This window comes from Engraulis encrasicolus, chromosome 2, assembly GCF_034702125.1.
Source record: "Engraulis encrasicolus isolate BLACKSEA-1 chromosome 2, IST_EnEncr_1.0, whole genome shotgun sequence".
Lineage (NCBI taxonomy): Eukaryota > Metazoa > Chordata > Actinopteri > Clupeiformes > Engraulidae > Engraulis > Engraulis encrasicolus.
The window spans coordinates 51,009,037-51,079,952 of NC_085858.1; the positions used below are offsets into that span (position 1 = coordinate 51,009,037).

General features: G+C 42.1%; 5 protein-coding genes and 1 long non-coding RNA gene across 8 annotated transcripts in view; all 6 read right to left on the reverse strand.

The window, feature by feature from the left end:
- The window catches only part of LOC134463366 (uncharacterized), a 1,831-nt gene extending 1,138 nt beyond the window's left edge, over nucleotides 1-693 (reverse strand). The window contains exons 1-2 of the long non-coding RNA XR_010037735.1: nucleotides 541-693; nucleotides 116-251 (exon numbers count right to left, since the gene is read on the reverse strand). This is a non-coding gene — a long non-coding RNA (uncharacterized LOC134463366). The remainder of the gene's footprint in view (nucleotides 1-115; nucleotides 252-540) is intronic.
- Nucleotides 694-3,598: 2,905 nt separating this feature from the next.
- On the reverse strand, nucleotides 3,599-7,022 carry LOC134463374 (uncharacterized). Its single transcript, XM_063216587.1, has 3 exons — nucleotides 6,899-7,022; nucleotides 5,890-6,445; nucleotides 3,599-4,806 (listed from the first exon to the last, which is right to left on the reverse strand). The coding sequence occupies exons 2-3, from the start codon at nucleotides 6,439-6,441 to the stop codon at nucleotides 4,510-4,512; spliced, it is 849 nt and encodes a 282-aa protein (XP_063072657.1). The 5' UTR covers nucleotides 6,442-6,445; nucleotides 6,899-7,022; the 3' UTR covers nucleotides 3,599-4,509.
- Nucleotides 7,023-21,151: 14,129 nt separating this feature from the next.
- On the reverse strand, nucleotides 21,152-28,116 carry psmc5 (proteasome 26S subunit, ATPase 5). The gene is made up of 12 exons (XM_063190436.1): nucleotides 28,027-28,116; nucleotides 27,265-27,336; nucleotides 27,103-27,172; nucleotides 26,806-26,903; nucleotides 25,845-25,901; nucleotides 24,800-25,030; nucleotides 24,239-24,365; nucleotides 23,797-23,987; nucleotides 23,061-23,159; nucleotides 22,686-22,796; nucleotides 22,350-22,436; nucleotides 21,152-21,345 (listed from the first exon to the last, which is right to left on the reverse strand). The coding sequence occupies exons 1-12, from the start codon at nucleotides 28,048-28,050 to the stop codon at nucleotides 21,292-21,294; spliced, it is 1,221 nt and encodes a 406-aa protein (XP_063046506.1). The 5' UTR covers nucleotides 28,051-28,116; the 3' UTR covers nucleotides 21,152-21,291.
- Nucleotides 28,117-29,129: 1,013 nt separating this feature from the next.
- On the reverse strand, nucleotides 29,130-44,942 carry smarcd2 (SWI/SNF related, matrix associated, actin dependent regulator of chromatin, subfamily d, member 2). Its single transcript, XM_063190449.1, has 13 exons — nucleotides 44,403-44,942; nucleotides 43,393-43,604; nucleotides 41,989-42,031; nucleotides 41,765-41,887; nucleotides 39,435-39,554; nucleotides 35,701-35,796; nucleotides 35,232-35,333; nucleotides 34,638-34,799; nucleotides 32,620-32,717; nucleotides 32,070-32,205; nucleotides 31,540-31,662; nucleotides 30,942-31,043; nucleotides 29,130-30,378 (listed from the first exon to the last, which is right to left on the reverse strand). The coding sequence occupies exons 1-13, from the start codon at nucleotides 44,559-44,561 to the stop codon at nucleotides 30,325-30,327; spliced, it is 1,530 nt and encodes a 509-aa protein (XP_063046519.1). The 5' UTR covers nucleotides 44,562-44,942; the 3' UTR covers nucleotides 29,130-30,324.
- Nucleotides 44,943-48,392: 3,450 nt separating this feature from the next.
- Nucleotides 48,393-49,737, reverse strand: LOC134465023 (transmembrane and ubiquitin-like domain-containing protein 2). Its single transcript, XM_063218417.1, has 2 exons — nucleotides 49,199-49,737; nucleotides 48,393-48,856 (listed from the first exon to the last, which is right to left on the reverse strand). Exons 1-2 carry the CDS (start codon nucleotides 49,735-49,737, stop codon nucleotides 48,448-48,450), a joined length of 948 nt encoding a protein of 315 aa, XP_063074487.1. The 3' UTR covers nucleotides 48,393-48,447.
- A 13,309-nt stretch (nucleotides 49,738-63,046) lies between these two features.
- The window catches only part of atxn7l3b (ataxin 7 like 3b), an 8,724-nt gene continuing 854 nt past the window's right edge, over nucleotides 63,047-70,916 (reverse strand). For 2 of the 3 annotated variants that reach the window (XM_063190460.1, XM_063190469.1), the window contains exons 2-8: nucleotides 70,556-70,676; nucleotides 70,135-70,267; nucleotides 69,465-69,636; nucleotides 68,006-68,109; nucleotides 67,277-67,299; nucleotides 66,888-66,933; nucleotides 63,047-64,460 (exon numbers count right to left, since the gene is read on the reverse strand). In XM_063190460.1, the coding sequence (XP_063046530.1) occupies nucleotides 64,381-64,460; nucleotides 66,888-66,933; nucleotides 67,277-67,299; nucleotides 68,006-68,109; nucleotides 69,465-69,636; nucleotides 70,135-70,267; nucleotides 70,556-70,606 (609 nt within the window). In that variant the 5' untranslated portion in view covers nucleotides 70,607-70,676 and the 3' untranslated portion in view covers nucleotides 63,047-64,380. Of the gene's footprint in view, nucleotides 64,461-66,868; nucleotides 66,934-67,276; nucleotides 67,300-68,005; nucleotides 68,110-69,464; nucleotides 69,637-70,134; nucleotides 70,268-70,555; nucleotides 70,677-70,916 lie in introns of all 3 variants that reach the window. The other variant, XM_063190477.1, reaches the window with a different exon arrangement.

Consider the following 70,916-nt stretch of genomic DNA (forward strand, 5'->3'; position numbering starts at 1 on the left):
TTATACTATCATTGTTAGCTCATTCCATATATGCATTGGCACTATCTGGCATCTAAATGTAACAGAGTGAAATAGATGAGTCTGGGGCCCTAGTAGATTAGAGTGTATGACTTACCCTGGGGCGGGGAGAAGGTCGACACGAGCTGACTGTGCTGTATGATGGTGGAGGAGGCTGATATCCTGGTCTGCTGCTTAGATAAGGCAGTCTGGATGTATAGGACCCCTGGATTCCTGTTGCCATGCAGATGATGCTGGAAAGAGACAGTATAATTATAACATATTCAAGCTATCATAACAAAGTGCTATAATAATTTTAAAAAATGATACATTATTATCAAAAGAAGGAAAAAAAAACTTTCTTTGCCTTTATGAATTATTTAACTTTACATGAAAAATCATCCTAATGAATAACATAGAGCAGCTCTATGCCCCAAATGCATTTCATAGGCAACAATAAATTAATAATTGTAAAACTACGCCATTGATTAGTCATATTCAAGTCTGTATTATTATGCAGTGGAGACTGAACTGAACACTTACAGTGGCGAGCAACACAGCAGAAGATAGGGTGCTGTTTCTTCTAAATTTCCCCACCAAGGGTGCAGAATTCTCACACAAAAATGGAGGGTAGCAGAAGTTCCACACCAAGTAAGTCCAGATGTGCCCTACTGCTATAGATGTTGTTACTGTAGCTGTTCTCCTGGGTTTTACTAACTGCATGATGGCTCTGCAATGCTTTTGAAGCAGGCAAAGAGGGCGTGTACTTTGTTTGATGTTTCTGGCCCATCACATGACAGACGTCAGTAAATATTATCACGTGTCTGTATATGAGAGAGAGAGAGAGAGAGAGAGAGAGAGAGAGAGTATAGAGTTTTGTTGACTTGCCCTTCCCAGCCTGCATGATTACGATTGCATTGTCGCGGTGCCAAGTTTACCAGAAGCCATGCTGGCCTTGCGTTAAGGTAGGTCAAGCGTGGTTTGGACTCTGTGATTGTCTTTACGACTGCTTACCGCAAATATGGGAGCGTCTTCACAGGGAAGTTGCCAAACACTATAGTAGACCTACGTGACCGCCTCTCAAAACTGAATGGTAATGGAAAGTTTTTGTATCATAAATTAATTGTTCCAACCCTCGTGGTTATTTTTTTTCCATAAAGTCATGATGGGTATTTTTCCCATCTCTAATTGCCAACCTGTATGTTACCTGTGCCCTGGGTTATTTCCCTACATCATGGATACATTTTCCACCTTTCACACACATTTTGCCGCTTTGTGAGTTACAGTATGTACTATAATAAATCACAACTTGAACACATGCCAGGGGAGCAAGTTCAATTGCAGGAGAAGTGATACATGTACGACTCCATTGAAGTTGGGACATAAGAAAATTGTCAATAATCAAAATAGGCGTACTGTAATTTTGAAAACATCTGATTCTTACATTATATGGAGAACAGGATGCTACAAAGAAAATCAGATGTCAAAACTTACAAAATATTTTATCATATCATATTATCATATTTCAAAAGAGTTGGGACGGGGGCAATACAAGGAAGCAAATGTTGAAGAAGACTAAAAAGAAAACATAGGACAACACTCAACAGTTAATTAGGCTACATTAACCAATACGATCATTTTAGATGTATATATATATATAACAGTGTTAATTCCTGTCTTGGACATGATTTCAACAGTTCAAATGGTAGGTCTATTCTTCATCATGTTTTGTAATGTTTTCATTCCTTTAGATCTTACAATGTGACAGGTCTTGATCACAAGCAGGACATTTTATCTTTGTGTCCTTATGGTGGAGCTCAACTGTTAGAACCTAGTAGCAAATGCAAATTGGCCTTATTAAGTGGCAATAATTGAAGGCCTCTCTTCAAAATATAATGCCTGAGTGTCTTCTCATGCAGTTTACATGCAGTTTACCATCTTTAGCGCTACAGATGAGTGAGAAGAGCTTAATGCAACACTGCAGCCCCAAGCCACCATAGAGGCTGACTTTTAGACTGTACGTTAAAATAAGTTTGATGGTGCATTTTCACTGCAATACATGATTTGCAAGACTCTATGTTCAAAAAGAATGACTTTTTTTACCTTCTTTAACCAAAGGACAGTTTCCCATGTCCTCTGGATCTACCGTATTTCAAGAGAGCTCGGGTGCATAGAATAATGTTAAACCTCTGCATCATATGTTCACATGAAGCATTCATAGTATGGTCAAGTTTTCACTAGCTTTAATTGTTGGAGTGCCAGGGGTAAGACTACAGACAACAAAAGTTTCATGATCTCATAGCTATAAACTGATTTTAATGACAGAAATATGTCTTACACACAACAAAATAATTCAAAGGGAATTCAAAACCCTATGTAATAACTGAGGTAATTTTGAGAAATTCTGTGGTTTTGTGATGGTTTATATACCTGGACATTCATGGCAGTTAGGATTCATTTTGCAATGGTCTTCCTTGTGTTATTATAGATTATTCTGATGTTTATTGCATTTCACTGGTACTGTCCCCACTTTTTGAGACATGTTGCAGTTATCAGATTTGAAATGAGTAAATATGTCACTGGTACAGTCCCAACTTTTTGTTTTGTTTTTGTTTGTTTGTCAATATTGTCTTCACTCTATTTTCCATCTAATGAAAATAACATGCACGTGCAAACACACACACACACACACACACACACACACACACACACACACACACACACACACACACACACACACACACACACACACACACACACACACACACACACACACACACACACACACACACACTCTCTCTCGCTCTCTCTCTCTCTCTCGCTCACACAGACACACTCGCTCACACACACACACACACTCGCTCACACACACACACGCGCACGCACACACACTTGTCTGGCATTTGCTCACCATAGGTTTTGCTCCATTTATATCGCCTGCAATGATAATTCATAATTACTGTATATATAAATATCTAATTTCATTTCCCAACAGTATCATGGCATATCAGATGTAGCACCACAGTATAAAAGTAGGCCTATACATCTTGAGTAACCTTAATGGGACACCAATTTGGAGGGCGTCAATGATATGTAATGGATAGGTCAATGGTAGGCCAGGCCTATACATTGAACTTGTCAATGGTATGCAATGTGCACTGAATTTGTCAAGGATAAATGCTAAATTTGTCAATGGATGCAATGTGTTGAACTTGTCAGATATATGCATTGTCAAGGCAGATTGTTTACCATTAGGCTACTTCATCTAAACTGCATTCATGCTTCACATGAGACATATACACAGGAAAATGTTTAATACACTTTTATTCACGACATCTTCTATCACATTACAGAACTCAAAAGCAACCAACATGAATGCCCATAGTCTTACTTTACATCCATTCATGAATTTCACACATTTTGTGTGTGTGTGTGTGTGTGTGTGTGTGTGTGTGTGTGTGTGTGTGTGTGTGTGTGTGTGTGTGTGTGTGTGTGTGTGTGTGTGTGTGTGTGTGTGTGTGTGTGTGTGTGTGTGTGTGTGTTCCAGAGGTACATACTGTAAACTGAGGTATATTATTTATTTTCAAAATAATACCATCTATTCAACACTAAAACATGCAATACTTTTCACAACATCTGAGAAGTGTATCATTTAAGAATAAATATTCAGAAATTCATAAAATATTCACTTTCTTCTACCACTGTCCATACAAAGTTAATTTTTCCCTGACAATCACAGAAACAGAACTTAACCATGGGCTTTGAAATGGGAAAGTGTGCATGCGTGCGGCATACTGTAGCAAAAGCAGCACTACTCCATCAAAAACAAGCCCACTGACTTAAGTTGAAACATCTGCAGTAGTATGGTTAAAGCAATTAGCAGTACATTCATGGACATTGGCGAATAGCATTAAATTAAATAAGACATCAATGGATATCTAACTCATTGTATCTAATCAAATGGAAACCATTATATCCTTCATATTTTTTCAGACACAAAACCAAATAGGCATTAATTAAAAAAACAACACAATCAATATGCAGTATACACAGTATATACCTAAAATGACAAAAGTATTTTTAAAAAAAGCAAAAATGCTTTCATATAGATACAAATCCATAAATGGATTTCAGTTGAAGGGTGTGTTGAGCTAGCGTCCAGGATGGGAGGCATCAAAACGGCATGTAATTTAAAAGATGATATTAATATGATGCCAATGCCAATGTTTCCCAATGACCACTTGGTTAATTTGGTCGAATAATGGTTGGATTTACTGTAGCTTACCTGTAATACACCATACGGGTGATCTCTTCACAGGGTTGGAGATAGTAGCCTAAATACACTGTATGGCAGGCACTACAGGACTTAAATCTGCCAATCTTTCTCTTTCTCTTTCCCTATATCATTGGAATGGGTTTGATCCAATTCCAGTTGATAAAGTTACAGTCTGTAGAAGTTTGAAATGTGTGGATGTGAATTTAACCAGTTGCTGACGTTTGGCTGCAATAAACTCAAAACCAGGTGGACTGTGTGACTAGATTGACCAATTCCCCTGGTGGCAGAGAAGCATATGTGGTGGGTGGGGTGGAGGCGGTTGACGCTGATGGAAGTTGGTATTGCGATTGTCTGCGTTGTCCTTGGCGATGGCTCTGGAGATGGTAATGATGTTGAGGTTGCTGGTGTTCTGGTTGTGTGGTCCGGTCTGCATGGTGGAGTTGTAGTTGAGAGTGAGTTGAGGTGTAGAGACAACTCTCTGAGTACGAGGGGGGTGCACACTCCTGGGGAGGCACATGTGCTGGGAAGGAATCCTGTACAAACAAAGAAGCAAATTATTATCAGCCACACACAGCAGACACCACTTGTTGAGTAAAATGGTAAGATTTGTCCATCCCCGTGTTTCAGTTTTTGTCAAATAACAGAGAAAGGATGAGAAAAGAGTCATTGGCTCAGCGCAGGTTAAAAAAAAAAAAGGACAGTGACAGAAAACTATTTTTTATTTAAAAATATTTTTATTTAAGGATGAATTAAAACATAAGCAGAGCTAGCACTGCACCATTTTTGTGCATTAGATTGTAACAGAAAAGGACTCTTGTCTTACGAACCCCCTCACAATGTGCCATGGAGCTAGCCTGAATATCATCGACTTTCAAATCTCTTCGAGACTTGGTCTGACCAAGAGCATAGCAATTAACATTTCCCAAACTGTATGGTTGACCCACCTCCCTTGATTTGCTACTGGTTGATTGGTTCCCGACAAAGTGGGAGAAGTTCCCAATTTTTGGGGAGATCAGAAATTATATTTACATTGCTTTTGGCCTGACTAGAAGCAGCGTCGAAGGTGTTGCGTCACTAGGAGGGCACGGCCTGGCTACCATGGAGCCCACTTTTGAGAACCACTTGCTTAGACAGTCTTTTCCACAACAGAAAAAAAACACAACATGCAAGCAGAGCCAGTTTTACCGATAGGCAGAGGCGGACTTTCCAATAGGCAAACCTAGGCAATACACATAGTTACGGTATACTATGTCTATATAATGACTATTGAGGGCCCCATGTTAGTATTTTTGCCTAGGGCCCCGAAATGGTTAGATCCGCCCCTGCCAATAGGCAGACTAGGCAATTGCTTATAGGGCCCCATCCTATTTGCCCTCTGTGGGGGTCCACTGTAGTCAGCCCTGCCAAAAAAATCAAGTGGGTCCCATGTGTATAATTTGCATTGGGTACCAAAAAGGCTAGAGCCGGTACTGCATGCAAGTAAGACACTGGCCATGAACTGATGACTGTGTGATTTCACTACATGTGCTGTATCATGCTCTGAGGATGAGGGTTCTGAATGACCCAATCATCTCAACAAACACACATATTATACTCTGTGAATATACTTCACCCACCTTTGTGTAGGGAGGGGGTGCCTCTAGATACAGAGAACCGTAGGATGGTGGAGCAAACGGATCTTCCTCCTCCACTGACTCCTGGACTGCTACATGAGACGCATCCTGGTCTGGTCTGCTCCAACGGTCCCCTTCCTCCACTGACTCCAACACGTTTTGAGATGCACCCTGCTCTGGCGCATCCAAAACATCTAAACGGCGGTATGACAGCAGCGAAACAGCGCCCCTCTCTGGGGGAGGATACAGCGGGTCATCAGGGGTCCTCGTCCTGAGGTGCACACCTCCAGCCCTTTGGTGCTCCTCTGGATCAGATGCATTGCCACGATTCTCTAAAGGACGGTAGGACAGCAGTTGTACGCCACCACATTGTGTGCCGCTGTGCCTTTCTGGTACCGACGGGGTCACGTCCTGTTGGGGCCGCGTCGACAGGAGCCGCACGCAGTCACTGTCACGGTCACCACACTCTCCTGATGCAAACTGGGTGCTCGACGATGCAGAAAAGCGATGACACAGCAAGAAGTTGGCAAGTCGTCTGTGAACTATCATCACCATCGCACTGTAGTAGACAATGTTATAATAACCCGAGAGAGAGAGAGAGAGAGAGAGAGAGAGAGAGACAGAGTAAATGGACTGCATTTATGTAGCACTTTATCACTCCCTCAGGCACTCAAATCGCTTTACAATTTATGCCCCACATTCACCCATCACACACCGGCGGCAGCGGCTGCCATCAGGAGCAATTTGGGGTTAAGTATCTTGCTCAAGGACTCCTCTACCATCTGAGCCACCAGCGGCCCACAGAGTGGGGAGCAGAACCACAAACATAACTATATGAACAACAACCATATGAAACCTTTATAACCATATGAACCACAACCATATGAAACCACATAACTATATGAAGCTACAGGTCCCCGAACCAATTTGTTATCACTGTTGTTGTTGTTAATAGCAAGAAGAAGAAGAAGAAGAAGAAGAAGAAGAAATGCAGAGTTTGTCTTCAACTTACCACGAGAACACAAAGTGGCACAGAAGTCCAACGATAAGAAAGGAGCACAGTAGACTTCTCGCAGAACAGTTGCAGTAGTTACTCCACACCTAGCTGTGCTTGTTCTGGGATTAAAAGGCGGCCTGACCGCTGTGTCTTGCTGCTGCACACTTAAGAAGACAAAGAGGTGGAGCAAACATGTCAAGAAGGGGGTCACATCAGATGACGTCTGCATTGCCGGGAAGTGAGATTTACTGGAAGGATATGTTATGGCTCTATTCCAGCACTGGGTGCACTCTGCTGTAGACTTTATAACTCACCATTAAAGTGTGATAATGTTAACAGCACAGTTACCTAACCCTGCAAATCGCATGTACACCACTATGGAAACTGACAGGGAAATAGAAGCTTTTTTTTTTTTTTTTTTTACCACCTACACAACCATCCTCTTCTCAAAAAGTCAAACATTATTTTAACATTTAAACATTATTTACACACAGTGTTTTTCCAACTTCCACACCCATTTAATGTACTAGATCCAAGTAACAATCCCAGACAATACAATGAATATTCTCAGTGAAAATTGATAAATGCTGTTTTCGTAGTAAATCATCACTGTATTTTAACAGTATCAACACAATGACTGATAGATTTTTTGGTTGAAACATTTTTTTGGTTAAAACAACATTGCATGTATGCCAATGCATTGTAATATGCTCACAAACATTCAATACATGTTACATCAAACTGTATCGCATTGGTTTCATTCAATGTACTTTCCAATGGAGGTATCACGCCTTTAGACTTGGTGCGTAGGTTACAATAGGTGGGTGTGTAAGTTCCAATTCGTAGGTAAACTGAGAGCAAGCAAGGGGGAATTCCCAAACTTTTCCCACACTTTAATGCTCATGCAATATTGTACTTTGATTGCATATTAGACAATAAATAAATAATCCTTTCACTGATGCTGCTCTGACTGAATGTTTGCACTTCACTTGGTTAACACTTTTATTTATTTCCTCATATACAATGAAAGTAGCCTACACTATTGCAACAGCATTTCATATGTGCAAGTTCCCCTCATTGTTTGAAGAGTTCCCCTCGTTGAAAAATTACATTGCATTATGTTGTTTTCACTTGACACAGAGGCAGCAAGAAATAGGCAAGGCAAGGCAAGTTTATTTATATAGCGCATTTCATACACAGGTGCAACTCAATGTGCTTCACAAAGTTAACAAATGTAAATGAAAGGAAACAGGGAAGAAAGAAGGAAATGAATTAAAGTCAAAAAACATTTAAAACATTAAGATATAACATAAGGTAAAAATAATAATACAATAAAATAAAACAAATTAAATAAACATAAAAATAAAAATAATAATAATACGTAATTTAAGCTAGGGGAAAGCATCTAAGAACAGCTTTGTCTTGAGTCTAGATTTAAAGCTATCAATAGTGGGTGCATTTTTTATGTCATCTGGAAGCTGGTTCCAAAGCTTTGAAGCATAGAAGCTAAAGGCTGCCTCTCCACACTTTGTTTTGACTTTTGGAATCACCAGCAAATTCTTCTCCGTTGACCTTAGTGACCTAGTTGGTGCATACAGCTGAAACATATCCAGTAGATATGTGGGTCCCATTCCATTTAGTGATTTAAACACAAGTAGCATAGCCTTAAAATCAATTCTGTAGCTTACTGGGAGCCAATGCAGCGATCTTAAAATTGGAGTAATGTGGTCGAACTTCCTTGTCTTTGTAAGAACCCTTGCAGCTGCGTTTTGTACAAGTTGAAGCTGTTTAATGGTCTTATTGGGGAGGCCAGTAAAAAGACTGTTACAGTAATCAACTTTACTAGAAATGAAGGCATGTATTAGCTTCTCCAGATCATGTTTAGACATCAGGCCCCTAAATTTAGAGACGTTTTTTATGTGATAAAATGCAGACTTAGTAATAGCTTTCATGTGACTGTTGAAGTTTAGGTCACTGTCAATGAGGACCCCAAGATTTTTAACTGTTTCCCTTGCTTTCAGTCCCTTCGTTTCAAGGATAGTAGCAATCTTTTGTCTCTCCTCTCTTTTCCCAAATATAATTACTTCAGTTTTATCTGTGTTCAGCTGGAGGAAATTGTGAGACATCCATTTGTTAATTTGGTCCATGCAATGATAGAGTGATTCAAGGGGGGTATAGTCATTTGGGGACATAGATAAGTACAGCTGGGTATCATCCGCATAGCTATGGTAATTTATGGAGTTATTCTCGATAATGTGTCCCAGTGGCAACATATACAGATTGAACAGTAGTGGTCCCAGAATGGAGCCCTGGGGGACCCCACAATTCAGAGACATCGGTGATGAGGTATGTCTTCCAATGGCGACAAAAAAAACGTCTTTGTTGTAAGTACGATTTTAACCAGTTGATCACTATGCCTGTAAAGCCAACCCAGTGTTCCAGTCTATGTAGTAGTATAGAATGATTAACTGTGTCGAAAGCGGCACTTAAATCGAGTAGCACCAAGACGGATGATTTGCCAGCATCAGAATTCAATCTTATGTCATTCATAACTTTAATAAGAGCTGTTTCAGTGATGTGGTAGGCACGGAAACCTGATTGAAACTTATCAAAATAGCTATTAGACATTAGAAAAGCAGTTAATTGGTTAAAAACAATTTTCTCTATTATTTTACCCATGAATGGTAGATTGGATATGGGCCTATAGTTGTTTAGTACCAGTGCATCCAGGTTGTTCTTTTTCAGTAAGGGTTTCACAACTGCTTCTTTCAGACAGCCTGGGAATATGCCTGTTTGTAGTGAGGTGTTGATGATCTGAAGTACATCTGATGATATTAGATGTAAGATGGATTTGAAGAAGGCTGTTGGTAAAATATCTAAGTCAGATGTAGAGGAGCTAAGACTTTGTACCGTTCTATTAAGAATGTCCACATCAACTAAATGAAAATTTCTCATGAGGTTAGGATTTAACTTCACTGTAGCAAGTTGGTCTGAATCTTGGGTCGGTTGCACATGTGTGAGTATGTTTGTACGTATTTTGTCAATCTTTCCTTTGAAAAAGGATGCGAACTCATTGCATTTGCTGACTGAGAGGAACTCAGAGGGCATTTGATTTGGGGGCCTTGCTAGCTTTTCCACAGTGCCAAACAGGACACGTGCATTATTAATATTTCTGTTAATTATGTCAGAGAAAAAAGATTGTCTAGCTTTAGAAATGTCTTGGTTGTATTTCGAGAGTGTGTGTTTATAGATTTGGTAGTGGACTTCAAGTTTGGATTTACGCCACTGTCTTTCAGCCCTCCTGCATTCTTGCTTTAGCAATATAACTGTGGGATTCATTCTCCAAGGTGCTTTTTCACGTCCCACTGTTTTGATTTTTTCGGGGGCAATAACATCCATAATACGGGTCATCCTTGAATTAAAATTAACCATGAGATCATCTGCACTCTCTGAAGTTTGACTTTGGATCTCTGAAAGTGCTTGCTGAAAGAGTGAGGCTGTCTCACAGTTGATTATACGTTTTTTGACTGTAACAGATTCCCTTTGAACATGAGGGTACATAGAAACATCAGAAAAAATGCAGTAATGGTCAGAAAAGCCATAGTCTTTGACACTAGCACAGGCATTAAGGCCTTTTGTTATTATTAGGTCTAAAGTGTGACCTTGGTTGTGTGTTGGTCCTGTTACATGCTGTGTGAGGCTAAAAATGTCAATAAGACTTAAAAATTCCTTAGCATAAAATCGCCTGCTATAAACAAGCTATCATAGTCCACACAAACATTCGACAACAGCTCACCAAATTCTTCTAAGAAGAGTGGTGCAGAAAGTCTTGGAGGTCTGTAAATAGTCAATAACAGTATGTCAGAAGAACATTTTAGAACTGCAGCTAAGTATTCAAAAGATGAAAATTCACCTAGTGCTGTCTTTTGACATTGAAACAGTGCCTTGAAAATAATTGCTATCCCCCCTCCCTGTTTATTCTGCCTTTCTGTACTAATGAAATTAAAGTGTCGCGGAGTTGCTTCTATAAGTGTGATAGAGCTAGTGGATTTTTCCAGCCATGTTTCAGTTAAAAATAAAAAATCAAGGTTGTGGGTACAGATAAACTCATTGACAACAAAAGGCTTGTTCCTTAGAGATCTACTATTCTGTAAAGCTAATTTAGCATTGAGCATTGGAGGCATTTCCACTGTGGTATTTTGAGTGAGTTTTTTTGGGACAAGTCTGAGATTTTCCATGCTTGCCCTCTTGGGGGAATGTATACGTGTCCTCAAGAGACCTCGCTTTGTTGTTAGAACTGGAATAAGATTGTCCACGGGTCCCCTTATCTGCTTATTTTCAAAACCACTGTTACTATGTGGGTAGGGACCCAGTTGATATCAGACTGTGCTTTCAACAAGGTCATCATCACTGATACTACTGTACTCCAGAGCACAGACAGGTGGTTGTGGGGCTTTGCCTTTTTTGGGTGCAGTCATGGATGGAAGTATCCTTTTAGATTTTGGGGTAGAATGATGATACCGTTGGATCTGCATGTCCTTGACAGCCAGGTGTTTAAGGGATTTAATCTCGAAAACGCATAGTCACGATAGCATGGTGCTGGTATTGGCCCGCTGATGAAGGATGGAATTTTCAGATCTTTTAGAGTTGAAAATAAGTCATTAAAATCCTTTTTGACAGTTATTTGCTCTTTGAACAGATCCGCTGCCCCACAGTGAACAACAAGGCGATCAATAGATCTGTGGTCAGACACCAATTGTGGGATACTGTCCTTGGTCTCACGTACGGATGCATGGGGCAGACAGGACACTTTAAAAGTTCCATTTCCGACATTTTTCACACTCAGATCACCAACAACAAGTGTTGTAGGAGAGGCAGGCAGCTGCCGTCTAACTTTGTTCTTGTTGTTCCAATGCGGTGTACGTTCAGTTTTCATTCTGGGAGCAACTGGTTCCAATTGTTCAAGGCACTCAAATCGATTTTGAAGTTTTAAGGGCTGCCCTGAAAAAGTTGGTCTGGCAGCAGCAGACCGCACTGGTGTTGAAGTTATTATTTTATCTCTGTTTTTGGGTCGAGCCCCTTTGCTTTCCCAGTAGTCAGTAGGCCTACTCACATTTTGCTTTGCGAAGCTTTTGCCAGGTGTTTCGTCCAGCGTCACATATGTCACACCAGCCAGTCGTTGGTCCGCTTTTGCACTTGCGGCACCTGTTTCAGGACTTCCTTCAGTCTTTGATAGGCGATCACACAGTAAGGATTCCAGGGCAGAAATCCGTTGTTCCAGCAGTATCCATTTTTTGGACTGTCGTTGTCGCATTTTGTTATTGTTTCAGCTCGGCAATTGTTTTGACTTCTAGGTTCTCTTGTGAAAAACACTAATGTATGAATAAAATCCTCTGTTGTTCTTCTCTAAACTTGTTAAAAACTGTGTATATGGCAAATAAAATCCAAGATATAGTGTGGAAAAAAAAAGTAAAGAAATTGAAGTTAGGCAGGAGCAAAGCAGAAAAGCGACCTACTCGCTTGAGTAGGAGGAGCAGATACAGAGAACAAAACGACATACAGTAGATACACTGTCATCTCAGTCAAGTGTCTTGGTTGGATCTACTTGCATTGTCTTGGAGTCAGTTACCCATCATTCTTTTTTGTCACCAAGTACTGGGGCCATGACGGAATGGACACATGTAAACCAAGCCATAACTGCAAAATTATTTTCAGTCAAACAAATATCTGCAGAGACACACGGCAAGCACCAGTATCTTGGATCATTTCAGCAATGTCACCGTCACTTCTAGGATCCAGAATTAACGCCAGTGTGAGACGTCAGTGACTCCATGTTATGTGGTCCTTACTACCGGTGGAACTGCACAAAGTCTTGCTTCATATCAAAGTCTTGTCACCTCAAAATTGAGGAAATCGAATGTGTGCAGTTGGTGCAGTAGCTCCAGTGATGGTGAGTGAGGGGATGTGGGAGGGGGCTGTGATTCTGTCGAGGGCTGTTGTTGGTGGTGGTGGTGATGGGGATGAAGTAAGTGGGTCTGGTGTTGCGTTTGGTGATGGGGCTCAGGCTGTAGCTGGTGCTGTGCTGGGTAGAGCTGTTCTGGCTGGTGGGGCAGAGCAGGGTAGTGCTCTGGTTGGTGCAGTGCTGCTGCTGGTGGTGGTGGTAGTCGGTGGTGTTTAAATGGCTGCTGTGGTGGGTGTTGGTCGGGCTGGAGATGGTGGTGCTGCAATAAGTTGTGGTGCTGTGGTTGCAGCTGGTCTCGTGACTGGACTTTGCGTTGTGGCTGCTGCGGACCTTGTGGTTGCAGCTGGTCTTGGGACTGGACTTGGCAGTGTGGCTGCTGCGGACCTTGTGGTTGCAGCTGGTCTCGTGACTGGACTTGGCAGTGTGGCTGCTGCGGACCTTGTGGTTGCAGCTGGTCTTGGGACTGGACTTGGCAGTGTGGCTGCTGCGGACCTTGTGGTTGCAGCTGGTCTTGGGACTGGACTTGGCACTGTGGCTGCTGCGGACCTTGTGGTTGTAGCTGGTCTTGGGACTGGACTTTGCGTTGTGGCTGCTGCGGACCTTGTGGTTGTAGCTGGTCTTGGGACTGGAGCTGGTGTTGAGGTTGGGATGGGTGGGGTTGAAATGGTTGGATCTGTAGCTGGTGCCCTGGGTGGAGCTGTTCCAATTGGTGGTGTAGAGGAGAGTGGTGTTCAGGTTCTTGTACTTGATTGTGGTGTGGGGACTGCAGCTGGTGTTGTGGTTGGAGTTGTGGTAGACAAATCTCTGCATAGGAAGGGGGTGGAGCGCCATCCTGGACAGGAGACTTGGCAGGAAGACACTCCTGTAAAATAGATAAATAAACCAATCATCATACACTGCCATGCAATGACAGGTTTCTTTTCCTACAGGAGCAATCAGAGATGGCAACCTGCCCCTACAGCTCCCAGACCCCCATGCCCCCAACACTACATGCATGTGATTATGTGTTTGGCGCCACCAGAAGACAACTGCAGACATTGCAGGGGGCACAGACAGACAGACAGACAGACAGACAGACAGACAGACAGACAGACAGACAGACAGACAGACAGACAGACAGACAGACAGACAGAGTCATTGCAATACCTGGCTCAAACCCCTCTGGGCGGTGGGGGTTGGAGGTTATAATTAGACAGGTAATAAGGAGGCAGGTGTGATGACATCTGCCCAGAAGTTGGTTGAAATTACAGAGTAATTATGTACATTCAAATGCTATGGCTGGAAGTCTTGTGACAACAACCCTGTCACACATTGCAAGTAAGAGTACATGCTACTGATTAGTTCAGTTTATTAATGTCACCCGAAGATTCACCACATGTAACATTCGGTCTACAGGTGAAAACACATCAGTCTTAGCAGACAGGCTAGTTGTTGTCCATTAACACCTCGTAAGGTGTTCGTGTTTTTGCAACAAAGAAGGTGTTCAGGTCCATTGCAGCCGGGCCTTTTGAAAATTCATAAAATTCAGAGCTGGCGTCACTTTTTTCTGATTCATGTTCACACAGACACAGACACACACACAGACACAGACACAGACACAGACACACCTTTGGGTAGGGCGGGGGTAGATCTAGATGCAGAGAGCTATAAGATGGTGGGTCCCAGTGATCTTCTGCCTCCACCTGCTCTGCTATGTGTTGATATGCATCCTGCTGTAGTTCACCCCAGATGTCTATAGGGCGGTATGACAGCAGGAGTACACCGCCACTCTCATCATCTTCTGGTGGAGACGGGGATCTTAGCTTGATTCGGCAGTGGTGGCGCAAGAAGAACAGGAATCTGAGAACTACCAACCCTATGGAGAATGCTACGATAATCCTTTGTGTGAGAGAGAGAGAGAGAGAGAGAGAGAGAGAGAGAGAGAGAGAGAGAGAGAGAGTTAGTCTGGGCAAGGAAAAGTGTGTGAGTGTGTGAGTGTGTGTGTGTGTGTGTGTGTGTGTGTGTGTGTGTGTGTGTGTGTGTGTGTGTGTGTGTGTGTGTGTGTGTGTGTGTGTGTCAGAGAATGGGGGCGAGTACAGGTAGCGAGGTATGGCCAATTGTATGTATTGTGGTTAGAGGTTGGTAGCGAGGTACCATATAGTTGTGTTCATATATGGTGAACAGCATAAAAATGTGTCATTAGACGAAGTTAGACAACTAAAAAGAAACAACTTTTTAAACCAACCTGATTGATTATATTCTAAGTAGCCTAGTAGGGTGTTATCTAACGGCTCCCAGACAACATGTGCTATAACAAAGGCAACGCAAATGCTTCTAGCAGGATATCAAAATACTGTAGATTTTAGATACACCCAAACAGCCTGCAATAAATCTGAAATCCTAAGAATCGTAGTTTAACACAGATTAACAGAGACAAAGACTTCATACCACTCTTCAATGGTGAACATGATCTTGGATCTTTTCTTTGAGGAAATTTCCAGTGTTTACTTTTTCTTTTATAGTTGTTTTCGCACAGTTTTATCACAAGGAGAAGTGTGTCGATCCATCTTTGTCTGAACAGAGACCAGTGGATGTCACCAGATGCAGAGTTTCAATCTGTTGTTTGATAATATTACATTACCGGTAATTTAAAGAGGTCGGTGCCAGGGAAGACACTGTGACGTTACCGCTTCTGAGCGTGCACCTTCAATCTCTGTTCAACCTACTTCCAAGTGATAAGGGCTCCTTATCTCTGAAGTGAGTTTGCCATGTGAAAAGCTTGTTGGACTTTGTTACCCACATACCTACAGTAAACCTTATGTCATGCAGCGAGCTAACTAATTCCTGGTCATACAGAGAATGCTTTAAAAAAAAAACAAAAAAAAAACGTTAACCGAACACCAAAGCCCACCGTGTCTAGTAGGCCTACACAGGCCTACTGTACATTTGAGGTTATGAATGACCTATATTGAGCAGAGGTACATGGGGCTGGATATTGCTTATTTTGGATATCTTCTTTTGTAATAGCAATTTAGGTCATCCAAAGGTCATAATCATTCTGCCCAAAAGAGTCCAATTTACTTTATAAATCAATACAATTATTTCCCTCTTACATACTCCTTTTACAGTAATTGCAATTGTAAATGGGCAGCTATGGCAGGGTTTGTTATATCCTGCTGCAGTTATTGACATATCATCATATTATTTTCGCCAACCATATAATAATTATTAGTAGTACCAGACTAGTATGACTAATAATGGTTTCATAAGGGTATTCATTCTAATCAAGGAAAATCATGGAGCCAAAAGTTGATAGAATTCAGGATACATGTTGGGCTAATTTCATAGAATTTCTTAGTAAAACGGTAACCTTTGACCCCCTCAGAGTACGGACTTGTCAATCAGGTCCAGTCGTATCAATAAGTTGTCCAAAAAGATCTAATTGTTGTTGATGAAGATTTATTTCAAGATGCTTAAAAGAGAGTACACCTAAATATAACAATTCAATCAATGGGTAAATCTTGATGCAAATGTCTGCAAACTCACCATGACATAGACCATTGATCCATCCGAGAACTTGCCTTGAGATGCTTTTATGTAGTAGCGCTCCCAAAACAACCTCTGACAAGAGGGCCTGTACCCTCTCAACATGTAATTTCTCATGCCATTGCTAGGCCCTCCCACTTAGTTGACATATATATCTATACTATATACTACAAACCCCAACTCCGATGAAGTTGGGACGTTTGGTAAACAGTGAATAAAATCAAAATGCTATCATTTTCAAAACATTTAATCTATTCATTAGATGGAGAATAGTGAAAAGACAACATATTAAGTGTTAAAACCGAGAAAAAATATTGTTTTGGGGGACATATGTACTCATTTCTAATTTGATAAATCCAACACGTCTCAAAAGAGTTGGGACGGGGACAATAAATGGCAGCAAATGTCGAGGAAGACTAAAAACAAAACAAAAGACAACACTTAACAGTTAAATACATTAACCGATGAGATGATTTTATATAAAAAACAGTGTTAATTCCTATCTTGGACATGATTTCACCAGCTTAAATGGTGGGTGTATTCCTTGTCATGTTTTGCAATGTTTTCCTTTCTGTAGTGCTTACAGTGTGACAGGTCTTGACCAAAAGCCCACCATTTTATCACCTGCTGGTCCTTATGATGGAGCCAAACTGTTAAAACATAGTAGAGAATGCAATTTGACCTTACTATGTGGCAGTAATCGAAGATCTCCCTTCAAAATATAATGCATGAGTGGCTTTTCATGCTGTTTAAAACCTATTTATACCATTCAGCACTGTATTTAACTCTACAGATGAGTGAGAACATCTTAACCCATGCACTACTGCACCCTCATGCCATCATGGAGGCTGACTTTTGAAGTTAGCACTAACACAAGTAGGATGGTCCATTTTCACTGTAACACAGGATGTGCAATGCTCTATTATTGTCAAAAAGAATGGACTTCTACAACTTCTGCCGACTTCTGTAAGCAAAGGACAGTTTCCCATGTCTTCTGGGTCTATTTCAAGTGAGCTCAGGTGCTTAGGAGAATGTTACACCCCTGCAGCGGCGTGGAACAGGGGGGGAAAACCCTGACTCATTCTTAGAGCCCAGACCACTTGGGGGGCCCACCGGGGGCCCTCCCATGGAAAATATTTTTCTTCTTTCATTTTTTTAAACATTATTTTAAAAATAATGTCAATACATGTTGGTAATTTATGTAATTCCAAGGTTCTCTGGAAATACATCTGTTGAATTGGATATACTAGCCTGCAAATCGGCTATATTCTATATCAGACACCCCCATTATCACGCATTGGTTTAGTCCGCCCTCTCGCGGACTTTTGATTGTACAATATGCGGAATCAACACTCACTCACGTCATTATTATTAGGCATTAAACGCAGCAGCCGGTTAGCAATGAAAGACTTCTAAAACACCAGGCTTTCACAAAAAGAATATAAGGCAAGAGAGACAGGGGAAACAAAATGAAGGAAAGCAACTGCAGCTGATTTCTTGCAAGAAAGGTGAGCCCAAATGTCAAAATTACAGCCTACAAAGTAGGATACCTAACTAGCCTATCCCATTCCCATTCCGTGTGGCCTTCTGTGATAGCCGATGTCAAATGAAAAAAATAATCTCATTTTGTTGGCTATCATTGTGAACCCATATTTGTCTTTGATAGGCCTATATTCATAACAAGTGTCCCAAAAGACCAACATGGGTCGATGTTGGTTCAAATATCCAAATTATAGCAAAGCCTAGGCTATTTGTAAAATGAATCCCACTCAATTTCAGAAAATGTCACGAACGTGAAGATGCCCCCTGTCGCAGCAGGTGCAAATGGTGTGAACTTGAGAGAAGGTGAGCCTATTTTAGCTAATATCATAGTCTTGAAGAAAAGCGGTTTCTCAACCGGGTGCAAAGCTGCCCGCCCTGGTCATCGAATTTGCAGATTGATTCTGTCGATATTAGTCGACGTCATATTCATCAGTTGCCAATGTCAAGGTGGCGGTGCGAACAGCTGTCAGTCTTGAACCTTCATTCTGCTTTTATTTTGCGGTCTCAAAGCTCTGGTTACTTGGCCATGTCTCTGACCATCTGACAACGCCCGTTATAGCTGAAGTGTGGTAAAATATGACGAGATTTTGACGGGGCACCAGTCTGCGTTTTTGAATGTTGCTGACGCCATTCTAATCTGCGCAAAGCGCAAGAGATGACCCTGTTTGCATAGCGCAAGAAAAGAGGCAGAGTAGCCTACCTACCTCCGTGCTGAGCAGGTAGCCTATCTGCATTGAGTGCTCATGAAAATTACAAGCTACTGTGAAATAGTTACTGGCCCATTTAAATCTGAAAGTATATGTAGTAGCCTAATAAATAATGATTTCAAAGAAATGAATAGCCTAGGCTAATAGCCTTACTAGGTTCGGGGTGCCCTGACTTTCAAAGGTTGAGCGACATCAAATCCAAACAGCGATACTTTTGTTCTATTTAGGCTACTCTGCTTTACCGCAGGTTTTAAGCGACATTTCGAAGTCAGCTTCTACCGGCACAGCTGACTCTCTTTTCCTTGCTCTCCCAAACACTGATACGGGCAAACGTGACGTGCGTGCGGGGCAGTGCGAGTGAACGAATGTGCGCGCGAGCGCCTGTGTTTCTGTTCAGCGATGCACATTGAAGAAAGTACAGTTCAACATATCAATGTCTCGTGTGTCCATAGTGCACGAAACAGTAGGCTGGAAGCATTGTGAAAAGAGATTTGTCAGTCTCTCTCCTCCCCCTCACACCATAGTGATGAAGTGATTAAATGTCATCCCTATGAATATGAATCATCCCTACTTTTCATAACTGGTAATGTGAAAGATTAAGACATTTTATATATTTAGCATGTCTATTATGTCATATGATTGAAGATGAGAATGATTCAAGTGAAGGAGAGGAAAGCATAGAGGGGTATTTTGAGGAAGGCAAGAAGGATGACGATATCAGGAGGTAGGCGCGCGCACGGGGGGGGGGTGTTGGGCGGGGGGATTTAGGGTTGTTTAGGTTGGGGTGTGTGTAGGGGGGCCCATGGAAGAGGTTGTTCCTAGGGCCCCAAATTTGGTGCTACGCCCCTGCACCCCTGTATCATTTGCACGCATTAAGCATTCTTAATATGGTAAATTTTCAATAGCTCTTATTCCTGGAGTGCTAGAGTGAAACTACAGCCAATATATATTTCATGATGTCATGAACCTATACAATGATTTTAGTAACAAAAATCTGTCTTATATACACTCAATCGTGGTAAATCAAAGGGAATTCAAAAATGTATGTAATAACTATGGTAATTATTGCCTTTGCATCTTTAATTCTGAGTGACGCAGCCTCTCTGTGATGATCTTATACCTGGACACCTATATTGTCCATCAGTACAATTCATTTTGAAATGTTCTTCTTTGTTGTTATTAATAAATCTTATTTGGATGTTTACTAAATTTCACTGATCCCCGTCCCAGCTTATTTGAGACGTGTTGGATTTATCAAATTAGAAATGAGTACATATGTCCCCCAAAACAATATTTTTTCTCGGTTTTAACACTTAATATGTTGTCTTTTCACTATTCTCCATCTAATGAATAGATTGAATGTTTTGAAAATGATAGCATTTTGATTTTATTCACTGTTTACCAAACGTCCCAACTTCACCGGAGTTGGGGTTTGTATATATCACTTTGAGTTATTTCTCTTTCCTCTTCAGCTAATCGACATGCTTCATGGCATCGTAGAAACTTTTCAACCATGGATTTGGCTCTGGTCTATATCATTACAAATATAATTACCTTGTCTATTTGAATGCCTTTTTATGTAGCATAGGGCAACGGTTTATCTGGCTCTCTCTGTGTAGTCCATTGAGGTAAAATGTTTAAGAAAGAGGAACTTCAACAACTTAAATATTAAAGACAGAGGAACTTTAACAGCAACACTGTTGGTGACAACTGCTTTGTATCACAATCACACTCAACAGCCTACATGAATCAGAGATTTAAAAAAATAAATAAATAGAGAAGGCACAGTAGAGCTATAGACATTGTAGTCTATGATTTGGTTGAGTATTTGAGTTTACTTATATCATGTTATTGTTTTTGTTTCATGTTTTTCTTGCTTTTGTACTTAGTACCATCATTATTATATTTTAATATCACTATTACTTCGATTTATCCGTTTTAAACTTAACATCAATTCCTGTCCAGGGACAACAGATGGTCATTAGGCTTATTAAGGTTATAATCTGGCTCAATTCTATGGTTGTGCAACGTGACGTCCCAGTCAAACCTTAAACTAAATTGTCCCGTCAGCACTATGAGGCCTTTACACAGATCTAACAATGCTGACGGCAGTCTGGTTATAGTCTTGTTTTTCAACACACATCTTACTAGTTAGCAGACATTTCTGACCGAGGTGTTCGTTCCTTGCAGAATCTTTCATCTGATTGCACAGCCATCAGCGCAAATCCTACTGGGCCTAAGTTGCATTTACAGTAACAGCACTGAGGATGGCTACGTTGTGGTCTCATTATCAGCACAATTTTTAGTCTCTGACCGAAGTGTCTTGTGTGTGGCAGAATCTTAAACTGCAGAGCGTCTTCTCATCCTTTCACATATCCACGTTGTCAGAACAAAGTTGAAAAGCCAGCATGTTCGGCTTCTTACTTATTCAACAACATGTCTTTTATGCTTTTTATAAGCCTCATACACACAGCTTAACTTGTTATAAGCCATTCATCACCAGAGTCTCCGCACTAATAAAAATGTAGCCAATTATACTCAAGAGGGGTTTTATTTTATTTAGCATTTAGGTAACAATTATAAATTCAACTCATGAAAACAAAAGAAAAAAAATATACATGTATGTGATGAGACACTGCCGGGTGTTTGAGAGTAAGTGGACTTTGAAGCAACTACTTCCAGAGCTTCTTGATGGACATGTTCTTCTCGCTGTCCTTCTGCATGACCTGTGATTGCACAAGACAAATATAGTATTTAATATTCAAATAATAAAGAGACGTAGATCAAACTACACCAATCAGTTCTGTTATAAAAGCTCTCTGCTCAAGTTTTTTTGTTCAAAAATGTCAGATGAAATGTTTATAATTAACTACTATTGGGCCTGAATTGCATGTTCATTAGCACCAGTTACACACAAATCATGAAGCCAATATTCATACTCAAAAAGCACATATGTCCTGCGGAAGTACAAAAAAAACAACAAAAACTTAAAGCGACACTTGAGTAGGACCAACATGAATGTTAAATTGGACTGTTAAATTAACAGGCCAAGATTGACAGTGTAGTGCAGTGATGGGCAACCTTGATTCAGACACGTATAATCCAGTGCCACATATTTCAAAAGACCAGGTTTTACCTGTCCAATTAGTGCAATGAATCACTTGGTTGAATTGGACAGGTAAGAGCAGGTATTTTGAAACATGTGCCACTGGATTCTAGCTTCTGAATCCAGGTTGCTCATCACTGGTGTAATGGAGACATGCATCACGCACATTGACAGTAAATAGAATGGACGCCAAATCAACGCTATTTGCCATTCAACGCTTTGAAGCCAGATTTGGGAACATTCCAACTTACATTCCACCTTAGCAACGCCAAACGCAGGTGCTGATTGGACAACAACAAGACTTCTAACGGTCAATAAAACCATGTTCTGATGCTCATTGGTCAATTTAACTTTTAATATCTCTCTAAAATAAAACATCACCACAAAAAATCACCACCCTGGTAAGTTGGAGAGCAAGGGGACCTACTAGTTGAGCGAAAAATGATCCCCCTGGAGTGGCATTTAAGGGAGATACAGGGTTTTATGTCTCTCATAGGAATGAATGGGATTTGGCCATTTTTTGGTCTTTTTGGGTCCAACCTTGGCTCCAACTTGGCTTCAACAATGAAATAGAATTTTGGCCTCCATTCTATTTACTCTCAATGATCACGTATCATGACCCACCTTAGCAACAGCCATCTCGAAGTCCTCCTGGGTGACGTGGACCCTCCGTTCCCTTAGTGCGTACATGCCAGCCTCCGTACACACCCCCTACACAGACAACACCAACAAGGGACAAGATCAGCAACACCTTAACCCTGGAATGTGGTAACATAAACTACCCTTTAACTTAAACTTGCCATCCTAACATCTACCCCAAATGTCTGATCTCATGCCAAATAAAGACAAGGATATTTTTAAAGCAACATATGGCCGCATATGAAAAAATTATTCATGCATCAATACATATCGTTCTTGGGGAGGTGGTAGCCAGGCAACGCTCAACACGTTCTGTCTTACCTTGACCTCTGCCCCCGATGCTCCGGGCATGAGCTCGGCGATCTTGCGCAGGTTGATGCCACGGGTCAGATTCATCTTACGGGAGTGGATCTTCAAGATGTCTAAGCGAGCCTGGGGAGACAGGGAACAAAACAACGGTTTCGTCACAAAAATCACATCTATATTACTTCTTGTGTGTGACTATGTACAGTATGTACTGGATAAACCAGATTTAGTTTAAAGCACACGTCTACAGTCCTGGTGTGACACAATATCAAATAATCTGTGTAATGCAATTTCTATAGAAGAATCTGACCATTTAAGCAAACTTGACTAATAAACACTACACTCATCAAATCAGAATTCAGAGTGGAATCAGAGTGTCACTGGTCTTACCTCCTCATTGGGAGGGGGGAACTCGATCTTCCTGTCGATACGGCCAGGCCTCAGCAATGCTGAATCCAGAATGTCAATACGATTGGTTGCCATAATAACCTGGGGGGGGGGGGGAATGAGTACATCAGGGGGATGGCTCAAGCCTCAAATCAAGTCAGTGACCAACAAAAGAAAGACAAATGCTGCATCTCAAATGGCGCACTTATGAACTTTGGTCACTATGTTTCAATGCGCAACTAACATGCCATACGCACTGAAACATGAACACTGAAGAGCACAAGTGCACCATTTGAGATCCAGGGCCAAACCCATGTTCCTTTGCCAAAAGGGTTGAATTGAGCAATATTATTTGTATGAAATGACTCCTATTGTTATTGTTATTAATTGACATATAATGATCATTCACATAATAAAATAATCAATGCTGTTATTATGTGTAAGCTTTTATGTAAGGGTGTGCTGGATCCCGGTACTGGATACATGTAAAAATGTATGAAAAGGGAAAAAATATCCATGTGTGTGACCTTTGTTAGGCCGTACAAAAATAAGTGTGGGAGATTTAGTACATGTGTCTGTATGCCTATGTCTACTGGTCGTAGAAAATCCTGAACCATTGACACTGTTTGAAAATAGGAAAAACCCAATGACTATATTTCAGCAAAACAAAATGTCGAGCTTGAGCACTTGAACACCGAGTCTGAACAGTGTCGGCCTTGTCAGAGAGTGTCATCCCAACCTTGATGTTCTTGGTGGCCTCGAAGCCGTCCAGCTGGTTGAGGAGCTCCAGCATGGTCCTCTGCACCTCGCTGTCTCCTCCAGAGCCGCCCTCCAGACGAGACGAGCCGATCGAGTCAATCTCATCCATGAAGATGATGGAGGGAGCATGCTCTCTGGCCATGACGAAGAGCTCACGGACCATACGTGCCCCTGCACAAGCACACAAAAACAATTCACAATGACATTTATACCATGTCACATCAAATATTTAGATCTTGAAAGACTGCATGCACAGCTGTTCAGCTCTGTTTAATGGGTCTGACGAACATCTGGACAGACAGATTGCAATTAGAAGGTTGCCGTTTTCAACATCCCTCTTGGCACACAAGTACGCTTGAACAAGGCATCCAACCTCACAAATCTACTTAATGTTAATGTAAGGTCAATAGTTCAGTGCTCACCTTCCCCAATGAACTTCTGGACGAGCTCAGAGCCAGACACCCTGATGAAGGTGCAGTCTGTGTGGTGAGCCACAGCCCTGGCCAGCAGGGTCTTCCCTGTGCCAGGAGGACCATACAGCAGCACACCCTGAAATAAAAAAACACCCACATACAGATACTTATAGTTCTCAAACTGAATCAAAAAGGAATTCATGGTACACAATACGTGAGGGGAAACATCCAATGAGGTGTGCATTGAGTGGTTTCAAAGAAAGGAAGCCTAAAAACTTCCTGATGCAAAGAAATGGCATACTGTATATATTATTGAAACACTGAAGTCAGACTCATCTTGAATCACATTTATTAACTCGGGAAGTGGGGAAAATGCACAATGTAAAATACTGCTGAATGATCAGTTTGACTTGATGCTATACATAATTAAAGGGATAAATTAAAGAGACTTGAAATTGTGCAATGAACCTGAAGAAGCATATTGAAAAGTGTTGCTCAGCAATAAGAATTGGTACAAATGAAAGGGATATGTGGCTTTATGAGCTCCATGTGTGTGACCAAAAAGCCCACCTTTGGCTGTGCGATACCCAGGGCCTCAAAGAGCTCCGGGTGTTTCACAGGCAGCTCGATCACTTCCTTGATCTCCTTAATCTGCTTGTCCAGGCCGCCAATCATCTCGTACGTGGAGTCAGGAACCTTCTCCACCATCATCAGGGACACCAAGGGGTCCACTTTGTTGGGTAGGATCTTGTGGAGGGTGTAGCTGTCGTTTCTCAGGGCAACGCGGCAGTTGGGAGTGACCTGATGGACGCAAAGCATATTTAACACACCTGATCGGCACACAAACACATGTAATCTACAGACTGTTTTATAACCATGCCGAAAATGAAATGGAGCATAGAAACTACTAGATTAAATTAGTATTATTCTTATATTGCATTTCAAGACTTGCAGTTATTCCAGAGTATGGGTTATAATTCCTTGGGCAATGCGGCATTAGGTGCCTTGTTCAAAGGTACTTCAACCAAGTACAATCAGTGCCACAAAGATTAAATCTGACACTTAACAACTTCATGATGAACATTTATTTTTAAAACACTGCAGTTGATCCTCTTGTCCTCAGCAATGTAATTCCAGCAGAGATACACTATTTCACTGGTCACATAACATCAATACTAATCTAAATCGACACCACTGACTAGGGCTGGGTCGATTAATCGACTAATAGTGACTAATCGACTATAAAAATTAGTCGACAGGAATTTTCGTAGTCGACTAATCATTTCATTTAATTCAATGCTTTATTACTTACTTTACTAATGCTTTATTAAAATCTAAAATTGCCCAGCACGTATGAATTGGACGTTGTATCTTGGCGTAAATAAGCTACTATCATGATTTAAAGCTCATTGTGAGCTCAGGGACCTAATTTTAACGGTTTCTTTCTTTTTTTCCCAATTTCCCAATAAAGTGCTAGAGTACTTGAAAAATTAATCGTTTGACTAATCAACTATTCGAAAAAAAAAATAGTTGATGGATTAATCCGGAGAAAAATAATCGTTTAGGACAGCCCTACCACTGACACATCTAGTTCTCATCAATGCTTAGTACTTACATCATTAATGTCAATGTTCTTGTCAACATCCACCACAAACTTTCCCTCAGGATGAACCTGAAAGACAGACAGAAAACTTAGTAATGGTCATAAGCTAGTAATTAGGCTATAGCATGAATGAAAAGTAACGTACAAAATAGGGATGCACGATGTATCGGCCAGATGTATCGGTATCGGCCCATATTTGACATTTCTCAACACATCGGACATCGGTCAGATGGGTAAAACTGGGCCGATGTTGACGCCGATGTTTTTTTTAAAAATATGTTGCGGTTCTAAAAGATTGGACTTGACGGTGACTTTCATTGTTTATCTTCTAGTTTGTCTCTATTTTTTTATCTAATTGTATCATTAAATGTTATCTCTCTTTAAAAAAACAAAAAACATCGGTATCGGTTAATATCGTTCAAAACGGCAATATCAATATCGGTGAAAAATTTTCACATTGTGCATCCCTAGTACAAAATGTTGTAAAATAATTACAAGTGGAATTTTATCCAGCACATCAGAAACTTAAGCCCATACACACACTCCCAGAGACAAAGAAAAATAAAGCATGCTTAAGAAGTTGGGAGCGGTTACATTACACCTAGCATATTTTCTTAACCATATATTGTAGTTACACACTCTGCACTGTCTTAAGCAAGACTCTTAAAACTCTGTGTCAATATCACTCCTCTGTCGTTTCTTCCGCACTCGTGGAGTCATTGAGGGTATTTTAATGCAAAAAGGGAGAGGGTGATGATGTTAGAGAGGTGAGGTGCCATAAAAGTGGGCCTGCAAGTAGTGCTTGATTCCTTCAATTCTCTCTTTGATTCCTCCACAGCAGGGTGAGGTGACACACACAGGCACAAGGACAGAAGCCGGAGGAAACGACTGGAGGGGGGATAGTGATATGGACACAAACAAAAGGCTGTCAAGTACAGTTAAGGTGTTTCAGGCAGGAGACTGAGGAGCTCACCTTGACCAGAACCTTCTTCTTGTCCATGGCTCTCACCACCTCCCCAACATAGGAGCCCTGCTCCTGCAGAAGCTGAAGCTCCTCTCGAAGGAGGCGCACTGAGGTGGCACAAGTCAACACAGACACACACACAGACACACACACACACACACACATTCAGAGAACAAAATAGTGACATGACATTACAACACACTCTTGATCTCCATGGTTCACATTCACAAACAATTGAACATCTGTTTTTCTTTTTAAGTAATGAAATACTGACTTAACAAATTTAGTTATTTTAGTCCTTCCTACCTTTGGCATTGAGCTCATTCCTCTGTGCCTGTAAACGTCTAAGATTTTGACTCTTGTCGTTCACTGTGAGCTGTTGAGAGATTTTACAGTAAAACAAATTCAGAATACACAACTTAAAACACCACCTCAAACGTTGTGTGTCGGTTTGTGATTTGTCCTCACCTGTAACTCCTCTATTTTTGACAGGTAATATTGGCGGAGGCCGGTGCCCCCTTTGCTATCTTCTACGTCCATCTGTGGGTTGAAAAACACGAACATTACCAAAGAGCTGCGATAGGAAACCTGCCTGCATTTCTGAGGATAGCCTCTCACGTACACTGTATCTTCAAGGGTTGTAACGAGAGTACATTGCATCACTTATAAACAGAAGCCAACAAACTTTGAGACATGAGAAACAACGGATGAGTGAGTAGCTGTTTCAGTATTGAGAGTGACACAAGTTGTCACTGTACTGTCAAACTGTAAGACTACCGTCATGATGTCTAGCAGCTAAACAAAATATCAAAGCAAACATGAACCTCGGTTGCCAACAATGAATCCAACGAAAGATAAACATTGGATCAAGGATTCGTATATGCCTAACACAAGCCCAACTTTATTTCACCCAAATGGTTCAGCACACTGAGACGGTGATTTGGCAAAATTTGCGAGCGGCCCAAATACCATTAGCCCGTTGTCAACTAGCACCAGTGCTAGAGCTCTACTTATTTTCAGTGAATAGCAAGCGATGTTAGCCTACAATGAGACAGCAAACCATAGGAGAGATCAAGCCTTCAAAATCAGAAATTTACGTTTAAACTCATCCGTTCGATCCAAATACGGTAGTCTAAACATTCAGTAAAAACAACCAAACCATAAACCTGACGATTACAATGACGGAATCACTTAATACAAATGAATAAAGAATAACAAAAAACGACTTACATGATCCATTCCGTCCAGCGCCATTTTGAAATTGTACACTTCCGTTGACAGACATTACTTTTTCCGGTGCTTCTTCGTGGGTAAGAAAAAAATGAGTTTGACTTATCTGCAATTTGCACCACCTCGCGGTAAGAGTTAGTAACAGAAAATACAGTTGGCCTAAAAATTGTTATTCAAAAAAGCCTGCATTTGGACACCCACTGCTGAACCTTGTATATTACGTTTTTCTCATAGAAAATTCAACAGAACAAAACTTAACCAAGGATTGGCAGTAGGCCTGTGTTTATCAATGCAGCCTGAACCTTCTGATAACCGAACTTCTGAAAACAGATTTGTGATTGACCATCACCCTAATTTGCCTCTATTGATTGGTAGGGGCCTACAAGGCAAGTAGGAGTGTGTGTTATTCTTCGCATGGGTTTATAGCTTTAACCTATAAGCTCAAAATTGTCCCCTCTTAATTATTTTTGTTCATTTTATCATACAGGCTGTTTGTCTGTAGGTCTCTATTGCTAGGGGTTGCTTGCCTGTAAGGTCTGTCCTATCCTGGCAGGAGGGTGTGTGTGTGTGTGAGGGGGGGGGGGGGGGGGGGGGGGGGGGGGGGGGGGGGGGGGGGGGGGGGGGGGGGGAGAGGAGATCATACAGTTTTGCTAAACTACAGAGAGAGAGACAGAGAGAGAGAGAGACAGAGAGAGAGAGAGAGAGAGAGAGAGAGAGAGAGAGAGAGAGAGAGAGAGACAGAGAGAGAGACAGAGAGAGAGAGAGAGAGAGAGAGAGAGAGAGAGAGAGAGAGAGAGAGAGAAATACAGGTTGGACTAGATAATCCAGTAGGCCTATGTTTCCACACGTTGAGGATGGACTGACTGAAAACAATACGGGGCCATGGAGGTGGTGTGTCTATGTGCGTATGCGTTTGTCTATGTGCGTATGCGTGTGTGTGTGTGTGTGTGTGTGTGTGTGTGTGTGTGTGTGTGTGTGTGTGTGTGTGTGTGTGTGTGTGTGTGTGTGTGTGTGTGTGTCTCTGTCTTAACCTTACGTTCACTGAAAGTTGAGAGTGAATGTACTTTCTAAATAAAAAAGGCAATCAACCCAAACTGCATTGATTTTATATTTGTTTTAATTTAAAAATATACCAAATTACATTTTAATACAAAAGGTACAAAAAGATAAAAGCTTTCGCATGAAAATACAAAACAACATACAAAAGCGCTTATAAAAACCTTCAACAACACAACATTTGTTTTCCAATTGCTTTCATATGAACACCTCATAAAAGCTAGTGGTTGTAAAATCCAACACATGATATCAGCAATTCCTGAACACTTAGATTTCGCTAACCAAGGAAATTACAATGAATCTATACCTCGGAGACTACATTGCACCACCTGGAAAAAGACAAACAAAACAAACCTACAATAATATCCGTACTCAAAAGCCTCTGAGGCAAAGACTGTGAAAATGGCACATTGCAAACTTGGAATGTTTCTTGATTTCATGACAAACTTGCCATACACATAAAAAGCAAAGAAATAACCAAGCAAAGAAATTGTAAAAAGTACAATTCAATGGCTTATTTTAGCAAGCTGGGGTCCTTCAAGTATCGACTCCCAAAATGTCACATCATAGTAGCATTGGCAAAGGAACAACCCAACCCAACATAAGACATACAAGGTGAAAACAGGGGAAGCAAAATCTCTAAACTACATTAGATGACAACTAGTCTACTTCCTGTGGCAAAGGAACACTATGGCTCTACAATCTGGCTATTTCCCCACCAGGAAATTTCCCTGAGCATATGTCCTGGCATCCAACATGGAAAGCGGTTTCAGAGAACTACACCGCCTCAGCGCTACAGAAAGGCAATGGGGGAAGACGATATTCTAAGCACTCCTTTTCAGGAAACGTACACGTTTAACACCTTTGTGAGAAAAGGCAAAATTAACCACATAAAAAAACACTACACAATAATTGCTTACTGGAAGGAAAAAAAACAGTATTACTCTTGGTTTCCTCATTTGCTGATAGAAGGAAAACCTTTGGTCCACCATTATTCACAGACAACGTTCAATAAAACAGCTTCAACCCCCACATTCAAAGTCCTACGAAAACTCTAAAAGGAACAGACGGAAACATGTTTTGAAATGAAACAGACAGGCACACTTTAAGGTGGCACTTCAACTGAAGTTGCTGTTTGATTTTTGCATGTCAGAAGGAAATACAGACGGGAAAAATAACATCCTGGAGCTCAGAAAGTGAAGTAAGTGTGTGCACTGGGGTTGGCTATTCTCCATATGTGGCTCAGGTAAGCCTGATTCCCAAAACCTGTTCCAGTTCCTGCCTTCTTTGCTGTACCTGGAAACGCAAACAGAGAAACACACAGATACCGTATGCAGGCTTAGTTTCAACATCGATATCAAATGCAAATGGTGACTTCTTTCAGAGTGTTCTTTCTCTTATTTGTGTTTCAGCTGAAAAACAATGTTATGAAGAGTATTGCTGCATATATATCTGGCATAGATATAGGAAAATTGTCCAAAAATATATTATTTTCAAAAAATCATATAATTTTCACAATAAGTGAAAAAACTAAACTTCCTTTTCACAGGGTGATTCCGGAACTGTCACAATCAGCTTAGCTCTTTTTTCCCTTCTCTGCCTTTTTTTTTTTTTTTTTTTACCTTTTTGCTCTCTGGCTCCTACCGTCTTTGGTTGACATTAACCCTTTCAAGCCTCTGTTATAAGCTTGGTGTTACCAAAAGATAGTAAACATCAATGGTAATTAATCTGCTACTTATCTTGGTAATGTCATAGCAATGTCATAGCAATATTAAGGTGAAGAGTTTATTCAGCAAACAGTTAGATCCCCCAGCGACCTCATCATCTACACCAGAGGGCTATGTGCTCTATGCACTGACCTTAGAGTAGACGTAACGTCCCACGGCCTCTGGCATCCAGGTGGACTGGTAGAAGTCAGCCCTCCTCTCTTCCTCTGGGTTGCCTGCCACGTCTGTCATCAACTGGAATACCCATGCAAAAAACAGACAAATTAAATTACCTACACATCCATCACGCACATCTACAAATACAAGCAGGTTTATGCATGTTGAGTGATGACAGATGATGTGCACCTTAGACGTAAATGCCAATATACACTTAAAACAGTAGTCACATGTAGATACAAACACAAATACATACTGTAGAGATGTTCACTCACATTATGCAAATCCTTACACACTCAAAGAACGTTTGTGGTAAATTGGTCAGCTAATGCCTCTTTTCCACAGCCGCTTCCACTGTTTTCTGGTACGCCTACAGCTCCACACAGCGCGACTTGGCCCCCACCTTTTGCTTTTCGAATAGGCACGACACAGCTCTATCCGTAAAGCAAAAAATGGCTGCTGAGTCGCGCTGTAAGCCTACCAGAAAACAGGGGGGCAAGGAATGGGATGCGGATAGTGCTAGGGAAGCTGTCGGTGTGGTGCGGCATGCAGGTATGCCTATGTGGCGTCCTACCTTCAGGTCTCTGCTCTGGGATTTGAGCCAGTCCTGGATGAAGTCCTGTGGGTTAGTGCTGAAACTCAGCATGAAGTCCCTCTGTGTCTTCAGCTGGTTAATGGACTCAATGGTCTCGTGGATCTGCCAGGAACAAAGAGCGACCTAACGATTTAGCATGTGAACTGCAACATAGCATTTAGCTTCAGTTACTACAAGTAAAACACTTCTGTGTTATGATGAGGTCAGGGGGGCATTTCTTCAAACAAGTCCGACAGGTGGACAAAGATGCGTCCAAAAGCACAAATTTGAAGAGAGCAAAGCGAAAAATGGCGAAGAAGATCGTGTTTTGGCCCATTTAAAGAATGCTTTTCAGATGGACAGACTGACGGATGGACGGACATACTCTCTTTTAGAGATGCTAGGACGCATCTAAAAACGTTGAGAACCACTGAACCAGTGGGTGACTAGAAGATTATAACAATCTCCCCGCCACATTGACTAGAGGAGGGGGAAAGAAAACGTCCTTTCCACCCCTGCATGTGACTGACCTTCATCTCTAGGGCTGCAATCTCCTGCTGGTTGGTAGTCGACGACAGGAAGCCCGTCATCTGGGCCTTGAGCGGGTCGTCTACCTCCACATCGATGTCAAAACACGCCGTTCGCTTCTGGTCACTAGGGTCCACACTAGGAGTTTCACACGAGATAAGTGTTAAAATGGTACAAATACCACATTTATATACACTGTACATACACACAAGTAAAAATAGATTTCACAGAGCGCAGATTCACAAGTCAGAGAGGGGTACACACAAATAATTCAAATTCTGAACACTCACAGTGGAGTGAGGGAATGTATAAGTAGTGTGTGTTCTTGCACGGACAGGTGGTCTGTGGCTGTGTGCCATCAACATCTGGATAACAGAGCTGAACTTATCAGATTCAATTACACTCAAACATTTAGGCAGCTTCAGAATAAAGGTCTCTGTTATTTGTCCAACAGAGAGTCAAACAATTGCTCATACAGACATGTCCAGCCATGCACATGCATATCCACACACATAGTTACACATGCATGCACACATGCAAGAAGAGACAAACCTGATGATGTGATTGATGACAATTGGGTCGGGGTGCTGCAGAAGGCCGGCCAGCTTGAGGGGAATCTCAGAGAACTTCATCCGATTGCAGGTGAAGATCTGTAGCCAACAGAAACCACACACACACACACACGCACACACGTACGCACACACCACTTTTTTTTTACTAAAAAAAGACTTGACACATAATTCAGGATGGAAAGCTTTTGCACACCATGGTACTCAAAGGGGTACATTCAACATAACCAGCTTTTAATTGAAAATTGTAAACAAAATCCTACATGACTTTCATTCCACACACTGTATATCCGCTTCATACTGTACCTATGTACAACTGACACTGAAAGTATGAAACTGATGCATGTGTAATGAATGGTGTGCAGGATTTTGTTAACAATATTAAATGACTGACACACAAACAGGCATATCGGTGATATCGATGGAAGATAAAATTGGACAAACAGTAAGCTTATTGCACACAGTAATTTATACAAATTAGAAGTATTTTATACAAATTAGAAGTATTGTTCCAAATGTAATTACAACACAACTATATCCTACTATTGGTGTTGTAAGAGGTACAAGTGCCAATTATTATTGTTTATTATTATATAATTATTGTTATTATTATTATTATTATTATAATACTGACCTGCAGGGCTCTAAATTAACTTTTTCCACCACCAGCCAATTTGGCTAGTAGACATTTTTTCTTACCAGCCAAACAGAAGTTCAACTAGCCATTTTTTAATCTTGCCAAAATAGGCTATGCGTTAGGCTAGTTGTGTTTTTATTATTATTATTATTATTATTATTATTATTATGGTTATTTTATTCAAATTTCCACAACACATAAACACTACTGTATAGGCCTACATACTAGGTCTATAATAAGCATATTATATATACTTTTTTAACTTCTGCTTTATTTTTACCTCTGAAAACAATGAATCACCAGCCAAACACACAACAGACCTTTAAACCAAACACACAGCCAAACACTACAAAACCTCACCCTCCAAGGAGGGAGAAGAGATGAGAGGAAAAGAAGAGGAGGAGAGGAGAGGTCAACACACACACACACACACACACACACACACACACACACACACACACACACACACACACACACACACACACACACACACACACACACACACACACACACACACACACACGTTGTGCAATAATGGATATGATGTCGTGTGTGCCTATTGTGTGTTTATGTGGCCTACAGTATGATGCTATAGGCACCATTATTTCCTCCAGGATCTCTTCTCTACCATGCGCAACAAAATAACAAGAAGCCTACGCTATGTTTAACTAAAAGCAAATAATATCACGGAAATGTTCGCTTCCTTTGTTACTTCCATAGCGTACGTAGCGCACGTAGCCTACTCGCACGGGCATAAGGTCTGCCCTTCTTTCCGATGGCGTGGACTTTCCAACTTAGTTGCGCCAGGACTTAAAACATTTCAGAAGACAACTGACAGCTACGCTCACACTACTCTGACAGCCCGTTCTCCTCCTCTGCCCTTGTCGCTATTTCGTTCCACAACACTCCTGTTATTGAAACTCTTCGGTCAGGTCCTCGCAGATTAAAAAGTCAGCCTGTTAGAGCAAGGTGTGTCGTGTCGGCGAATGCTAATAGTAACAGTAGGCCTAATAGTGACGTTAAAAGTGGTGGAGCGAAAGCGACAGGAGCAGGGGAGAGCTGCCTGTCAAAATAGTGTGAGCGCACAGGAGCTCTGAAATGCTTTCTGTCCTGGCGCGCGCAATGTGGCTGCTGCTTCGGAACGCTCACGGTGGGGTGGGGTCATGACGGGAGTGTTTATGGGTAATGTAGGAAATCTCGCCGTATCGTTGTCATACAAGCAGCCGTTTACCGTTCACAATTTACTGTAGGCTACTCGGGCGCTACTAGCCAAATGGGCGGGTAGGTATTTTTTTCCACCGGCCAAAATTAATTTTCACCCGTGTTTGGCGGGTTGGCGTGTGTTAATTTAGAGCCCTACTGACCTGTCTGAAGTAGCGGTTGCAGTTGATGTACTCCTTCTCGTGGCTGTCCTGCAGCTTGTTGTTCTTGATGTAGAGCCACAGGGCCTGCATGATGCTGGCGCGCGTCTGCGTGTGCACCCCCAGCAGCCTCGCCAGCCGAGGGTCCAGCTTGTACTGGGGTGGCTGAGGAGGGGATAAAGATGACATACAGTAAAAAAAAAAACAATAAAGGAGGAGGATTTCTATATTCTTCAGATCTAATATCTGTTTTCTATGGAAGCACTGAAATTCTTGTGGAAATCAAACGAGAGAGCCATGACTAAGATCTTGCATTTTTAAGAACCTACAGCAATTCCATGATGGTACAGACACCAGCTTGATTTCCCGAGTATTGAGTTTGAAGTTCAGAGCAGGCATGAACAGCCTTGGTGTGTCTCACTAGTTTGACTTACTGCAATCACAGACAGCATTGAGGAAAAGCTGAGATTCTAAAACACCTGCTCTGCTCTTAAAATAAAAAAGCACCTTCTTATAGACTTTGTGTCTTTTTTGTGACTCTTGTGGACCTAGTTGAAACACACCAGGTGCATGACAAACAGGAAGTGAGGTCATTACCTGGTGGTCCAGCATGAGCAAGAGGGTACACTTGACGTTGACATCTCCCGGCCGCTTGACCTGGAAGCCATCCGTCTCCTGGGTGGTGGGCAGCCTGTGCCACTGTGGGGTGGGATCAGACCAAAGACAGGAAAGGGAGAATTTACAATCAGGCAAGTAAATCATGTAGTAAAATAGAAGCTACCTTTAGACCTAGCCTGGATTTCTTACGTCTTTTTTTTTTGCAATTTGATGTGGGGATCATATCCTAATGTTAGGAAGTTGGTTTAGTCATGAGAGGGATGCTGGTTCGAATCTCAACCCAACCAGTAGGCAGTGACTGAAGTTGTGCTTACGTTGCTGTACGTAGCTTTGGATAAAAGAGTTAGCTGAAGTAAGTTAGAGTGTAATGTAATGCAGTGCAATGTAATGTTACATCATGCATGTTTATTTTGTGGTTGCACACATATTGCCATTTTTAACTCCGTACCTCCACAAGATGGTTGTCTGGCCCATACAGTTCTTTGTCCAATTCAATGACCAGGCTCTTAAAGAAGGAGGAGAACTTTCTCTTCTGTTTCCCTGGCTGGGTGTTAAAGGCGGAGAGAGAGAGAGAGAGAGAGAGAGAGAGAGAGAGAGAGAGAGAGAGAGAGAGAGAGAGAGAGAGAGAGAGAGAGAGAGAGATGGGAGAATTCACACAAAGATAAACAGAGAAGTCTGAACATGCTTTGATGCTTTTCATAACTCAGTACTGCAAATGAGCTATTGTATGGACATGGACTCTGATGAAGATGGCTTGCCATCGAAACGTTAGTCCCTAACATGTTGTGCACTTGAATTAAAAAGAAAAATCATCCCATCTGAGCTGCTCCGGTGTCTTCTCTTCGTTTGAGCTATTGTATGTTTTGTATAGAAAGAGCAAGCACCACTATGAGAGATAGACACAGTGATAGCATGAGAGAGAGAGAGAGAGAGAGAGAGAGAGAGAGAGAGAGAGAGAGAGAGAGAGAAAAAAGACAGAGAGAGAGAGAGAGAGAGAGAGAGAGAGAGAGAGAGAGAGAGAGAGAGAGAGACAGACAGACAGACAGACAGACATGGGGAGAGAGAGAGAGAGACATGGAGAGAGAGAGAGACAGACAGATAGACAGACAGACAGAGAGAGAGAGAGAGAGAGACAGACAGGGAGAGAAAGAGACAGACACACAGAGTGAAGCCAGGGACAGAGGAGGAAATGCAAGAGAAAGCACCGTGAGAGCAAGTGGGGGGAATAGAATAAATGTCGGACATTAACAAGGGGGGAGTTCAAGATTAATGAGCCTATCAAACTTATCTGCATTTTTGGCAGTTTCCCTGAAAACCGGTTGAAGGGGTAACGGTCAGCTCGCAGCAAAGTCAAGTTCTGCCTTGTGTCATTCCACTACTGAAGTGCAGAGTAGCACACACACACCCTCTCCACCAACACCCTCCTCCACCCCAAAATACACACACAAACACTACACTACAGCACTCCTGCCAAAAAGACGTTTGCGCAACACTTGCTCAACCCTCTCACCACTACCACTGCAACAGAACAAGTCTCTCTCTCTCTCTCTCTCTCTCTCTCTCTCTCTCTCTCTCTCTCTCTCTCTCTCTCTCTCTCTCTCTCTCTCTCTCTCTCTCTCTCTCTCTCTCTCTCTCTCTCTCTCTCTCTCTCTCTCTCTCTCTCTCTCTCTCTCTCTCTCTCTCTCTCAAGCAGCAGAAAGACCAGTTGCAGATAAAATGAAAGAGGCAGACAGCGGGAGAGAAAGAAGGAGGGAAAAGAGAGAGGGAGTGCTGCAGTACAAATTCTCTTTTTTTGGCTGTGACTCAGGCCATGTGTGTAATGCACGTGTAAAAGAGAAAGTAAGAAAAAGACTGATGGAGAGAGCAAGACGGAGCGAAACGGACATATTGAAACGGGTATTAGGTTTGTGCCTGTGCCTGTTTGTGCTGTAGTAGCCTTCAGCATATGGGTAGTTTTTTGCCCAGTACGTCCCTCAAAAAACATAGTAGTGATACCTTGTGAAAACACAATAGGTACACTCAAAAGGCTGATGCAAATTAATAATAAAGTACAGTGGGAGCCAAACATGGAGACATTGACACTGGCCTTGGCTTTCTTAATTAAGTAATTACACATAACAAAAACTAGAAATGCACTCAGAGTGCAAAGCTCTGCCAAGGTTCTTTTTTTCCAAGACATTGTATTGGATATTTGTGTCATGATGTGGTGTAGGCCATGCTACATAACATAGGTGTGTTCAGAGAATTTAACAGTCAAGTGTTAATAACCAATATATATGCGTCTCTTTTGCAACAACAATGTCACCTTCGTTTTGGTCTGTCTAGATCACCTGCCATTGTGGGATTGGCAAATGTGATCTTTCATGCCATACTGTGATCTGCAAATTCACTTATTGGAGCTCACAGGTTGCTACACATTGCTACACTATACTGCCCTACAATTTAAGAACGCAGTAACTCTGAAAACTGCAAAGGCTTCAAAGTTTCCTATATGGCGCGACAACTGTGTTGACACTTGTGGTGGTGGTGACACTTCCTGGTAATGCTTTTTAAGGATAGAAAAAATGGAGTTACTGCAGGAGTTACTGCGTTCTTGGCTAGTATACTGTCTACTCCCAAACCATTTCCCTTTCCCATTGGAAAGTGCAGCAGTAACTCAACAACACGGCCGTTACTTTTTTGGGGTCATTTGTGCACTTTCAAAATGATTTTTCTCTAAAACGGGACGGTGTTGGACCACCATTTTTTGACACAAGACAAATTAGGAAGTGTAAAGCCCATTTCAGAAATATTTTTTTTTTCCGACCATTTTGAGTTACTGCGTTCTTGTTTTGCACGGCAGTATACTGGTCACATTAGTAATTGTATTGTTATTTAAAAATATGATTGGCCGTGGCCGCATGCTTCTCATCACATAATTGTTTTACCAATTGACAATTTAAAATGGCACAGCTATCCAATCTAGCACTTTTAAAGACCAGTTAAATGAAAAAAGGCTACAGCATTGTATTGTTGTTGGTATTATTGTGCACATACTTGTTTCTGATTATTTGTTTAACTTTTGTTTCGTCTTTTTATACCATTTGTTTTAGATTTTTACAATTTCTAAAGAGAAATATGAGGAAATGTACAAAAATACATGGAAACGATATTTGTCGCTTAATGTGGTCTGCACACCTCCTAGACATATCCTCTCGCACACCCATGTTGCATATCCGCCATTGCTCAATTCACCTCAGACGCAGCCCTTGCTCAATTTAACTCGCGCACACCCTCCTGGCAGGCCACGAAGTTGCAGCAGCGGACCAACAAACTGACATACGAGCGCACAAGAGACTCGGACGAGCATATAACCTCCTTGGCGGATATAACTTGCGTCTGCCTTTGAATGTTCCCGTTTTATCATATAACCAGTCATATGTCATCCAGGTTCATGTCGTCTCATTCCATAAGCTACAACTCTCAAGACTTTCACTTCCCTGTTCCCCTCTTACCCCATCCACATGAGCACAGTACTGCTAGTGTGTATGTGCACTAGACACAAACTAGAAACAGCCCAGAGAGAGAGAGAGAGAGAGAGAGAGAGAGAGAGAGAGAGAGAGAGAGAGAGAGAGAGAGAGAGTGAAAGATATCGAAAAAGAAGGTCCCCAAGCCAAACACAAATCAGGAAAAGATGGCGTGTAAATCACATGATTGAAAACTCTCCACACCAAACACCTCTCAAAGCCTCTTGCACAGAACTGAGCAGAGTTCCCTGAGTTCCTTCAAGGCTGGTCCAGTGTTGCCTTGAAAGTTTAAAAAAGAGAGGGCTGGGCTGGAGGGCTTTGGCGTTCAAGTGGTAAAACTGGTGGTGGTTTGAAGATGCTCTTTGGCCAAGACGTAGAACATACCAAAACAGGGGCGGGACACCAAGGCACTCGTCTTAAAACCGCTTTAGTGTAAAGGCTACTTCGTATTTGAACTTAAAATTAAAATTACTGCAACAGCCAACATGTTTCGGCCAGCTACAGGGCCTTCATCAGGGCAAGAAGTGAACCAAGCAGTCCTGCAGTCTATACTTTTCCCACTCAACCATTTAGGAATTCATTAGGGTTTTCCTCATAAGAGCGTCCCAAACACTTGAATCTTGACCAAACAAAACTCACAGCACTAACACACACATGCACGCTCGCGCACACTTACATCCTCCAGGAGTTTTCCTTCGACGCGGAGTTCCCATGATGCCACTTTCTCTGCCTCCTCCCCCTCTGGCTTGGCAGGCGTGTAGGTGTTGGAAATGTAGATCCTCAGTTTTCGCTTTTGCTGCACAACACAACCAAGGGAATATTGTCATGGGAACAGGCTATTCCATGAAGATGGTTTAATAGTAAACTAGGTTAAGTTGACAAGCAAGTAAATGTGTACATACACTTCAAGCAACACGAGGCAAATTGTTCAGTACTTTTTGGAAAGTGTGTGTGTGTGTGTGTGTGTGTGTGTGTGTGTGTGTGTGTGTGTGTGTGTGTGTGTGTGTGTGTGTGTGTGTGTGTGTGTGTGTGTGTGTCATATTAGGGTAAAAAACCATTAACATAGATCACCGTCAATGATAATAAAAAAATAGTACAATGGAATATTTAAGTGACAGTCAAGTTGTCAGTTTTAACAGTGGATAAATACAGTCTCATTTTGTTAATCAAACACATATTGCCCATCCCAGCCAACTGACAGAACTCATTAAACTCTGTGACACTCCTGCAGGAAGCAATTTCCCATACATAAGCGTGGCTCTCCACACTAACTTGTCTCTATGAAAACACATTGGCAACATGTATTCAGCAACATCCATCGAAAAGCTTTTTTGGCACAGAAAGTTCTGACATTAGCCATGTTGTTATCTTTCCTGGTGAACCAGAAGCTATGTGTTGACGCCCAGGGGGCTGGGCTACACAATCCTTCTGGTACACCTGTGATTCGCTCTCCTCCTCCGTTTTCGAAATAACCGGGGCAGCACAACGAATCAGGATCGTAGGGAGGGATTTCAGTGGGTATGACGTTTATCGAACGCAACACCCTCCCCCAGGGTAGTTCGGCTGTGCCCGCCCCCTCCCTGAATCACAACAGTAATGGCGGCGTGCGAGGAGTTATCATGCGTCGGGATGGAAGCAGCAATTTTAGCGGTGTTATCCAAAATACCTCAAGTTGATTTTCTAAAGGACGTTGTTCTGTTTTGGTTCCCGACCTGGCGGCGCTTACGTGACGACACGTCCTACGTCACAAAGCTTCAACGTGAGTGGTCGAAGTGTCATGTCATTCATATGAGGTTGCTCCAACCGCGTGCAAGCATCTTTTGACTAAACCCCGCCTGCGGAGAGGCGTGAAAGGGCAGTGTGCCAGTAGCCTGTTACTTACAGGCTACTGGTTCACCAGGAAAGTTGTTATCTGCATACCCATGGAAACAACAGATCATGTTTTTTATACACTGGGATGTTGCTGCAACAGAACTCCCTACAGTTAACATGACATTATATTACATTTACAGTAGACTTAGCTGACATATTATCCAAAGTGACTTAGGGCTACAGTTATGTAAGGGATATCGGTCGACGAGGTGACCGGTTACACTAAGTTAATGGTGATGCAGCGGCTCAGAACTCCGCCGACGTGCACAGTACGGAGACGGAGTTGCCTCCGCTAAGCCATTAACTTTGAGGAACCGGTAAACCTCGAAGACCGTTATCCCGATTATCTGTCGTTAGGGTAGGGTACTTTTTAAACCTATTACTGTCTGTAAAGTTGTAGGAACCATGCCAACTGCACCAGAATCTTGTGAGTAGGACAGACGCGTTGCTACGTGGGTGTGAAACTAAGCCACGCCTAGAATCTTCGTTTGGAGTGCCGGCGTTGTGATTATTTAAATTTCCGTAGATCATGAGCATGGTTCCTCCAACAGTGTTATCCCTTAGATAACGTCAGCATTTCAAACGAAGATTATCTGCGCGGCTAACTTAGTCGCACGCTTGACCGGTTCCACGGAATTAATGGTCACCCCATCAGCCAATCGGAAAACACAATTCCGCTGCGAAGGCAGATAAAACAAGTCATTTAGTTGAAGTCCCCAGAGCACTGTAGGGTTAGCTGTTAGGTGCCTTGAGGAAGCGGACTTCGGACATGTTTGAAGGAGTAGGGACACGCATTCGTCCACCTGGTAAGGGTGGATTTCCAGCCTGCAACTGACTGATGTAAAGGCCACCTTCTCAACCATTAGGACCCAGTTGCCGCATTAAGAAAACTACTATTATGGCCTACATTTGTGATGATATAAGGAATAGATCACACCTAGCGTCTTCTTTCTTCCATGTCTTACTGCTGCAATGGATGAACAGAGAGAGAAGAGGAAGAGGCTCTGTGTGATCTACTCCCTACATTGAATGAGTGTTTCAGAGATGCACCAACAAAAAGGTGTTGTGTGAGTGTTGTGTAAGATAAATAACTATATTTGCGACGTTTGGTGACAGTCACAGGTCTCTTTTTACCGTGATGGGTTTCTTGATGGCTTCCTGGATCTCCATGCGCTTGCGAGCAATGGTCTGGTCCAGCTTCCTCTCAAAGGCCAAAAGGTCCATGTAGGCCTGGGACTCCGGAACCAGGTCTCGGATCTGGAAACGGCAACACATTACATACATACATTACATTGATATTAGCCCATCTACATCTCCGGCACCACAGCCCAGAAACAAAAGAAAGACTCGAAACTCACCCTCTGTGGAAGCACTTTGTCAGCCATCTTCCGTCGTTTGCCACTGAGAACAAGACATGGTTGACGTTAATGGTGCAAACATGAATTTGCCTGAACACCTTCACTTTCATTCCTTCATGTACTATATAGATAGACACCGAGGAATTTGCCTCAGCTCGTTCACTCCCTACTTAGACATTTTAGACAGCTATTTTCACCGTTTGAATTGGTAAATCTCTTATATGAGGAGGAATGAACCACAAACGACTCTTCACCCAACTAGATCACCCACTCAGGATACTACTGGGACCATAGATGCTGAGTAGTACTACCATATATTGGCCCATTTCTTCCCTTTTTCATGACTGTGCAGTCAAATTCTCCATACATTCCGCCAGGGACATCACAGACATTCTCAGGTTTGTTGTCGTTCTAAGATGTTGGTTGTTGTCATTGTTTATGGGTCTGCTGGGTGGGTATGGGTGGTCTGTTCCCATCGCTTAATGTGTTTATGTGTGTGTGTGATTGTGAGTGAGTGAGTGTGTGAGAGAGAGAGAGTGTGTGAGAGAGAGAGAGTGTGTGTGAGAGAGAGAGTGTGTGTGTGAGAGAGAGAGTGAGTCTGTGTGTGTGTGTGTGTGTGTGTGTGTGTGTGTGTGTGTGTGTGTGTGTGTGTGTGTGTGTGTGTGTGTGTGTGTGTGTGTGTGTGTGTGTGTGTGTGTGTGTGAGAGTGAGTGAGTCTATGTGTGTGTGTGTGTGTGTGAAGGGGGTGTTGAGCTGTCATTCATGTCTGTGTTGTCAGCCTAGAGCCCAGGGGAGCAGCAGTAGTCATGGGACCTCCCCAGCCTAGTGGAGGCCCCTTTGTCTGGGTAGGACACACCCCCACCAAGCCCACTACCCTCCTGCCACCGCCAGACAGAGGAGGACCGGCCCCATGTCTAAAGATGGACACAAAAGAGTCTTTCTCTCTTAGAACATCACTCCTATTAGATGCACATATGGCACGAACAGAGTGAAAACCAGTGTCTGCAGTACCTCCTAATGCATCCATGTACTCTGTATTGTGTCTTACGGTTCAGTGTGAATTTTATACTTATGCAAGTATACTGGGCAAGTAATTGAATCTGAATATCATAGTGTTCTTACTTCACTATGATTGAACTTCAGTTATTGAATTATCTTTTATGGTTGTGCCCATGCTTCATGGAGATTTCATGGTTGATTTCATGTGAGTTCCTTTACACAAAGTGTGTGTGTGTGTGTGTGTGTGTGTGTGTGTGTGTGTGTGTGTGTGTGTGTGTGTGTGTGTGTGTGTGTGTGTGTGTGTGTGTGTGTGTGTGTGTGTGTGCATGCGTGCGTGCGCGCGCGCGTAAGCGAGCAAGAGAACAGGCCGCCCCACATGATCACCAACCCTGTCACATTACTCACCCCCTCCTCTGTATTGGCATCCCTGCAGACTGCTGCTGGTGCTGCTGCTGGAGGAGCCGTTTCCTGTTGGGGTCCATGGGAGACTGGCCCATGGAGGACCGCATGGGCATCCCTCCACCATATGATGGACCTGGCATTGGCGGGCCTCCCATGCCCCCCAACCCGTGCATGGGCATCCCTCTATTGGGGGTCATGTGGCGCTGTGGGGATGGCTGTGAGAGAAGACGTAGGATTTTGAGTGCTTAGAGTGCAGAAGTTTACTGACTGAGTAGTCGAAACATTCACCCCTGGAGTGGACGCTGACTGAATGACTTTCTGGGGAGTTTTGGGCCGAAGTAACCCCCATCTGGAAACTATTAAGCTGCTCTCTTGCAGAGGTGACTGCTTGACGTTTCAACGCCCCTGAATCATTCCCATGACGGAGTGGGTGGACGTTTAAAGGGACAATGATGAAAATATACAACTGTCTTAACCAAGAAAAACTGTGAAGTTGTAGTGCGCAAATGTCACAAACACAATAATGCTGGACAACTTGGGAAAAAAACTTCACTCTTTAAAATTAGACTACAAAAACAGAACTCAGTGAAGTAAACGTTGCCCAAGTTACTGAAGAGTAGAGCTAGTATGAGTTTAAGTTCTAGATCTGTCGGTCAGTGGGTCTTGCTTGGAGCCTGTCGGCAACGTCGTGGAAAATGCGGAAGTTGACTATGTTCCGGGGTCATTTTCATCCAAATTATCTCTTAGATAAAATAAACCCGAAATAAAACGATTCTCTAAGTGAAGAAGACCAGTTCAGTCACCATCACACCGTACCCTATTGTTTGGGTTTACTTGTAGCGCGCTGCGTAAAGCGAAAGTCGTGCTCTGGCACGTCTTTCCCTCCAACACTCGTCCTGTTTGCTAACGCTCACATACCAGCTAGCGTGGTATTGTGCAATAGTTAACCTGACACATGTGAAACACTCAAAGAAGATGGGAAAGCACTGCTTGTATGCGATTGAGACTTGTACCTGGTGGTAAGGGGGTGCGGAATTGGGCATTCCACGGAACCCCGAGTTGGGCTGCATAACAGTCATCCTCATCCCGCCCGCATGTCCTGGGTTCATGGGGTTCACTCCGGGGTTCATTGGGGAACCAGAACCTCCTGGAAACCCTGATCGTGAACTCATGTTTCAGTCCAGCACAAATGTTCTGCTGTTGATTGTTCGAAAGTCCTTCAAAATCCCGTATTATTGTGCGCCAGCAGCCTACTTATAACGTTACCTTTGCTAGCCTCTGTGGAGCCTTGGACTTCCCACAAAGACTTCAAAAACAAGTTCTTCTGATATGTTTTCTCTTCTCCCGAATAACCACTATACCCGAACAAAAGTTACGACTGCTAAACATGTCATCTTCTTGTTTACAAAGTCGTCAACTTTGCCAATTCTTCTTATACCTTCCCACAGTTCTTGCAAAACATTTTCAGAACTTGGCCATACTAAAGATAGCTACTACGAGTAGGTGCGTGTCTGTGTAGCAACGCGCAGAACACGCAAACCTCCTCCTCCTCCTCCTCCTCCGCCTGCCTTGTTGCCAGATCAGGCACAGAAATCCCCCCTTTCAAACATGTGAAAAACAGACAGGCTGTGAGATGTAACTTAACAGCCTATTATGCAAAAGAGAGAGTATAGGCCTACTGCCCTACCAAGGCAAAGTGCAGTAGCTACATCTTTTGTCAAAATTGAGTTTAAACCAGTGGTGTAGTCTACGTAGAACGCGGGTATACGGAGTATACCCACTTCTAAATTTCAGGGATTTCAGTTTAAAATGGATTGATCCATTATTTTGAATAGCACAAATACATTCAGTATACCCACTTCAAAAAAATGCTCGAATATACAGTATAGGCTACCCACCATAAAAAAGTAAACTACACCACTGGTTTAAACAGAAAATGGTCTTCATTACACCTCCTTTCTAATGTTTCAAAGCCATATGGTCCAAATGCCAGGTCCCGTTTTAGAAATATTGCTAGGCCTATGTCAAATTTGCAGTAACTATAACAGTGAAGTGAAAGCCCAACTGGGAAACTCCAACCCCCATTGTCATTGTGACACAGCACTCCACAGCACACAAGTGTTCACTGCACACTGCACACAGCGAAATTGCATGTATGCCTCACCCGTGCAAGGGGGCAGCCCCCAATGTCACCCCAAGGGAGCAGTGCGGCGGGGCGGTACCATGCTCAGGGTACCTCAGTCAGTCAGTCGAACTGGCAACCTTTGGGATGCAAGTCTGACACCCTAACCGCTTACCCATGACTGCTCGTAATAGCCAATCTAATAGCCCACGGATGTCAAATTCGGGCCCGGGGGCCAAATCTGGCCCGCGGAGTCATTTTATTTGGCCCGCGAGATAATTTCCAAGTGTGTATTACAGTTGGCCCACATACACCATTAATACAAGTGAGCCCACACCAGTAACATCTCACACTCATATAAAACAGAATAGTGCAGGGCATGCACATTTGATCTATAGGGTCTACAATGGGAATGAGTGTTTGTGATATTTGTCATTGCGTATCACATGCGTGCATGCACAACTTTAGCCCATTTCAAAATATATATATATATTGAATTTGGCAGGCGACTTTGTCCAGAATTTGAATTTTGGTCCATTTGAGTTTGAATTTGAGTTTGACACCCCTGCAATCGTCTGTCAAGGCTTTGAAGGCATTTTCCCTGTTTTAATGTTGATGTAGTTACAACCCTTTGCCTTTGTAGGGCAGTATAGAATCAGAAAACGTCAGGCTATGCTGCTTTAAGAGCCATATTATATTAAAATGTGGCTTAGAGCTCAACAAACATGTTTACACCCGCATGCAAACACACACACCACTAATACACAGCCCTATATAAAGGCTTTTTTCTTTTTATGAACATGTGTACTGCCTACAAAAGTGTATGTCTGTGCTTTTAATTTCTCTGCTTGTAAACATCTGACCTGCTTTTGGACACCAGGTATAAGCCATTGTGCTATAATCTGGCACGTTTGCATATATGTTAATTAATGTGCAATGTCCTGAAAAATAAAGTAAAGTACAGTAGCCTAAAGTTTATACCAGTCATCAGTCAGTAGAAGTGCTTGATGAAAAAGGGAAAAAATAAATAAATGAATAGTAGGCCATGATCTAAACAAGGCAAATTTAAAACAAGCTAGCACTATCAAATCATGTAATGTTTAATCATCAATCATAATAATAATAATAATAATAATAATAATAATAATAATAATAATAATAATAATAATAATAATGTTGACCCAAGTGTCATGAGAAACAATATAATGCATTGCATTTTCTTTAATCATTATTTAGTGAAGTGAAAGTGAAAGTTCATCTAGGAAACTCCAACTCCCATTGTCATTGAGACACAGCACTTCACAGCACACAACGAAATTGCATTTATGCCTCATGCATGCGAGGGGCAGCCCCAGATGCCGCCCCAAGGGAGCAATGCTCAGGGTACCTCAGTCATGGATGAGGATGGGGGAGAGCCGAGCATTGGTTAATTACTCCCCCCACCAACCTGGCAGGTCAGGAGTCAAACCAGAAACCTTTGGATTACAAGTCTGACACCCTACCACCATGACTGCCCTATGTATAGTCTTGTTTGGGGGAGGTTCAGTGTGGTTGAATAATGGAGTCAGATAGTTCTTTCCCCTCCTTGTGTGTGAGTGTGTAACCAAATTATTTGTTTATGTCACAGAATGACTACTATTCCGCAGGACATTTGCTGTACTGGACAAAATAACATGGAGACGATATAGCAAAGTGTTCAATGTTGTATTGAGAATGCTTGCCTTTGTGCATGCCTGGCATTTTTTTAAATCTATCTGTGTGTGTATAAGTTTATGTACAGCCATCCCATACTAGTCCGATACTAACGGCTCACTGTGTGGTGAAGTTGTGCTGGTGTGTGTGTGTGTGTGTGTGTGTGTGTGTGTGTGTGTGTGTGTGTGTGTGTGTGTGTGTGTGTGTGTGTGTGTGTGTGTGTGTGTGTGTGTGTGTGTGTGTGCACCAGTGAGTTATGTAAGGTCCAAATGGGATTTGTATTTCATCCGTGACTTATTCGGCCTTGGTGCACTACATCAAACTAGCTGTGAGCTCAGTGTGTTTTCCAAATGGATTGAGAAGACAGGCTTTAAGGCTGATGCCCAGTGTGTGTGTGTGTGTGTGTGTGTGTGTGTGTGTGTGTGTGTGTGTGTGTGTGTGTGTGTGTGTGTGTGTGTGTGTGTGTGTGTGTGTGTGTGTGTGTGTGTGTGTGTGTGTGTGTGTGTGTGTGTGTGTGTGTGTGTGTGTGTGTTTGTGAAATGGACATTAGCTCTTTCTAATTATTATACTTTGACTACCTTCGAACCTGACCCCAAGGCAGGGTCGAAGAGATTGGTAGGCTCCCAGCAATGCAATGAGGAACTTCCGTAAGTAATGAGATGATCATATGATTGCATGGATGAGGAGATCATTCAGTAAAATCTAATGCACCAACAAGAGGTGAGGTACACATTTTTATTCTCATCGAAATAAGTACAAAATCAACAGTAGACAATGTTTCACCACAGAAAAAGTATAAAATCCAACTTGAACACTGTGTGTGTTTAGATGTACATGAGTGACATACGTCAAAATTCATCTTAGTTTAACAAAATGGGCTATATGCATGGCACATACAGTGTACAATATGCTTGGCACATACTGTCTTATGCAGTCTGACAGTGTTTGCAAGGCACACGTACACATTCACCTGTAAATTTACAGATGCCCTTGAAAAACATTCCCTTCACATTCCATATAATATCAAAATTTTGTTTAAAAAACTTGCCTTCATGATGTTTTGTTAAAAAAACATTAGACTGTCTGGGTGGGCAGCGCTTTTGTCTCTTGCATGCCACTACAAACAAGAATTAAGCAATTCCATAGTACTAAACGTGCATCCAATTGCAAGCTGGATCTTTGTCCAAATTGGCAACACCTCCATCTCACAACAAAAGAGTCTCTGCCATCCATGGCTTGTTGTCTCACTGCTCAGAGATGTAGACCATGAGCACAAAAAGGAGACTGACACCCACCAGGAAGATGGTAGCCGGAGTTGTGAAAAGATGACTGTAGTGGACGCGGAAGAACCACATCACACCCAGAATCACCGCAAACGCAGGCACCACCATACTGTCTCTGTTTAGTCCTCTGTCCGAGACAGCTGCAAGGGTGGACCCTACCCTCGTGTCACCCCGTGACCCTGAAGACCTGATGATTGGTCTGGGTTCCTCTGAGCCTGGAGCCTCTGATGGTGATGGGGCCTGGGAGATGTGACAGTGGACAACGCTGTTGTGGGTGATGTTCAGAGAGAGCAGGGACTGCCGGGGATCTCGGAGGAGTTGTCCCTGGAAAATCAACTTGGTCTGATGCTCCTTCTCACCGAAATATTTACTGCAAAATGAGAGAGAGAGAGAGAGAGAGGGAGAGAGAGAGAGAGAGATTAGACTTCATATTTGGATATAAAAGGTGTTGTGTCCTTCAATTATTGAGGTGTAAATGTGTTGTCATTATTCAGTAATAAAATATCAGCTCCATGCATAACCTCAACTACTCTTTTTCATTGTCACAGATTTCCCATCAGACTAATTCAGTATGACTCGTTAAATTTACATGGTTAGCAAAGACTTTGCATACACCGGCATTTTTATTGCCTATACTGTAATTTAACAACGTTTTTTTTAGTCTGTTGGTTTGGCTATTCCTGCATTACGATTTTGCTTCTGATAAGCTCACCTCTTCAGGTTGCCAATGGTGTCTTGAGGACTGAGTTTGGCCAGCTCCTCTGAGTCATCAAAAAACTTCAGCCGCACAGTGATGTCTTGATGAGTAGAAGAGGAGGTTGCCCTGTCTTCCATACGCTCTCTTGCAATGTCGGCTGAAGGCATTGAAGAAGGGGAGTGTGCTGGTGGAGGACTTGCAACTGTCTGTTCATGCAGACCATGCGTGTTCAAAAGCTGCTCCACACTGCTGCCAGCTGATTGAGCTGGCTCTGGTTTGTCCACATGCGTGTCTTCTTCAGGGGACTCTGCTTGCCTGTTGCTGTCATCGGAGTTGGAGACGTCATGTCTGTTGTAGCGGAAGCTCCCCAAGGTAACCAGAGGCACAGAGGCGTCCCATGAAGTGATTGTGCCCATCATGCGGCCCTCATTCTCGGGCACATGTGTGGAGAGCCACGCAAGGGCTGTGGCCAGGGCGAGGAGACATAGCCCACCAATTATTGTCGCTTCGCTTCCGATGCCTGCTCCTAACATTACCTGGGAGTACACAGTCATGATGGCTCTCTTACCAAGTGGCTCTGCAGTGAAGAACGTCTTGCACTGTTCTAGATATTGAGACTGGAAGAGATGTATAAAATCAAAACTTCATATATTGTGTCCAGTCAGTGAACTGTGCGAGCACTGGAAACTGGTGAGTCTGAGAGGCTTTCCCGCCAGGCTCTCTTTTAAAGCGCAATGTAAGCCGCTGTCCCTGGAAAGAAAGGGATTACACGGCCGATTACAAAAGACTCAGTTGTTGATAGTCTTGGCAAGCTATGACCATGTGTTTACAGCAACTTTCTCTGAAAGTGTTGGTCAATGAAAGCCGACCTTCTATGCCCTGGCGTCCATGCCTGGTTCGCTTGCATTCCATTGACATTACAATGACCAGACAAAGTTTTCTGCATATCATGCGTAAATCTCTTGATTTCATTTGTTGCTGCCTTGTATGAGTTTTCCTTTATTTTCTCTGCAGACAGCAGTCGGTCTTACTGCATGCTCGAAACATGTGTAGGCCATAGACCTTTTTTAAACAAACATTTAACCCCTGGCGCGCAGATGGACTCATGTGTATCCTTAGTGTGTCTATTGATTATAATGACTTAAATTTAAAAAGTAGAAGAAGTTTATCCTTGAAATCTTCTTTTGCATTGAAGATCAACATGATAATGTTTTGGAAGAATAAAAACGACAAGCTTTTAAGTTGTCCTCATTAGGCCATATTAATATCTGGCATAATCACAGTTACTCTCAACAATATTATATTCCTATGTCTGGGTAATTTTTTCTGAATAGGGATTATAGAGGCCTATAAACAGATTCTGAACGACTTTATATTTTGTGCCCAAAATGTTAATTCATGTTGCTCCTCTCTTACAAGGATAGGCTATTGGATTTGGTCTTAAACAGGATTGCTAAACCAATATTTCACAGTTCTACCTGCCGTGGTTTTTCCCTCAAAACATTGTCATATAGTCAAAGTCAAAGTTCTTTATTTGCCATTTTTGCATAAACTTGCAGAAACAAATAGAAACAAGAAAACGACAAAAGACATTCAAAAAAGTGATCCATGAAAAAAACAGCATAAAAAAAACAAAGAACTCCAAAGAATAAAAAATGATGAATACTAACTGTATTTGTAGAGTAGAGTATTAATCCAGAGGGAAATGAATGTGTGTGCATGTGTGTGTGTGTGTGTGTGTGTGTGTGTGTGTGTGTGTGTGTGTGTGTGTGTGTGTGTGTGTGTGTGTGTGTGTGTGTGTGTGTGTCAGAGAAGGGGGGTGGGTAGAGGTAGCGAGGTATGGCTACTTGTATATGTGATTACAGGTTGTGTGTGTGTGTGTGTGTGTGTGTTTGTTTGTTGAGATGTGTCCCCCCAATAACCCTCTGCATACAACGGGTCTATATCAATGGGTCTGTTTTCCTGTTAAAATAAAGGTTAAATAAAGAAATAAAAAACTACATGCAAGCAGCTCTTAAAGAACGTTCTAGGAGTTATGAAAGCAAAGGTGACGTATTGAGTTCAAAAGTCTAATGCATAGGATTAAAAACTGTCCCTCATTCTCGTAGTGCGACCATGTGACATGAACAGTTGTGAGTGTAGAACCAGTGCCACGTACTACTCAGCTATTCATTTAGTTGTTTATTCATAATGATCATTCAATCATGAACTTGTGATCTTTCACATGTGATATATTATAGGCTATGTGTTTGTATAGTGCTGTGTTTTGGTATAGAGCAGTAGTCTGAAAGATCTTGTCATGGAGAGACAATACACTCAATACACTCAAATCACTTATTTGTTTATCCATATAAACTTTAGTGAGCACAACTAATCCATGAATAATTCAGAAATGTACATATTTAGTCTGTGTTTTGACAAATAACAAAAACAACAACAGCAAACAAAGCTGTTTTATGTTGTGTGTGTTTTATGTTGTGTGTGTTTTGCAGTGAGCGTCGCTTCCAGCAGCTCAAACCTCAGTGGACTGGACAGACTCTTCCATTCACACGATGACCTGGAGACTCGTAAGTGTGGAAGTCATGATAACCAAATGTAAGCTAATGGGCTAATGGTAGAGTAAAAGACTGAATGACACTTTTGTAATTATTTGAAATTCATACAAATTTAGATTCATACAGGTTCAGACAATTCAATATGAAGGACAACCTGGACACTAGTCAGTGTTTAGATAGAGTTGCCTAAAGTAGTGTGAATCACTAATTTGTTAATCTACAAAGTATATAAAATGAACACAAATAATCCATAGATGTAGTTTTATACCAAATAATTCAGAAATGTACATCTGTAATCCGTGTTGTGACAACGACGAGGACAACAGCAACAACAACAAATAAAACTTTATTGGAGAGACAACAGCAGAGCAGCATGTAATTCTTTTTGGTTTTTTATTCAAGCGCACATAAAACATGACTAACGTTTATATTTTATGTTGTGTGTGTTGTGCAGTGAGCGTCGCTTCCAGCTGCTCAAACCTCAGTGGACTGGACAAACTCTATTCACAAGATGACCTGGGCACTCGTAAGTGTGGAAGTCATGTTGTAACCAAATGTAGACTGATGACATTTTAGTAATTATTACATTACATATTACATTACATTTACATTACATTGCACTTAGCTGACGCTATTCTATCCAAAGCGACTTACAGTTATTTAGGTACAGGGTATTGGTTACAGATATGGGATTTTAACCTGTAACCTTCTAATTTATAGGCCAGCACTCTAACCAGTGAGCCATTGTGCCTCATTAACCAGAATTCATGCCAATTTACTAGTTCTTTGACAAGGACCACACAGCCTACAGTACAGTTACACAGCTTATAATTGAGAAGCTTGTCTATACTCTGTGTTTTTGACAGGGATTTAAAAAAAAATGTATTCTGTGTTTGGTAGTGAGCAATGGTTCCAGCATTTCAGACCTGGGCCTGGAAGACCTGTTCAAAATGGAGGAGGAGGGACAGGAAGTGACCATGATGAACCAGGATGGACAGTCTCTGTCTGAAACAGTATCCAGGGTCCACCATCACCTCCTGCAGAGCACTGGCAATTGTCCTACTCTGTGCTGGTGCAGTGGGGCTGGGCTTCACGCAGGCTTACATGCTTGGCTTTTAAGCCTGTCCATAGGCCTACATGCTCAAGTAAGTCAGATGTTATTCTCATGAAATAGACATTCAGAGGTACTGTTTTTCCATGTACCTCAGAGGAGGGCTGTTTCAGACAGACGAGATTTGAAAACCCTTTGTTAATAACTATTGCTGTATATACATCAGTGTGGAATAAAGAAAACTCACTATAGACTACCACTCAGATGTAGTTGTGGTGTGCATAAACGGATGAACATTCACTTTTGTTATTCTTCTTATTTTCCTTCTGTATGCAGGGACCATACTTGGATTTTTGGACTCAGGAACTTGGACTTTTGGATTAATGAACTTGGATTTTGGATGAACTGATTTTTGGAATTATGAACTTGACGGAGAGGCAGACGGACCCTAGGACCGGCCCTGAACGAACCATCCCCTGCAGACGGCCCCTAGGACTCACCCTGAACTAACCCTGCAGACGCCCCCTATAGGACCGGCCCTGAAGTAGTCATCCCCTTGCACACAGCCCCCAGGACTGACCCTCAACTACCGTACCCTGCAACCGGCCCCTACTGACCCGGGACTAACCCTGCAGACGGCCCCTAGGATTGGCTCTGAACTAGCTATCCCCTGTCAACTGCTCCCTAGGACTGACCTTGAACTAGCCATCCCCTGCAGATGGCCCCTAGGACCAGCCCTGATCTAACCCTGCAGCCCCCCCCCCCTAGGACAGACCCTGAACTACCGGTAACCATCACCTGATAAGACTGACAGTGGATACTAATGATCAGAAGATTGGAGAGGGCAGCCTACAAAAATACTGAGCTGCTTTCATTAGTCAAATATTTTGTCAAACCAGTTGACGAATAATTTTTTTAATTTTCCACCACAACTCTCTGGCTTTCCCCTGTTTGGTTACATGAGATGGGTGGCTGGAAGCACTGATTTTCAGCATCAGGTTCTGCTTCAGTGTGTTTGTGTGTGTGTGTGTGTGTGTGTGTGTGTGTGTGTGTGTGTGCGTGCATGCGTGCGTGCGTGCGTCTGTGTGTGTGTGTGGTTGCGTGCGTGTCCTGCGGGTTAACAGTAAGAGAGAAGTTAACCGTCAGTAATCCGAACTCTGCATTCCAATGGGTTAGTCGCTTATTTGCATCTCGCAAAGTTCAAAGATTTTTCACTCAATTACTAATATGAGTCACCTAATATGAGTCAGTCTAATATGAGGCGGATCAACCATGCCGTTTCGGAAATGATAATTGTTATGCTCTTGGTCAGACCAAGTCTCAACGAGATTTGAAAGCGATGATAATCAGGCTAAGCAATGGTGAAGAATCTTTTTAAAAATCCTCCTTAATTCAGTTTGCTGTCGTAAAGAAAATTTTAAGAAGTCCTGGTTCCGGTTCGTGATCCGGATCACCACCACTTATTCCTTTGGTCATTACCAACAACTCCATGAAGTTTCATCCAAATCCGTTCATAGGTTTTTGAGTTATCCTGCTGACAAACAAACAAACAAACAGACAGAAAGACAAACAGACAAACCAACACGACCGAAAACATGACCTCCTTGGCGGAGGGAATGACATTACCGAGAAGCTCAAGGAACAGAAAGACATGATCATTACTACTTTGGTATCATCAAGCTTATAATACAGGCTCTGCTTGTAGCTGATTCTGTGCTGGTAGAGTCACATTTGTGGTGGATTTTTTTCAGTAACTACACAGTCTAACTCATTTGGTACAGAGGAATAACTGGTGTAACATCTATGCAATAAGTTTTGTGCTAGTGTCATACTTACACAATTAACTCACACTTAATTTTTGACACCTCTGCTATTGTCTGTTACATACTGAGAAAGTCAGCTGGTGGAGCAGCAACATAGGCTACAGTACATTATTTCGTTTAGTACACAGATTATTTTAAACACACATCAGGTTATTTTAAAATAAAATTCTGCTAATTTTAGCACTTGACCTTATTAGGCTACCTTTGCAAAATATAATAGCCCTGGTCATGGCCATGTAAGGTCACGCCGTAGAAACCAACTGGGTTAAATGAGGTCAAAAGTGGTAAACCTCTTAAAAACCACCTTTGCAGCACTTTTCAAGAAAATGGCTCACTATGGAAATACTAAGGTAATCTGTTAAACCGGTAATCTTATAACTGTAAGGTAACACAAGGTAGCACTTTGAAGAAAAAAAACTATAAATGATGAACTAAACTAAAGCAACTGTTTATTATAGGATATCATGACATTCATCTTTTTTTAATGTGTCTTCATGGTGGAGTGGTAATTTGTGTGGGTGGCAGTGCTGTCGCAGTATTATCAGGGATGAATTTGGCCATGCTCTGGACTGTCTATTCTAACACAATATTCCCAACCTGTTTTTCCCCGGGTTGAGATCGAACATAATTATTCAGTTAGAAGAGAGAAAGGTGTGCTACATTTCAATTGTAGTATACCAGGGCTTGACATTGACTTTTTCGCTTGCCGGCTGACTGTGGCTAATGGTTTTCCCAAGTCACTGGCCATTCATATTCTACTAGTCACAAATTTGATATTTTTAAAAAAATCATTATACTAAACACCTAACCTTAAAAAATGAGGTGATAAAGCAAGAAGATGAGCGCAGCTTTCAACAGCGAAGTAGAGAAATACTGTAGAAACTGAGTAACTGAACCTCTCCTTGAACACCTTAAACACAAACAATTGATACAGGGCAAGAATGGTTAGTCTCAGTCATACCATAACATAAGCAACCCGACCTAGCCAGGTTTTATCAGCATTCGTCTGGTTGGCAGGTGCCAGTGTCAAGCCCTGGTACATAAGTTGGTATATGACAAGGTAATTTACAAAATAACCGGATAATGTTTGTGTGAAGTCAGGTTTTGAAAGGTTTCTACACCTTGGACAAAATGTTTGTAAACACGCAAAAAGCTAAATGGAGTGTACAGTATGGTTTGTCTATCAGCCTATTAGGGGAGCTTCCCTGGTTGTTATGAGTTATGATACTGGCGATATGGTTCCCAGACTCAAATGTCAATCTAGTAAAAAGGTTCTCAACGCACACGCACACGCAGCCAATATCTTGTATTTTTTCCCCAGAACTATTCTATAGGTCAGTGTCAAATGTAAATAGGTCTAAATGGCATTCTACTGTCTAACATTAATGTAAGAAGTTAAGTCAATCTGGTATACCCCCTTTGGTAACACCTTACTTGACGCAGGTGTCATAAGTATGACATAGCAGTGTCATATCATTGTCATAATGCAGTCATGCATGTGTCATACACATCATGTCAATGTCATAAAGCATTCTATGACTATGTCATTAAGTTAAACTCAATTATGACAAAGACAGGCCTAACAATGTCAACTTTTCATGACCATAAAACGTTTATGACATTGACATTATGTTAATGACTCGATCATGACTGTGTCATGACACTGTTTTGACACTGTTACGTCATGCATATGACGCCGGCATCAAGTAAAGTGTAACCCCCCCCCTTTAAGGTCAATACGAAAACAACCATGTGTGAAAATCTGCAAGGAATCCAACTGTTGGTGTATATATAGTTGAAAAAAGGCCATTATGTAGAAACCAGCTGGGTCAAACGAGGCCACTGATAAACCTGTTGCTAAGCCCTTATTGTAATGCCATAATAACATATTAAAACATACTACAGTAGACAGCTATGGTAATACCAAGTGAATACTAAGGGTCTATAAAAAATTCTCAGCTTGGTTTATGGCAAGGGTATTTACAAAATAACCGGATAATGTTCGTGTGAAGTCAGATTTTGAATGGTTTCTACACCTTGGAGGAAATGCTTGTAAACATGCCAAAAGCTAAATGGAGTGTTTTGTAGCCTACAGTAGAGCTTGCCTACCAGCACTTTAGAGGAGCTTCTCTGGTTGTTTGGAGTTATGGTACCGGCGATATGGTTCCCAGACTCAAATGTCAATCTAGTGAAAAGTGGAAAAGAGTAGAAGTCCGTGTGGCTCCGCTTTGAAAATGTATTCAGGTCATATAACGTTTTGACCCAACAGGGTCTTCATCGGGCATGTGAGCGGACTTCTACTCTTTTCCACCATCAGACGTGTCTTTGTCCTGCACCTGGCCTCAGAGAGGTGGGATGTGCATACTCTTACTTTTATGAAGAATCTAGTAAGTCCTCAAACACGCACATCAGCCAATATCTTGTACATTTTTCCCAGACCTATTACTGTATAAGTCAGTGTCTAATGTAAATAATGGCATTATACTGATTAATGTTAATGTAAAAAGTTAAAGCCAATCTGGTACACCCCCTTTTAAGGTCAATACGAAAACAACGACGTGGGAAAATCTGCAAGGAATCCAGCTGTTGGTGAATATACAGTTACAGTTTCTTAGAAACCAGCTGGGTTAAACCAGGCCAGTGATAAACCTCTTGCAAAGACCCTTCAAGGGGGCTTTTTGTGTCACTTTAATTTAAAAAATAACATGTAAAAAAAACATAGAAGGAAACTATGGTAATACCAAGTGAATGCACCCACAAGTACAAACATTTCTCATCTTCTCAGCTTTGTCACTATCTGAACCAGAGTTTCTTTGAAGTCGAATTTGGAAGTTTTTGTTTAAAAGAAGAAAATGTTTCTCAGCACAGCGCATCAAAACTCTGTGATGTGGGCTTCGGGCGAACATTTTTGATTGTTGAAAAGGGTTGTTGACGCATCATAATACAACATTAGCTTATGTGCTGGCCCTCAGCCCCACTCAGACGTGGCCCAATTTTTCCCAGCAAGTAAGCAGCCAAATGGCATATAGTAAATATAGCAACAGCTTTACAGAAGAAAAAATAGACCAACTTCCTACACTAACTGGCCAATTTATTAGGTACACATTCTTAGTATTGAGCTGGGCCCGTTTGCCTTCAGAACTGCAATAATACTCTGGTAGGCTGGAGGTGTTATAGTGATGCTCAACTGCAAGGAAGGGCCCAAAGAAAATATCCCCACACCATTAGGCTACACCACTTGCCTGAACTGTTGATAAAAGGCAGGAAGGACCCACGTTTTCATATACTGAAGGCCAAATTCTGTAACCTGGTTCTCACGATGGTTGTCGTGCGAGCTCACAAAGTTTAACGAAGATGCACGAAGCACGAAGGGTCTGCGTGAGAGCCAGGCTACAAATTCTGACCCTACCATCTGGAGACTCATCAGACCAGTAACGTCTTCCCACTCTTCCACTGTCCAATTTTCCTGAGCTGTAGCCTCAGTTTTCTGTTCTAAGAAGACAGGAGTGGCATTTGTTGTTGAGATCTTCTGCTGCTGTCCCCCATCTGCCTCAAGGTTCGATGTGCTGTGCATTCTGTCTCCTGCATACCTGGGCTAAGTGGCTGTTGGAGTCACTGGTACATTTCTATCCGTTTGAACCTGTAGCAATTCTCGCCTGACCTCTGGCATCAACAAGGCATTTTCAACCACAGAACCGCTTCTCACTGAATATTTCCTTTTTTTCTGACAATTCTCTGTAAACCCTAATCAGTGGTGAGGAACCTTTTTCATTCGAGCGGCCACTTCAAATTCCTCCAAGGCCGTAACAGTCCTCCAAGGGCCATACTATGAACACAAACCAGGATTTCCCCCTGCATTTTAGGTCTATATGGAAGGCAGCCAAGTAGAACTGACACCGCCTTCTCTAGGTCCCCTGAATATAACTTGTAGTGTCTCCGGGGTTCAACTAAGGAAAGGAGGTCACTTGCTCTCTAGCTTTCTTGGTGCTCACAGTCTGGGACTGTATTGTTTGGAGTAGGCTGGTCCACTTCAAAGGAGACTTGGCCAAGGACGTCTGGAGCACACAGGATACGTTTTTCTGTATTTTATTTCTGCATTGTATTTATTGCTCGCACCACAATAAAATACAGAGAAACGTATCCTGTGTGCTCCAGTCGTCCTTGGCCCAATCTCCTTTGAAGTGGACCAGGCCTACTCCATAACTAGTGTTAAGTGTAGAAATGTAGTTTCTAAGATTCCTTTAAAAACTATGTCATATTTCATGTGAAGCTGCAAAACAACGTGGTATGGCATAGGATAAGGTTGCCCTGCATAGAGTAGAGCACGCAGCAGAAAAAATAATTGGGACCATCCTTCCAGGGCTGCAAGACATATTCTCTAGAAGGGCAAAGACACAAGCAAAAGGGATTATGAAAGACACCTTCCAGCCCAGTCATTCCATGTTCGAAAGGCTGCCCTCAGGGAAATGACTGTGTTCCATAAAATGCAGGACAGAGAGACTGTGCACGAGTGTTTTTCCCCTCAAGCCATCCACATTTTAAATTCCTAAGACAACTTTTTCTTTTACAATTACTATTCTTGACCTTCTTTTCATATTTCTATTTAAAATTATTATTATTTAGTATACTACTCAGCAGAGAGCAGTTGCAACCTTCATTTCACAGCCATTACACAGGCATTGATATTGTATGTATTAGTGCCAATAGATGTAACGCTAAAATTAAGTGTTTCCAAAATCTTGAACATTACAATTATATTGGGGGCCGGATTAAACGGCCTGGCCTTCGAGAAGGTTCCCCCCACCCCTGCCATAGATGGTTGTGCAGAATATGCCAATAGATCAGCCATTCCTGAAATACTCAGACCAGCCCATCTGCCACCAACAACCGTGCCACTTTCGTTCACTTCAATCACGTCCTTATAGACAGGTCATCAGCTGGGAAAATTAGGCCTTTCGTCCTACCGCACTTTTCTCTGTGGATTACTGACCAGAAGCCCTATTGGAAGAAATTAAAACATGGGGCCACGTCAAGGAGGTCTACATAAGGCCACGTCAATTTTTGCTCAGAATTCAATATGGCAGCCATTTTCCAAAATGACTTGTTTTCATGCATTATTACATTGTACTATAAGGTGATATTCATGAACGATTAACATCTTTCAGCACTATTCTGTCCTATTTCCTTACATACATATTTACAAAGGTTGACTAAACTAAAACAAATGAAAATAAAGTTGGCCACCTTGCAATATCCAAAGGAAAGTGCTGAAAATAATGATTGAAATGCACATACAGAGTCTATGGCAGGGAAAATTAGGCCTATTGTCCTGTCAGGGTTTTCACAGTGGATTACAGACCAGAAGGCCTATTGAAAAAGATTCTCCAGCTGGTTGCCATCTCAAATGTGCTCCAAAATTCAAAAAAGTTCTCTGTTTTTCAGAATGGCAGACTTTCATACATTTTTCTCAATACTGTAAAGGGCCGTACACACACGTCGCTGCTAGTTACTCGCTCAGCGAATGAACTCAATAGACTGTCAATGTGTTCCAGCAAGACTAGCAGGCGAGTACTGTACAAGCGATGCGATGTGGGCGGATCCCGAGTTGAAAATATTTTATCTTCGAGCGAGGCGAGTAAGCGAGTAACCAATTGGAAAGCAGATTTCTGTACTTCTCGCCTGTCCATTGGCAGTTAAAGCCGCGGGAACTTTCAGCGAACGTTCCATGATAGAGTAGCGAGTAGGCGAGCAAGCGAGAAGCTAGTAAATAGCAGCGATGTGTGTGTACGGCCTTAAGACCATAATTATCAATAAAGGCAACCTATTTTCAGTGAAATTCGGTCCTATCTCCAATCTACAGACGTGAGAACAAAGGTTGGCAACAGAATGATGTAACTTAAATACATATCTTGCCCCTTTGAAATATCCTAAGGATTGTTGTCAGAAAATTATTGAATTACACATACACAGTTGACTGCTGAAAAAAGGCTATTGACCTGCCAAACCTTTCACATTAGATTACTGACCAAACATTTTTCAGGCCTACATTTTTTTGCATAAAGCAAGGGTGAGTGTGCGTGTGTGTGTCTGCGCGTATCCCCCGCTCATCTTTCCCCTGCTCTACAGTGTCTTTTCCCCCACACACTATTCTGCCTCGCCCACCCCCTCACTCATCTCCCCCACACACTATTCTGCCCCCCAACCCCCTCACTCATCCCCCCCATGCTACTCTGCCCCCTACCCCACCCCCCACTAATTCTGCCCCCCACGCTCACCCCACCTGACTCATTCTCCCCCCACCCCCCCACAAAATACTCGCCCACCCCCCCATCCAATGTGAAAAGTTTGGCAGACCAACCCCCCCCCCACATACACACACACTATTCTGCCCCCCTGAACCCCCCACACTATTCCCCCACCACCACCTCACTCATTCCCCCCACACACTATTCTGCCCCCCACCCCCTAATTCAACCCCGACTCATTCCCCCCCACTCTGACCCCCTACCCCCGCTCACCCCCTCATTCATCCCCCCGCTCCTCCACATCATTCGGTCCCGCCTACTCCCCCCCAACACACACACACCCAGTCTACTGTGTCTATGTCAGTGTAAGAAGCACACTGGCCACATACACTTGAGAAAAGCGCACTCAGGCACACACACATACACACACAAACGCACGCACACACACAAACGCGCACACACACAAACGCGCACACACACACACACACACACACACACAGTTTGGCAGGATAATATGCCTTTTTTCAGCAGTCCACGGTGTTCGTGAAATTCAATCATTTGACAACATTCATTTGGATATTTCAAAGTGGCAAGATATATATATTCATGCCTTTTCTAGACAACCTTTATACTCATGTCTAGGACAATTTAACTGAAAAATATGTAATCTTTATTGATAATTATGGCCTTACAGTATTGAGAAAAATGTGTGAAAGTCTGCCATTCTGAAAAACAGAGAACATTTTGAATTTTGGAGGACATAGATGGCCCTAAGTTCTTTTTCAATAGGCCTTCTTGTCTGTAATCCACTGTGAAAACCCTGACAGGACAATAGGCCTAATTTTCCCTGCCATAGACTCTGTATGTGCATTTCAATCATTATTTTCAGCACTTTCCTTTGGATATTGCAAGGTGGCCAACTTTATTTTCATTTGTTTTAGTTTAGTCAACCTTTGTAAACATGTATGTAAGGAAATAGGACAGAATAGTGCTGAAAGATGTTAATCGTTCATGAATATCACCTTATAGTACAATGTAATAATGCATGAAAACAAGTCATTTTGGAAAATGGCTGCCATATTGAATTCTGAGCAAAAATTGACGTGGCCCCATGTTTTAATTTCTTCCAATAGGGCTTCTGGTCAGTAATCCACAGAGAAAAGTGCGGTAGGACGAAAGGCCTAATTTTCCCAGCTGATGACCTGTCTATTATTGTGATATTTGGTTTCAACTGCAGCACATGGTCTCATGGTCAAAAATACGCAAACAGTAAAACTTTCTTGGTGTCACCTAAGGCTATGCTCTAGTAGACAATTTGGTTGAATAAGGCCAGAAATGGTAAACCCCTTAAAGCTTTAAAGTGGTTACAGTTCTGCTGATTTAACTCCACAAAGGCAAAACATTGTTTTTCATAATAGACTCATAACAGACTTAGCTAATGACCATGAACTGCCCACTATTTATTTCCTCAAAGCCTGTTGGCCAAAAGTTGTTTATAAAGCAGCTACAATGTCAATTCATATACCGGATATTAATCAATGGTTGGTTTGACCCAAGTTGCAGTCTATACGTAAATTAAATGTACACACACTCCAATTGCTCTGAAGTTGGGACACTTGGTAAAATGTGAATAAAATCTAAATATTTTTCATCCATTCTATGCATAAATTGGATGCAGAATAGAGGGAAAAAACCAACCTATCACACGGTTAGAAACAAACGAGCAAAATTATACTTTTGGAGGACATACATGTATGCGCTCATTTCAGATTTGATAAATGAAACATTTGGTAACACTTTATTTTAGGGATACATCTATTAGCACTAATACATAAAATGTGCCTGTATAAGTAACTTGTAAGGCTCGTACAAAGCAAAATCAAACATGTATTCGCAAATGTCTTGTTCATGCACAATAAGGGATTTATTACCAATTTAACCTTAGTAAGGACCTAGTAGGGCTTAGCGTTTGCTTAGTACATGCCTTACAAGATACTTATGCAGGCATTAACATTGTATGTATTAGTACTAATAGGTGTATCCCTAAAATAAAGTGTTACAAAACATTTTAGTGTTTTGTTTTCATTCACAATTTGTCAAGGGTCCCAACTTCATCAGAGTTGCGACCTGTAAATGATGCATGCACACAAAATTCAATATCTCATAAGAATAAGACAGAGATCACTATGTTGAGGTTCTGAGTTCGGGTGGTTTATTATGTGTATGTGTATGGGTGTGAGTGTGTGTGTGCGCGTGTGTGTGTGTATGTGTATGTGTGTGTGTGTGTGTGTGTGTGGGTGCGTAAGGATGTCCACAAGCTGAAGACTCATGGTCAGTGTAGCAGCATTTTCACCTAGTCAAACATACACAGTTACAACACAGTGAAGATAGAAATGATTCCTTACAATGTAAACAGCTAATAATGAAAAGAAAGAGCGCAAGAGGGGAAAAAAACAACCTTTGATTCATATTTAAAAAGAGTAATTATATCCGTCCCCAAGGCATTGACAGTGGCTTGAACTTGGGACAGAGAGTCCTTATGATCGGTCACACTGTTTTCTGTACAATTCCACAATTTTTTATTTCAAGGGCTCCAGCCCTGAATCCCACATCATTTCACTCCACTACATAATAGATCGACTGTAAAAGACAACACTGAGTGTGTGGAAAAGTAGGCCAAAGTTGACTGAACAAGAAAGAAAAAAAAACAAAGACTGATACAATCACAGACCAATCTGTGGATCTGTCATTGCCTGAGACACAAAACGCAAGAAAAAAAAGCTAATGATAACTAAGGGTTAAAAATCTTGTTTTTTTTTCAGTAAGATGAATGCATATGTTTATCAGAGCGACAGGAGGGGAGATCAACGCGTTGGCAGCTTGCTGCTTTCTGCCTGCTTCAGTAACCACAGTTAACAGAGCTGCTCCCTCCATCTACCCTGAGTGCCTTTGCTTTGTGTGCTCACCTCGACCTTTGACCCTGATGCCAATAAGATGCCCTGCCCGCCAACCCGCCCACCCACTACATCGACAGAATGGACCTGGTGGAGGATCGCCAAATCAGCACCAAACCAGGGCCACAGCCTTTTGAATGAAAGAGCCTTCGTCTGTCTGTGGAGGGGGTGGGTCTTGTTTTTTTTTTTTTAATCGGGGTCAGCCCATGAAGCAACAGGTAAACAAGTGCCAGTAGCGCTCCGTCTGACTCCGTCTGATACTTTTTACATTTTCTTGTGCAAATGTCAGGAACAAAAAAAAAAAACAGTGACACAAAAGTTCTCTCTGAGAAAAAGGAAAAAAAAAGACTTTTTGCTGAACACTTTGTGTAAACTGAAGAACCCATCCACTCCTCTTCCTTGCTCTTCTTCTGCCTCCCATGTTCTGGCTCAAGTGGTTGGTGAGAGATGTCAGCCGTGTGTAATTGTGTTTCTCTTCATTTTTGCTGTCAATTCTGGAGAGATCATTGCTTTAATGTGTGGTGGTGGTGATGGTGGTGGTGCCTGAAGGTTTCTCTTTTGTTCCTTAGTCACTGTGGAAATGCCTCGTCTCTGAGCAGCACACATGGGCTCTCCTGATTCTCCACCCGGCGTTTAGTGCCCAGCAAAGCTGTGGGATGCAGCCAGAGGAAAAAGAAGGAAGGAGATGAATATGCTAGTCTGTGAAATGTGTCATGTCATTTGAATAGTCACAATATTTCAAGTTGTTACTGGCTACAGTTTTCCTGAATTGGTTTGGCTTATTTCTTGAAACAGAGACAGTTTTCACAAAAACCACAAGATCATTTTACCAGTCTTACAGTTCTGCCTAACATAATAGCTCAGATCTATTGCAAATTTGAGTCAGCACCATCAAAATAGCAAAGGTCCTTCTCAATTACAGTACTTTTACTCATTTGCCATCACTCAGTGCTTCGGTCAAGATGATTCAGCACAATGCTATGCATCAAAAGAGCAAATGAGATGTCACTATGCCACAGGTCAACAGGAATTCAATTATGTGTAAACCTGAATCTCAAAGGTTGACAATAGTGAGTGATGTTAAACTTGGAGGTTGTTCTCCCTATACTCATACCGCTGAAGAAATTGCAAGTTGGCCTGGGGATTCGTTCATGTTATGTTGGCAAAATGGTTTCTGTTTCAAGAAATGAGCCAAATGGACATAAACCATCAACAAGATTCTCTAAGTGATACTTCTCATGGGGAAACGTTAGGCCTACTGGAAAAAAACATGGACCACAGTGCCACCGAGTGGCAATCAAGGAAAACTACACAAATTCCACTTGCAGAGGTCTTGCTAGGGGTCCACTCCATTATCCAAACTCCTGTCCTCGATCTGTGCTTGTAACCTGTCTTGCAATGTCATCACAAGGCCATAAGCATGAGGGAAGACAGGAGATTACATATTGAAATGGGCCCTAGCACACAATGATGAATTTAGTTCTTCCTGAAATGGTTCTACAGAGGGAACATCTCAAACTGATCTGAATGATGCAATGCACTGAAATACACATTGGCTCAGGAGGTTATCTCTGATGTTTTCAGGACAACGAGGAGCTTAAGTTATTAGCATGACATTACATTTCGAATTAATTACTGGTATTTCAAATATTAAGGGAACAGATGTATGCCTATTACTATGAAAATCAACTCAGTGCCTATACTATGAGATCAAGATAAACTGTCAAATAATTGTTCTTGCTCAAATTCTTATATGGATAGTACAATGATTTTCAGCAACATGGGCATTATTCAGTTCATTACATCACCAGTGCCTCCAGGCCATTTTTTTTCCAGATAGTTGTGCACAAACCTACCCAATTTGTGACTGGGTGGTTTCTTTTTTTAAGAACTTGCTTGGTTCTTGGGATTTTTGCACATTCGTAAAATACACTGAATTTAAAATGAAGGATAATAAACCACCAACAAGCCAATAGCTGACAGAAAATTATGCAATATTTCAAATGTGTAGAGGAGGGGGAGGAAAATGAGTGACAGTTACAGATGAGATTACTGGCAGCAGCATAAATGGTTGTGAAATATCCCAAGCTGTAAACATTATGGTGGGAGTGGCATTGCTGAACCTTTTCCACATGTTTGGTCTTTATTTTTGTTGTACTATATTTCATATCTAGATACCTACTTGAGATTACTTTTTGGGTGTTGGGTTCTGCAAATACAACGCTTGAGTTAGATTATATTGTCATGCTCTGAGTCTATATGAAGGCAGTGAAATATAATGATTCTTAACATATGTGAACTATGTAACAGGGTATCATATAGAGGGCCTGTATTTAGACCTCGATAATCTGAATTTAGACCCCATCTCTTGTGTTAATTTGTTTGTCTGCCTGCCCAAACTGATTTATCAATGACTTGTTTTAAACATTTGGTTTGTAGGCTAATATGGGGAATAGAAACAGTTTAATTAACTTTCAAGACCGAATCCAATGTCATCTATGAGTAACTTATGCACCTATGCATCACTTAGAGCCAAGTTGCCATCTCTGATCATGCTTGTGTTTTTTAATAGCGGTAAACCATTTAAAGCAGGTGGTGATCTGCTTCCTAATGTCCACAATGGGGCCAAGAGGATATCCTGCCAGGGGGAAAGGACACATGAAATCCTAGACATACTGTACTTCTGTTTCCAGCTCCTCGTTTTACTGTCTATGTACAAATGTGTCTGTGAACAGATCAAATTATGTAGTTTTGGAGTCTACAGACTCAACAGTTGACAAACTACAGTAAGATACATCAAAAACTACTAGCTCACTTAGAAATGAGTTAAGTTAGCGAAATTAATAAATAGGAATAACGCAGGTTTCTCTGAAAGTCTTCAAATCTCAACTGATGTTCCAGCTGCCATTCTGGGTCTCCAGATTTTACTGTGGTGCAAATTCCCCCTCTCTCACTGACTATCCCATATCCTGATGTGTGAACCCAAGCTGCCCAATACATCTGATACATGTAATATCAAGTTGACACAATGGAAAGTTTAAAAAAAAAAGAACCTGCCTGTGAGTCTGGTTCTCACCGTTTTTGTGTTTCAGAGATTTGGATCTTCTTGGGGAGTTTGGATTCTGAATTAAAAAAACAACAACAACAATCATGCATTCAATAACCGGGCTTGTGACGTAACCCAGGCATCTTCGGACAACAATCAAAACAACTAGACTTTTATAATGCAAGTCTAGAGATGTAAATGCACAGGTTTTACGAGGAAAGTGTCCACAATTAATATTAGTGAGCTAAATAGCTGGTATACCATGATTTGGGGTGCAGGGAGATCATTTGGAAACAAGTTCTTCAATCAATTGTGAACAGATAGGGATACGCGTGTGCCAAACAGCCGTGCGGTTCAACCAAAGCATCCTTACCAATGGTACCGATTGTTTCAAATATTGTACAATAATGTAAACGTACCTTATCGGTTTTTCTCTTCTTGGCTGTGAGTGATAGAGAGGGGAGACAAGGAGAGGGAGAAGAAGAGATTAGCAGACATTGGCAAAGACAGTAAACAATTAAGTGTCATCCTGCTGCATCTTGAAGCAAATGCACATCATAATCAAAAAATATTTTGCCAATCAGGCAGTGGTCTCCGGCAGGAAATTCTGAATTTCGTCATAATACGCCTGGCTTACTGGTAGCGGTGAATATGTACTGTAACTGGATACATGCATAAATGTGCAATATTTGCATACTTATTTTCCTGTATCTTTGTTGCAACATGAGTTACAGCATATAATCTGGTCCATTAAAGACATGCAACACTACTTTTTTACTTCATGGAATGAGACAGTGTGCCAAACACTTAAGCCAGTTACACACAAGAGCATGGCGGAAGCAAGAAGACGGCGTTCTTCTTGCCTAGTCTCGGCCGCTGTGTTCTGCCTTTCACACTGACCACGTCGGCATGCGCTGCCAATCCTGTTCAAAATCCCCTCCACAGCCAATGCTATTTTGCTACTTTGCCGTTCATTTCAATGGCAAAGTAGCAAAATAGTTGGATTTTCCAAATGCAGCGCGGCACAGAGCTGTCTCCCGCCTGACTACTGCCGTGTTGGTGTTGAAGGACAAAAATGGCTTCCGTCCCGCCAATCTTCCCCGTTCTGGTGTGAAAAGGCCCTTAGCGTTTTCTGAAGACGTGTTTACCTTTCTTCTCTGCACCATATGACCAGTCATTGTCATTGGCATCGTCATTGTCCTCCTGGTCGCTCTCTGACTTGTTGGTGTTGTTGTTGTTGCCACTGGCAATTCTGCAATGATGAATATGAAACAGACATTGGTCCTCATTCATTAACGCATGTGCTATACAAGAAGACTTTTACAGTGTGCTAAGGAATGGAATAATCATTGAACCAAATAAGATTATGTCAGAAAGTTTGTAGCCCATGTAGTCTTATGATCACAATGTGCCAGCAATGAGCAGATTTCCTAATCTTTATATCAGCATCTCACAAATCTCACACCTATGATGAGTTGCGTAGAACGATGATCCATTGTTTAGAAGTGTCACCAAAAACTAAGAGTGCTTATTACTTTCATACACTCTTGAGACTTGACATTTAGTGTCACACTGATTTACGACAGGTGTTTCCCTGCATTAAGCAGTGACTGCGTGGCCCAGGTGGACCTCACCCGTCAATGACATCTGGCCTGAAATCTCTCCTGTGGGTTGAGGCTGACGAAATGACTGACCCACCAACCTGACCTGTGATTGGCTTACAGACTATGCCTCATTTTTATGGTTGAGTGTAACCTCCATCATCACTATGTCCCATTTGGAGCTCAACACACACTGGAGTGTGGGTTTATCAGGTTCATCTGTCAACATGGCTGCAACATGGCAGAAAACGCAAATGACAGACAAGTATGGCTTTCATATAACACCACATTCATAATTTCTCATCAATTTCTGACAGTACACAGTAGCTTTATTTATCAATGTTTGTGGTGCGGTTTTGCATTACACTCATGGCAGACTGTCAACTCCCACACTGAATCCTTATTGTTGCTAAGTGACCAGAGTGGAGTTCCGAAGGCTTGGCTAGGCCCCATTCCACAAACGACTGGTGACCACGGGAGGCAAGAGCCAGGCACGCCATTGAGAGGACATTAAAAGGCACGCCCATGTCTTTCCACACACGTTAGTATTTATTCCTCTCGTGCTTTTAAATCAGTTTTTTTGTATGTTGACGCCTTGTTTATGCTATGCTATGTGTAGACCCCAGGAAGAACCTTTATCGCAGGGCTTTATCGCACAAACTCAAATTGACTGAGGGCCAAAATCAAAATCTGGAACGAAGTCGCGGGCTGAACTCAATGTTTATTTTAAAAAATACTGAGAGCTGCACTTCATACTCATAGTTACATTTCACACACACTCTTTCCCATCATATATGGTAGTTCAAATGTGTCTGCACATACTGTGACACACTAAATCTCAGGTTCAAGTCTGGTGATGCTATACATTAATGGTGTATGTGGGTCAACTGTAATACACATTTGAAATGATCTTGCGGGCCGAATAAAATGGCTCCACGGGGGCCAGATTTGGCAAAGTAATTCATGTGGGCAGGTAAACCCAGGATAGTGGCCCATGCCAACTGACCTGCGGTTGGCGATGCGGCTGCTGTTCCTGCCCATGCCCAGGCACTTCTCCAGGTGCGGCGCGAAGCGAGATGCAGCGATGCTGCGGCTGCAGTTGGGACACACACACTCCTTGTTCTTCCACTGGTTGTACACCTGGCCAAAGATGTCCACGCCCGGCTGGTCCACGATTTCTATAGATCCACACACACAAAGAAAATACAAATACATTAGCGCCGCATTTCCGATTTTGTCTATGATGCGGATACCGCAGTCACAACATTTCCTTGAATCAGTCTATGGGAGCACGAAGGTGACCCCCCCATTATGCAAATATGAACTAAATCTGATACCCCAACATTATGTCTAATCAGAAAATGACAAAACATGAATTTGCACAGTGATGATAGAAGTTTCATTACAATATCAGGAGTACAATATAGAAGAGTACAATTCAAAGGTAATTTTTTCATTTGCAAGCGGGATGTTGAAAGGGGGGAAAAGTCTCCCAAAATGTGTTGCGGCGAGGCCGATAGCGGGGGAATGTTATTGTTTTCTTCATGGAGACAGGATGTCAGCGAAGGCCACAAGCGAAAGGAGAGGATGGTTGGTTAGATATTGAGGTGGGCCAACAGACTTGTGAAATTCGCTATTTTGAATCACACAGTTGTATGACAGCTACTTCTCCTCACCATACTCCTTCATGCTCTCCTGGTCAGTGTCATCGAGGAAGAAGTAGCCCTGCTTGACAGCCCGGTGCACCTCGAAGCACAAGCCTAGACACGCATCCTCCACCAGGTCCGTCAAGATGTCCTGGGCGATGGCCTAAAACATCCAAAACATCAATAAAGTTCATTAGGTTGCCTATTTTAACCCCACACCTCCTGTAGGCCCACCAATGTCCTATAGGCCTACGTGAATAACGCATTCTATTTTATGCTGTGCGTCTATAATACTGAAAGACAAGGCACAAGTTACAGCAAGATCTAGGCAAACCCCTTGATATTAGGTGCGTGGGTGGGTGGGATTCTGCGGGTCAAGACTATTTATGGTGCTAGGCTACGGGGGGCACGCGGGGCCAGATCTGCCCGCTGTAAGCCACTGCGTTCTTACCTCCATCTTGCTGTTGTCCAGGCCGGACAGTGACATCTCCTCCATTTTCATTTGCAAAAACTAAAAGAGGAGGCACTGCCGTCTACATAGCGTAGCGCAGCAGGCATTGGGAGCTACAGGGCTGCGATAGGGAAGAAGACAAAGAAAAACACATTACGTCTTCGCACCAGCAATCGCTCATAATGTGGATATAGGCGGCTACCACACACGATACGACAAAGAAATGCGCATGAACGTCCTTGCCCTTTCCATCCTACGGCAGACTGAAAAAAACATGCCGGCGCATACATATCTTTACCCAACAAACAACAACTTGAGCACTGGTGGATTAAAGGTGGTTTAACACAATGGCGGCGTCCGC

Excerpts from the sequence above, each read along its gene's own strand:
- LOC134465023 (XM_063218417.1), bottom strand. The coding sequence starts at position 49,737 with ATGACTGTGTACTCCCAGGTAATGTTAGGAGCAGGCATCGGAAGCGAA. Across the intron at positions 48,857-49,198 it reads ACCATTGGCAACCTGAAGAG|TAAATATTTCGGTGAGAAGG; the intron begins GTGAGCTTATCA and ends CTCATTTTGCAG.
- psmc5 (XM_063190436.1), bottom strand. The coding sequence starts at position 28,050 with ATGGCGCTGGACGGAATGGATCAT. Across the intron at positions 27,337-28,026 it reads CGCTGGACGGAATGGATCAT|ATGGACGTAGAAGATAGCAA; the intron begins GTAAGTCGTTTT and ends TTCAACCCACAG. Across the intron at positions 25,031-25,844 it reads AGAACATTGACATTAATGAT|GTCACTCCCAACTGCCGCGT; the intron begins GTAAGTACTAAG and ends TGCGTCCATCAG.
- LOC134463374 (XM_063216587.1), bottom strand. The coding sequence starts at position 6,441 with ATGGTGATGATAGTTCACAGACGACTTGCCAACTTCTTGCTGTGTCAT. Across the intron at positions 4,807-5,889 it reads CACCCCCTCCCTACACAAAG|GATTCCTTCCCAGCACATGT; the intron begins GTGGGTGAAGTA and ends TTGTTTGTACAG.
- smarcd2 (XM_063190449.1), bottom strand. The coding sequence starts at position 44,561 with ATGAGTTCACGATCAGGGTTTCCAGGAGGTTCTGGTTCCCCAATGAAC. Across the intron at positions 41,888-41,988 it reads ACAAAGTGCTTCCACAGAGG|ATCCGAGACCTGGTTCCGGA; the intron begins GTGAGTTTCGAG and ends TGCCGTTTCCAG. Across the intron at positions 31,044-31,539 it reads CCCAGAGCAGAGACCTGAAG|TTGATGACAGACGTGGCAGG; the intron begins GTAGGACGCCAC and ends TGGGTATTCCAG.